At 40.0% G+C, this 72089-nt stretch overlaps 1 protein-coding gene, 2 non-coding genes and 1 pseudogene across 3 annotated transcripts; 1 reads left to right on the plus strand and 3 right to left on the minus strand.

Annotated features, from left to right (window-relative positions):
• Nucleotides 1-10237: 10237 nt before the first annotated feature.
• Nucleotides 10238-19483, minus strand: LOC145610006 (ERAD-associated E3 ubiquitin-protein ligase component HRD3A-like). The gene is made up of 6 exons (XM_081665254.1): nt 18840-19483; nt 17880-18371; nt 13516-13731; nt 11421-11744; nt 11050-11292; nt 10238-10663 (listed from the first exon to the last, which is right to left on the minus strand). Exons 1-6 carry the CDS (start codon nt 19368-19370, stop codon nt 10445-10447), a joined length of 2025 nt encoding a protein of 674 aa, XP_081521380.1. The 5' UTR covers nt 19371-19483; the 3' UTR covers nt 10238-10444.
• A 3167-nt stretch (nt 19484-22650) lies between these two features.
• On the minus strand, nt 22651-22756 carry LOC145612848 (small nucleolar RNA R71). The gene has a single exon (XR_014106762.1). It is a non-coding gene; the product is annotated as a small nucleolar RNA R71 (small nucleolar RNA).
• Nucleotides 22757-45733: 22977 nt separating this feature from the next.
• On the plus strand, nt 45734-45832 carry LOC145612809 (small nucleolar RNA R71; annotated as a pseudogene).
• Nucleotides 45833-55516: 9684 nt separating this feature from the next.
• On the minus strand, nt 55517-55622 carry LOC145612866 (small nucleolar RNA R71). Its single transcript, XR_014106777.1, has one exon. It is a non-coding gene; the product is annotated as a small nucleolar RNA R71 (small nucleolar RNA).
• Nucleotides 55623-72089: the final 16467 nt, after the last annotated feature.

A 72089-nucleotide genomic window follows, 5' to 3' on the forward strand; every position in this document is an offset into this window, starting at 1 on the left:
ATCTTGAAAAGTGCATACCTTAACTACTTGAGTAAGATTGTCATTCATTTGCATTATAGTCTTTATGTTAGTTCATTTCGCAAAGGGTTGTTTTCATTTTATTTTCCTTTCTTTTTATGGTTTGCCTCATTGATGTTTGGTGGAGAGTTATGGGTCAAACACTTAGGATACCGGTACGAGACCTCACTCGTCCTCATAGGCGACTTTGGGGTTTAAAGGGCTTGTTGTACCTAAAAGCAACCGTGATTCCTACGACAGTGAGTTTTAGTGTATATTCTTATCTTGAGTCTTTCTTTTTCATTTTCAATAAAATTTTCATCCTTTATCTTTCTTGCTTTGTTTTGCTCGAGGACGAGCAAAAGTTTAGCTTGGGGGAATTTGATGAGTGACATTTATGGCACTCATTTGGTCCCTTTTTGGATGAATTCTATTTCATTTTATTTCTCTTTTCTTTAGTTTTCCTTAGATTTATTCTTGTTTTCTTCATTTTATGCTTTTTGTAGTTAGTTTCTCTATTTTATGCATTTTCTAGTTTACTTGTTATTTTTCTCTTTTACTTGCTTTTTATCATTTGTTTGTAGGTGGTAATTGATTGTCTAAGAATTCCCGAGCTTCCTCTCTATGATCTTCCATTGTTTTCATGCCTAAAGATTGTGCAAGAAGCTTCAAGTCAAAGGTGGATCCAAGGGGCATGCTTCAAGGCTTTGTATATGCCTTCCTCATGGCTTATACTCCTCAAGAAATTCAAGAAAGTTTCTGCCTACTTTGTCCTCCATCATCATCATCTAGGATGTGTGCACCGCTTGAGCTAGGACGAAGAGATGAAGGGGGAAAGACCCAGCCAGGTGCGGGCGCACCCAGGGAGTGTGCGGCCGCACATTGGTCGGGTGCGGCCGCACACCTGGTGCGTGCGGGCGCACCAATCTGGGTGTGTTTCCCGTGCGCACCACTCTCTCTCCTCCGAGCGCCCGCACCTACGTGGGTCTATTTTTGGGCATCAATACCGACCTCCTCTTTGTATATATAGTTATTTCTTCCTATTTTTAGAAAGAAGTTTTAGATCGGATTTGATAATTAGTTTTTGAGAAAATTTTAGAGAGAGAAACTCAAGGATTGAAGAGAGAGAAACTCATGATTTTTGGTGATTGCTCAAGAATTCTTCATTGTTATTGATCTTTAGATCAAAGTTTTGTAAGGATCTTCTTCTTGATTTCAATACAAGTTTGATTCTAGTTGATTTCAATTTGTTTTCCATGTTATTGTTGATTGATTGAAGCTTGTTTGATGATTGATTGTAGTTTTATTGATTTTTGATTGATTGTTGATTTGATCTTTGATTTCAATTATGTTGATGATGAAATTGATGATTGTTGTAGTTTTGATCTTGATTTCTATGGCTAGTGAGTAGTTTTCTAGCTAGGGAAATGGTGAAGCATGTTTGAGTGATGGATTAGAGTAATTTGGGGATAATTGATGGAGTTGATGATATGATTAAATTTGGTTGATAATTCATGTGCATGTGTGTGATTGATTGAAGTTTGGCCATCTTTGATTATTGCACTAGATTGCATTGTGAGCTTGCTATGATACGGACCATTGATTAGTAACTTGCAATTTCACGATTGAGGTGCTTTGTGATGTTCCCTAGGTAGTGTTTAGCGTAGTTGACGCTAGTTAGACCTCTAGGTGAACTATCTTAGTATGCTCTTTTGGATACATGATGATTTTCCTTCATATCACTTGACTTAGTCGGTTTGACCTCCCAAATTACCATTTTCCATTACAATTACATGTGGATCCATTGCCCTAGTGTCTTTTAGATTGATTTCATACAAGTTCTTGCATCATTTAGCTCTAGCTCTAGTTTCCTTCATAAACCCCTTTTACTTGACTTCGAAATAGCTTGACTTAGGCATTGTGCATTCGACCTCCATTCCCTTGGGTTCGACCTTGACTTACCACTACACTTAATAGGGGTTTTTTGAGTTACAAATTTTGTTTGATTGGGTGGGGTGGTAGCCCAACGACCTACCGTTCTTCATCCCATCAGTCAAGCGGTAGCTGTTGAAGTTAAAAAGCTGTTAAATGTTGGGTTCATTCGGCCATGTAATTTCCCCGACTGGGTGGCGAATGTTGTGCTTGTAAAAAAGCCGAATGGAACCAAGAGCATGTGTGTTGACTACACAGACCTCAACAAGGTATGTCCAAAGGACAGGTTCCCGCTTCCAAAGATCAATAGTCTTGTCGACTCTACATCCGGTCATGCCTTGATGAGTTTCATGGATGCCAATTCCAGCTTTCATCATATACCTCTGTAGAAAAAAGATCAAGAGAAGACGGCTTTCGACACTGATCAGGGGTTATTTTGCTACACTGTGATGTCGTTTGGCTTGAATAATGCGCCTGCTACTTTCCAACGGATGATTAATACAGACTTCATTAATCAAATTGGGAGGAATGAAGAGGCATTCGTTGATGATATGATAGTCAAATCCAAGCTACATATGGATCATCTTGCTGACCTCCATGAAACCTTCACCACACTCAGGCGGCATAATGTCATGTTGAATCGTACGAAATGCGTCTTTGGTGTTGAGTCTAGGAAGTTTCTCGGATTCCTGATTTATCAAAGGTGGATAGAAGCTAACCCCAAGAAGATACAGGTGATAATTGACATGAAGTTACCCCGCACTGTCAAGGAAGCTCAAAGATTAAAGATTGCCTGGCGGCATTGGAAAGATTCCTCAGCCGGTCCGGTGACAAATGTCTTTACTTTTTCTAAGAAATCAGATAGAAGACTAGATTAGAATGGGGGGATGATGCTGAGGCGGCTTTTCAGAAATTGAAGGAACATTTGCACTCTTTGCCAAGGCTTGTTAGCCTTCTGCCCAAAGAGACGTTATACATATACTTAGCCGTCTCAGACCATGCCCTTAATGCTGTTCTCCTTGCAGAAAGAGACGGCATCCAGCTTCCAGTCTATTTCATTAGCCATGCACTCAGAAATACTGAACTTCGGTACCCCATGGTTGAAAAATTTGGCTTTTCTCTTTATATGGCTATCAAGAAGCTGAAACCATACTTCTTGGCACATCAGGTAGTGATATACACTGATCAACCCCTCAAGTGGTCAATGTCTACCTTGGAGTCATCCGGTAGAATGTTGAAATGGGCTATTGAAATGCAAAGTCTTGAAATCACTTACAAACCAAGAAAGGCAGTGAAAGGTCAGGCGTTTGCCGACTTCATTTTTGAATGACTCGACCGGTTCCTACGGACAATCTTGATCAGGTTTGGAAAGTGTATGTAGACGGCAGCTCTACAAAGAACGACTGTGGTGCAGGCGTTATCTATGAGTCTCTTGAGGGGGACATATTTGAGTATGCACTACGGTTCAAGTTCTAGGCCTCAAAAAACAAGACGGAATATGAAGCCCTGCTGGCCGGTATCCGCATGTGTAAGGCGGTAGGGGCAACAAAGATTGATGCATATTCTAATTCACAGTTACTTGTTAGCCAGTATCAGGGTCTGTATGAAGAAACCCATCTGGCTATGATCAAATATCTTCAGGCGGTCAATGATGAGGTTGGAACACTTGAAGAGTTTCATCTAAGTCAAGTGCCCGGGTTTGACAACAATCAGGCGGATGCCTAGTCCAAGCTAGCGTCTTCCGCCTGCTGTGATACGCCTCGGTCAGTCTTTTGGGAAGTTCTGGAAAAGAGAAGTATATATGAAGAGCCCATTGGAATCTTGGACCGAAGCTCTACTTGGATGGATGGCATCCGGCCTTACCTAACAGACGGAACGCTTCCTAAGTCACCACAGGAGGCGGCCGTCGTGAAGAAGGGAGCTGCAAACTTCGAGATGAGAAACGAAAAGCTCTTCAAAGTAGGTTTCTTAAAACCACTTTTGAAGTACGTTACCCCAGATTAGGGGAAGGAAGTTCTCGAGGAATTGCATGCGGGATACTGGGCCTCTCAAATAGGCGGCAAGTCCTTAGCCGTCAAAGACAAGCGGTAGGGTTATTTTGGGCCCACTCTTGAGTCAGATGCCAAGGAGATGGTTAAAAAATCTGACAAATGTCAAAGATTTGGCAAATTAATTCATCGTCCGACTACAGATCTGACGACAATCCATAGCCCAGTCCCATTTGCTAAATAGGGTATGGACATTCTAGGTCCTTTTACGCCCGCATCAGGCGGAAAATGCTATATCTTGGTGGCTGTGGATTACTTCATCAAATGGTTGGAGGCAAAGGCGGTCAAGAACATCAAGAAAAAGGATGTCATCTCTTACATCTAGAAGAACATCATCACCCGGTTTGGGGTACCTTTGTCTATGGTGTTTGATAATGGCCCTCAGCTTGAAACGCCTCACCTTAATACTTGGTTGGGATATCAAGGGATCTCTCATTGTTTTGCATCAGTTGGCCGACCCCAAGCAAACGGCCAAGTTAAAGCCTTCAACAAACTCATCTCAGACGACATCAAAAAATATTGAAAGAGCCGGTGGTTTATGGGCAGAAGAATAATCCATGTCCTATGGGCCATCTGGACAACCGCAAAAGGGGAAAATGGTGAAACCCCATTTCTCATGGTATACGGTGCTGAAGCCGTCTTGCCTATCGAGCATTATGAGCCGACTCTACGAGTCATGCTATACGATGAAGAGGCAAACTGGGAGGCCATGCAGCTAGCGTTGGACTCACTCTCGGAATGCAGGGGCAGTGCTGCCTTGCGTCATGAGATATACCATCTGAGAATGACAAGAGCCTACAATAAGAAAGTACACAAGCGCCCTTTGAAAGTTGGCGATTTTGTGTTACGTAAAATGGAGGCAACCGGAAGTGCCAATGAGCGTGGAAAGCTAACCCCTAATTGGGAAGGCCCCTACCGGATTTATTATGATGTAAGAGACGGCACTTACCGCCTGGAAACTCTAGACGGCAGACGCCTGCCTAGAACTTGGAATTTAGACAACTTAAAAAAGTACTACTTTTGAGAACTGTAAAGTTTTTGTAAACAAGAAGTATATTAATGAAAAATTTGCTTTTTGTTTTCAATTATGTTATTGTTGTTTATTTAACATCGTCTAGGAAATGCACAGATGAGTCCATTTTTATTTATTGAATAAGCTAAGTTTGAAACTTAGTAGCTAAAATCAACGTCCAAGTGACACGTGGTCAATGGCCAGATACTAAACTAAGCACAAAAAGGTTTAGTGGCTACACAACCGGTCTAGTCTAAGACAGGAGGCCTATGGTTGGATGGTTGTATACTTTATAAAATCGCCTACTCCAACATGGAACATGGCGTCAGGCGACGCCCCTCCGGGTGTTATCGTCGTAAGAGCACCCTATTGTTTGCTCTAAGAACGCATGTAGATGGCAAAAATTAAACGACCTAATTGGTCAACTCATAGTTGTCTGACGAGAATAATCTGAAGAACAACTAAGTATGCGAGAAACCGAATGTCTTAGCATATCAGTCGGCTATCGACCGAAGTTCTTACTTAGATTACTTATTCTAAAATTGCACAGGTTTCCCTATTATGGAAAATGAGCATTGTGTAATGGCTATGCAACCACCCAGACGGTTATTTACCACCTGGGCAAGAGGTTGGAACACCAGTTTTAATGGACGATTATGCACTTGGTTTGGGGCAATCACCATTGTGATTGATTGGCTTACAAACATCTCATACTCCTTTTAGTATCAAACGTGTCCAAGCCAATCAATCTAAGTTGAAACCAACCACACAGCCGCCCAGGGGCAAGGACAGCCGGATTACTATTTGTCACATGCTTTTCATAAGTTAGGAAAAATATCAAGTATATATACAAAATTAAAAATTCAAACGCAAATGCAATATATGCAAAACCGACTTAGTCGGAAAACTTCATTTAATAAAATCGGCACAAAAGCCGAATAATATTGTTAACTAGATACACATCCGGTAAAAATAAAAGAAAAATATTGTAACCCAACTCCATAGTCGGTAAAAGTACAAGCATACACGGCACACGAGCTAGAAGAAAAGATAAATGGCATACTGCCGCAGAAAGAACGGGTGGCTTACTCAAGGCTGCTGCTCCGGCTGGTCCTTACTAGTTGGGAGATCTCCTTCATTTGTCAACTGTTTGCACTTAGTCAGTTTGGAGCTGGTTGGTTTAACCCCCTTGACCCTCAACCGGCTCCCCCTCATCATCGGAAACCTCATAGCCCAGTTCAGTGGCCCAGGTCTTGAACGGAGGCAGAGATTGGTCACCTAGAGCTTGGGCATCATACACCGCAGTGGCATAATCATACCGAAGCTTGAACACTTTAAAGTCCACTTCTGGGAAAAGGAGGCTCCAGGTAATCCTCAAACGGGCCTTAGTGTCACGCTCATTCTCTGAGACCAGCCGGTTCTGGTCATTAGTAAGCTCCTCTTGATGGTGGCTCCTCAAATTGACCAGTTCCACCCCAACCGGCTGACGTCAGCCCGGAGCTTGGTGTTCTCTTGATCAGCTCCCTCCAATGCCTTCAGATCAGATTGTGCATTTTTCAGTTGTAGCTCAAAATCATTCACCCCGTTGTTGGCGGCATCGTTAGCAGCCGTAAAGTTCCGGATCAGTTCCTCCTGTTTCAACTCTACTGCTTTATTTTCTATATCCCACATATATTTAGCATATTCAGCAGAGTTGACAGGTTTAGTGGCCCTCTTTTGGCATCAATTACCTCTTCTTGTTTCCGCCTGAAGGGGCCCCGTAACCCGTCCACCCTCAGCATTACCTAAAAGGGGTCAGATGGAAATTTAAGTACTTAACAAAAAGGGGAAGAAAGGAAAATGTAATGCAAATAGAAAACAAGTTACCTCCGCTAGCAGGCACTGAATACGGTCGAAGTCCACCACCCTCGCATCAGGCACATAGCTCTTCTCTACCAAGTGAGGGTCCTCACTATTTGTTTAGTGAACGCCTGCATGTCATGCGTCTCAGAGGTAGCATATGCACCATAAGAAGTACTTGGTGAGAGGGTTGCAGCATAGTTGGCATTCATTCTCTTCCAGCTTCTAACTAAACCTCTAGAGGGGCCAACCTTAGTCTTGACTCGCATGAAGTCAAGCGGCCAAGGAAGTTCAACGCGATCCTTACCTTGAGTCTGGGGCTTTGGTGTTTCCCCCTCCCCAGCCGTTGCAACACCGGTTGCAACAGTGAATGGCTCGCCACTCTTCGATGCCATAGAGGCATCCAATGCGTTCTTCGCAGAGCGCTTTGAGCTTTCACTCAGAGCCTTCAATGCTGAAGGAGTCTTGCCCCCGATCTTAGGATGATCCGGGTTGGCAGAAGAGGTTGTCTGGGAAACGTTTTTCTTCGCAGACTTAGCAAGAGTCTTATTTAACTCCTCACTCGGCGTCTTGATCAGTTTTAAGATGGAACGGGGAATAGATTGTCTGGCACCCTGCAGATAAAGAAACAAGGGTACAGCCGGCAAAATTCTTGAGAAAAGTCGAAGATAAAGAAACAGGTCAGGCGGTCTTACCCCGCCCTTCTTGGCTTCCTTTGCCTCGACGACTGCTTTTTTGGCAAGCAATTGTTCCTTGCGCAGCTGCGCGGCGGACTTAGCCGACGTTTTGTCGGGGTCCACCATTCTCAGTGCCTCGTCCGCCAAAATCAAGCAAACAGTTAGTCAAATGGACTCAAGAAATTTAAGAGCATAAACAGAAACGACAAATTGCCGGATGAATAGCAAATCTACCCTTTGGGAACTTGGTGCTTAATCCGCAGGCAAAGAGGAATGCCTCATCCTTAAAAAAGTCCGGATAGGTAATCCAATTCTTTGGCACAATTATTTGAGTCCCATCCCCCAAGGGCACAGTTGTGGTTTCGAAGAAGCCCGGCACCATTATTTTCTTGTAAGCTCTAGAAGAGATACAAGGAAGAGCACATTTCCTGCCCAAAAGAGCGGCTCCTTATTGTACCGGCGCAAGGTCCAGTTGTGTCTTAGCGTTGGAGCGGAGATCAAGTAAAACTTCTCCTTCCAGCCGGTCCATTTGGACACTTTCAAAAGTCATTAAGTACTGAGGGAGAGTGGTAAGAGTATACTACGCTCCATAGCCGCTTGGTGTGTTGCTCATGTAATGCATGTGAGCAAATGCGACAAAACTGGGTTCTAAATTTTGAAACTCGCAGGCGGCGATGTAGCTAAGAATGTTGACCCAGGAGTTTGGGGTGAGTTGTCAAACGCCCAAGTCATACCCTTTTGAAATTTTTCTAATCCCCCTGTGGAGAGGGAAGCGGAGACCGGCTGTAATCCCAGCCTCGTAGCAGACGAAATAGTTGTCGACGTTTTCTATTTCGACCCCCCAAGCCATCATCGCCTCCGCAAGCGGAACCTACATTTGCAACCCCGGTCCGAGGGGGTGTCACTCTTTGAAAGCTTCAAAGCCGCTTTAAAAGAGAGCTATGTCACCAGGGAGCATGCCCGTCTCCATTGGATCCGGAAAAACTGGTGCTTCAACCGGTCCGGTTGATTGTAGTCAGCCGCAAAAATTGTCTTGACTAGAGCCGGACGCCTCTGATCTTGATATCTAGGCGGCCTCTTCACCGCCTGACTCCTTTTCAGACTCATGAGAGGAGGCGGCTTCCTCGCTGCCTGCCTCCCTTAGGCTGGTCTCACTTAGGGGGAATAGGAGAAGGCCAAAACGGGTCCACTCGTCGATTTTGCGGGTGGGTGTGGCTGTTTTCGTCAATTTTGGTGGGTAGCGAGTGTCGGCGGCTAGGGATTGGTTGCCGACGGTGGGGGTAAGGATGGCAGGTGGTGGGCCAGTAGCTGACTTAAGGTTTAGGTTTTTTATTCTTTTTTTTTAATTTTACTTTTTGTTTATATTTATCTTTTTTTAAGCCAATACATTATTGACATGTGTCTATAGTGGGTCCTAGTAGCTGATTCCATCCAAAAATCTGTTATTTGGTGGTGAAATCCATTGTTTGAATTTTTTTTTTTTTTGTGTTATAATTAAAGTTTTAGATTTTGAGATGTTATAATTCATTTTTTGTTATATTTGTAGTGTTATTTTCTAATTTTTCTTATTGATTACTTTATATATTTTTTAAATTTCATTTTTCTTATTTAAGGTTTGAAGATATCGTCGGATATGTTTTAGGAGTTTGCTGAAATGATTTTTCCACTTTTGATTTTTGAATTCTTTGTGAAAATATGTTTCCTGCAATAGAGGTCATACTAAGAGCACTATCATTCCCTCCTTACTCTCTCTCTCTCTCTACCTTTCCTTCTCCTCCACATCAAATTTTTTAAGAATGAATTTTTTTCATCCCACCAACAATAAACCCAAAATTTCCTTCACCACTCTCTTTTTTACTTTTTATTATACAAAATAATAATAATAAAAAAAAACACACACACAAACAATAGGAAACCATCAACTTAGGCCCGCCTGTGTAAGCAAGAAGGAAGTTGAGAAAAATATTCTCCAAAGAGAATTTTCCACAAAATCTCTAGAATTTCTTTGGGGAACTTTTTTGGTAAGGTATTATTTCACACAAAAAAAAAAAAAAAATTCTAGAAGAGATTTTCTTCTTTGTTATAAGTGCTCTTAGCGTTTAGATGACTTGATGTTCCCTATAATAGAGGATATATTTTAAAATTCTCAACTATCTACACTTTTTGAAGCCTGAAAAGTTACTACAAAACGAAAATTAAATGCAGAATCTTGGTATACGTTTAACATTCATTGAAACTTATTGTTTAGATAATGTTTTCTATTCCTTTATTCAAACATAAATAAAAGACGTCTTCTATTCAATAGATTTATACTTCGTATATCATGATATATATCTTCCTACTGTAGGCTTTATTCAGATGTTGGATGATATCAGTCATCTATTGGCTGATTTTGTTTTTTAATTCCTAATATTTTTTCTACTATTCCAGTTTATCTACAAAGAATTCTCTGGAAAGAACGTTTTGATTTCAGGTATTAGATCTTAATTTTGTGTATTTCTTCATTCCTATCACATGTAATCTCTCCATTCCTTCATTATATGCTTATTTGGTTTAGAATTAGAAGACTTCATTCTAGAAGGAAGGAAACCAAAGATATTAAGCACTGGAAAAAGTTCAGTTTTGCATTTGGATGAACTGATTCAATAGTTTTTCGCTGTCACATGTAATGGGAGAATAGAATTAGGTTCACTTTTTTACTAATTAAGAGCAGAAAACTACCAAAGTTCAAATCAGCTAACGTAAGAGGCTAACAATTGCTCTCCAAAAAACAAGGCTGCTGTAGAGTTTCAGATGTACAATAGCTTCAATAGTAGACTTGCCTATTCACATAACAAGAGAAGAGCTACTTTCAAGAGTTGGATGTGCCCCAAAAAAGGGAAAGGAATTAGCTCATGACATACAATCCTTTGGGCCCTAAACTACACATACATGGCAGGTCAATGTGGTGCTTGGATGAGCTGATCGTTCAGCTGTTGTGCAGCATCATCAGCCTGTGGAACAAAAGCATGTCTACGTTGCCATTCACGAAGGTAAAGAACCGCCAGCAGGCAAGCAAAAAGAGTAAGTATTGTTGCATTTCCTTCCTCCATGATGATGTTTTCAACCCATGCTTCAAGTTTTGGATAGACTTCTGGCAGAGAATCAATTGTGTGCACCTGTAATAAACTACTACATTAGCAATGCTGCCAACTATTATAGTAACAAGGGCTTATATGGTATAATTAAGTAATGTTAGTAATCAAGGATTAGATTTTAATGGGAGAACAATTACCAGGGAGCTAAATCAGGGGGACAATTGTTCATGACTATTGTTTATATGTTTTATGAGGTTGTAATAAATAATACACTGATTATTCAATCTGTTACAAAATTTTGAAGAAACTTTGATGGGAGAACAATACTTGCTTGACATTTATCACATCATATGCAGATTAAATTCAAATGTTTCATTTGCATCTTGATAAATTAAATTTAAATGTATAATTTAATTAATGACTTGTGGATAGTATTTCAGTGAAAGCAAGCAACTGATTAAACTCACCAGAAAACTGTTGGCATAATTTTTCCGAACCCATAGGCTTGTAAGTGCAAGGGTGACAGGTAATTTTGCTGCAGAATCAATCTCCAGAGCTTGATCATAGTAGCGTTTTGCAAGATGGAGATCATACGGAAGTCCTTGACCATGCTCATGCATGTACCCAAGATTAAATATTGCCTGTGGATTAAACTGAGATTTTGCATGCATATATGCCTCAGCAGCACGTTCATAATCTTTGTCCGTACCCTAAAAAGATATCAAGATAACAATGATCAGCAATGAAAATTTTCAAACGTAGACAACCTCCAAAAATCTAAAACTAAAAATTCACTCTTCCAATGCACAGAAAAATTGATTTACTCAGAGATACATACCCTACCATAATAGTATGCATCTCCTATCAACAACGCCGCATGTTCATTGCCCTGCTCAGAAGCCTGCCACCATAAAGAGTGTGCACGTTGATGCCTTTCAGCATCTATGCATAGCCCAGATGCTCCAATACACATGCTACGTTCCCCAAATTTATCAAGAATCCATGCAGCATTACTCTGAGCTACCTCATAACCCAGTTCTGCCATCCTGGAGTACAAGAGTAATGCTTTACCTATATCACCTTTCAAGTATGCCTCTAATGCCCACCTAGATAAGGAATTCCATGGTCCCCGTTCAGCAACTACCTTGTATAATGCAGTGGCCTGAAAATCAAATTTACCCAACATTAAACCAAAGTTAGTTAAAATTATTTTAAGTGCAACCTGCACCAAAAATTATGCAGAAAAGAATATCGTAGAAACCAAAATGTACACAATACAGTTTTAGTAGGCAAAGTTAGTCATAAAAGTCAACATTCTTTACTATCCTAAGAAATCTACGTATGGAAATAATCCTCATTAAAGGACAATTTCATCAGAATTCCAATGGAGACATTGAAACTAATTGGACCTTTGTAAATTTGAAACTCCCTATGTCCTATATAGATATGCCCATATTCCTTTACGGGTGTCCCAAAAAATTGTGCTCATTTGTGAATTATTTCATTTTTGGGGTGTGGTTAGGACAATTATACCCTAAACGTATGTAAACACTATAATAAAGAGAATGTTGTGTTTTTTGGACTTTGCAGCATTTCACCTTTTCCCATTCATTCAAACCATGAGTAATGTGTTAATATTGCAATTGCATAAGGAAATTTTGCAAAAAAAAAACCACCTTTAATAAGTGATTTTTTGCAAGAAACCAACTTATAAATTTTTTTTTTGGCAATAACACACCTTAATCAAAAAAAAAATTCCAATGCCACATCTTTGGTTGGAAAAGAGGGTTTGAACCTATTTCCCGGCGTGGCCCGACCACGTGCAAGGCACGTGACATCTTAAAACCACTTTCCAACTATGCAACCCACCGGAGAGAGTAGTTTCGGTGGTGGTGGGGTGGGTAAAGCGGTTTCGGTGGGGTGGGTAAGGAAGTTTCGGTGGCGTTCTGGTCGTTGGCGTAGTTGGAGAGTGGCTTTAAGAGGTCACGTGCAAGTCAGGTCAACACCAGAAAAAGGGGTCAAACCTACTTTTCTGGCCAAAGGTGTGTCATTGCAAAAAATAATTTTGATTAAGGTGTGTCATTGTAAAAAAAAATTTTGATTAAGGTATGTCATTGCAAAAAAAAAAATTTATAAGGTGGTTTCTTGCAAAAAGTTTCTTAAAAAAGGTGTTTTTTGCAAAATTTCCTAAAAGTTAATAATATATTAACCAGATCTTGCCACGTTCACCTCATGAGAATATTCATCTACTTCATGAGCTTATGAATCACACTCACACCAACCAAATTAATGGTGATCATGTATTTTGATGGACAGATCAATTACAAGATTCACTTACCTGTAAACCTACTCTCACAACTCTCACTAGCTCACTTAACATTGGCAGAGGCACCTTTAACTTGGACTAAGACAAGGGGCCCTCACAGCCCACAGCAGGTGATTGCAGTAAAGAGACTGAGGGGGAGGGCAAGAGGGAAAAAAAAAAAAAAAAAAGGTGAGGTACCAGTAACGAATCAAGGTGACTAAAGTTGAGCAGTGATGTGGTTGGAGGCAGCAGGAAGGAGTGCTTGAAGTGGGGAGAACAGAGTGTCAGTAGAAGCAAGAGAGAAGGAGAGAATAAGGAGGCGGCTTATAATAGTAAGAAAAAAAAATTAAAAAAAAAAAAAGAAAAGAAAAGAAAAGAAAAGGAAATATGGGAAGAACTGAAGGATTGGATAAAAGTGACTAATAAGCCAATCCCTTGAATTTAGAAAGAGGGTTCTAGAGCCAATGATTCCATCTCCCTTTATGACACTTTGCATGATGACAAAAGCTCATACCACCCCTCAAATAGAACCAAACACAGATCGGAAGTGTAATGGAAAGTGACTAAGAGAATAGATTAAAAAGTCATGCCATGTCAAGAATTAAGAAAGCAAGCTAAATCAGCTTACCATTTGAAGATTTCTCTTCAGACCCACACCAGTATGAAACATCTTTGCTAACTGATAAAAAGCCTTCGGTTGACCAGCATTTGAAGCCATTATAAAATATTTGCAAGCCAGCTTCACATCTTTCTTTACCCCCATCCCTTTGAGATACAATACCCCAAGATTATAGAAGCCCCCAGAGTCATCATTATCAGCCGCTTTTTCAAATAACTCCTTTGCCTGTAAAGAGAAAGCCTTTCCCTAAGACAACTGAAATTCTTAATTTAAAAACAGAACAAATAAATACCAACACTATCTAAGCAAAATCACGAGAATTAGAAAAGAGATGCAGGGCACATTTTTACACTTGCAACTAAATAATATGTTAAGATAATTAAACTTGCTCAACAAATTTATATAGCTTTCATAATTTAAATCCCTACCCAAAATGCAGAAACTAATTGCTGAAACATCTTTCACATGACCCAGCCTAAGTAGGATGGGAATTCTCAGAGTCTTGTCTCCCTTTCTTTCTTCTTTCTTTTTTCTCTCTCTTTTTTTTTTTTTTTTTTTTTTAGGTGTTAATCTGGGCTTTGAAATGGTTACTTGAGTAGTTTTTGCACAAAATAGTTACCGAGCAGTTTTGGTTTCTACTTTCAAATATAGAGGCCTTGAAAGGACCATAAGGTGTCTAGGCTTTGGAGATTTAGGTTACCTATAATGAATCTATGCACATAATGGCAGCTTATAGAGGCCTGGAAATGTTGTTATAGTCAAGCACTGCTGGAAGGTAGGGATGGTAATGGGTCAGATTCGGATTTTGCATCCAATCAGAATCCAACCCTACAAGTTGTCGGATTTTTAATCTGCCTCTTACTCCGATATCCGACTCCGAGTTTCTGCTCTGATTCGACTAAAAACCCAGCATCCGACTCCGACCGGACTTTCGATTTTTTTATTTTTTTATTTTTTTTATTTTTTTTTGGTAAATGACTTTCAATTTTATTTTGACCCAATTATCAATAGCAACAAAATATATAATCAATGGCAAAGACCTATAAATCCATAAATAGAATATTTAAAATATATAAGCACAAGTACATATAAAAGTTGGAGTCGGATCGGATAAGTTGGATTCAAAGTAGAATCCAACTCCAACCTCCTCCGACTCGGAGTTGGATTTTATAAAACGGAGTCGGATTCGGATTATTATTTTTCGGATTCGGCTTGGATTTTTTTCTTCGAACAGATTGGATAAGGGTCAGATCCAGACTATATTGCCATCTTGACTAGATGGTACTTGCAGGAATGCAATTGCTCAATGGCTAGCTGAAAAAACCACAAAATAAAAGCTACTTGACAGCATACACAGCTAGAGCTATCTTTCTTTCTTTCTTTCTTTTTTCTCTCTCTCTCTCTTTTTTTTTTTTTTTTTTTTATATTTCGGGTGTTAATCTGGGCTTTGAAATGGTTATTTGAGTAATTTTTGCACAAAATAGTCACCGAGCAGTTTTGGTTTCTACTTTCAAATATAGAGGCCTTGAAAGGACCATAAGGTGTCTAGGCTTTGGAGATTTAGGTTACCTATAATGAACCTAGGCACATAATTGGGAAATTTTGTTATAGTCAAGCACTGTTGGACGGTAGGGATGGCAATGGGTCAGATTCGGATTTTGCATCCAATCAGGATCCAACCCTACAAGCTGTCAGATTTTTAATCTGCCTCTTACTCCGATATCTGACTCCGAGAATCTGCTCTAATTCGACTAAAAACCAAACATCCGACTCCGACCGGACTTCCAATTTTATTTTTATTTTTATTTTTTTATTTTTTGGTAAATGACTTTCAATTTTATTTTGACCCAATTATCAATAGCAACAAAATATATAATCAATGGCAAATACCTATAAATCCATAAATAGAATATTTAAAATATATAAGTACAAGTGCATATAAAATTTGGAGTCGGATCGGATAAGTTGGATTCAAAGTAGAATCCAACTCCAACCTCCTCCGACTCGGAGTTGGATTTTATAAAACGGAGTCGGATTCGGATTATTATTTTTCGGATTCGGCTTGGATTTTTTTCTTCGAACAGATTGGATAAGGGTCAGATCCAGACTATATTGCCATCTTGACTAGATGGTACTTGCAGGAATGCAATTGCTCAATGGCTAGCTGAAAAAACCACAAAATAAAAGCTACTTGACAGCATACACAGCTAGAGCTATCTTTCTTTCTTTCTTTCTTTTTTCTCTCTCTCTCTCTTTTTTTTTTTTTTTTTTTTATATTTCGGGTGTTAATCTGGGCTTTGAAATGGTTATTTGAGTAATTTTTGCACAAAATAGTCACCGAGCAGTTTTGGTTTCTACTTTCAAATATAGAGGCCTTGAAAGGACCATAAGGTGTCTAGGCTTTGGAGATTTAGGTTACCTATAATGAACCTAGGCACATAATTGGGAAATTTTGTTATAGTCAAGCACTGTTGGACGGTAGGGATGGCAATGGGTCAGATTCGGATTTTGCATCCAATCAGGATCCAACCCTACAAGCTGTCAGATTTTTAATCTGCCTCTTACTCCGATATCTGACTCCGAGAATCTGCTCTAATTCGACTAAAAACCAAACATCCGACTCCGACCGGACTTCCAATTTTATTTTTATTTTTATTTTTTTATTTTTTGGTAAATGACTTTCAATTTTATTTTGACCCAATTATCAATAGCAACAAAATATATAATCAATGGCAAATACCTATAAATCCATAAATAGAATATTTAAAATATATAAGTACAAGTGCATATAAAATTTGGAGTCGGATCGGATAAGTTGGATTCAAAGTAGAATCCAACTCCAACCTCCTCCGACTCGGAGTTGGATTTTATAAAACGGAGTCGGATTCGGATTATTATTTTTCGGATTCGGCTTGGATTTTTTTCTTCGAACAGATTGGATAAGGGTCAGATCCAGACTATATTGCCATCTTGACTAGATGGTACTTGCAGGAATGCAATTGCTCAATGGCTAGCTGAAAAAACCACAAAATAAAAGCTACTTGACAGCATACACAGCTAGAGCTATCTTTCTTTCTTTCTTTCTTTTTTCTCTCTCTCTCTCTTTTTTTTTTTTTTTTTTTTATATTTCGGGTGTTAATCTGGGCTTTGAAATGGTTATTTGAGTAATTTTTGCACAAAATAGTCACCGAGCAGTTTTGGTTTCTACTTTCAAATATAGAGGCCTTGAAAGGACCATAAGGTGTCTAGGCTTTGGAGATTTAGGTTACCTATAATGAACCTAGGCACATAATTGGGAAATTTTGTTATAGTCAAGCACTGTTGGACGGTAGGGATGGCAATGGGTCAGATTCGGATTTTGCATCCAATCAGGATCCAACCCTACAAGCTGTCAGATTTTTAATCTGCCTCTTACTCCGATATCTGACTCCGAGAATCTGCTCTAATTCGACTAAAAACCAAACATCCGACTCCGACCGGACTTCCAATTTTATTTTTATTTTTATTTTTTTATTTTTTGGTAAATGACTTTCAATTTTATTTTGACCCAATTATCAATAGCAACAAAATATATAATCAATGGCAAATACCTATAAATCCATAAATAGAATATTTAAAATATATAAGTACAAGTGCATATAAAATTTGGAGTCGGATCGGATAAGTTGGATTCAAAGTAGAATCCAACTCCAACCTCCTCCGACTCGGAGTTGGATTTTATAAAACGGAGTCGGATTCGGATTATTATTTTTCGGATTCGGCTTGGATTTTTTTCTTCGAACAGATTGGATAAGGGTCAGATCCAGACTATATTGCCATCTTGACTAGATGGTACTTGCAGGAATGCAATTGCTCAATGGCTAGCTGAAAAAACCACAAAATAAAAGCTACTTGACAGCATACACAGCTAGAGCTATCGTGCACACATGAGCATGCATGTTATGCCCCAGTGGCACTTCTCTTTTGCACTCACGTCTGTTAACTGTACTTTAAGGTACTCAATGTAATCCAAATAAGATACTAACCCCCCCCCCCCCCCCCTCGGCGAGCTGTGGAAGAGAATTCAACCATGCTGGTATGGATTATATAGAGACCTTCAACTATGGACACATACAGATAACTCTCAGCTAGAAAGATTAAAATAAAAAATAAAAAAAATAAAATAAAAAGCTAATGTGAGTGAATTTGGGTTTTCTACAACTCATCAGATGCACTTTTCCAACCATAATATACTCAGATCTAAAACAATTGAGCCACTAAATGCAACTAATTTAAATGGACTGACACCTCAGAATAAAAAACCAGTTAGCAGCAAAGTTAAAAACCAGAAGTAGGTTCATGACAACACGCAGCTCATGGCAAGAAGATATTACCTTCGTATAATTCTTCTTCTCCACTCCATAACCTTTGACATACAAATATCCAATGCCATTATAAGCTGAGTAAAGCTGTTGTTTAGCTGCAAGAGTAAGCCATTCCAGAGCTTTCGTATAATTCCTGTCCACCCCACTTCCCCTTACATATATCTCTCCGAGAAGCTCCATGGACCTGGGTTCTCCTTTCTCGGCTGCTTTCAAGAACCAGGATAATGCCTTGGGAATATCACGACGCAATCCCCTGAGTCCAAAATAATAGAAGATGCCAATCTTGTACATTGCCGCAGCATTGCCCTTTTGTGCCTGGTATTCCAATATCTGAAAATCTTCATCATCTTCCCCTCGCGACTTCCTTAAGGCTTCCTTGTTTTCCTCGGCTCCAACATGAATCCTTACTGACTCAACAACAGGCGAATCCTTAGATATCAAAAAACTATTCACCGCCACTTCAGCTAATTCACCATATAGTTTAGCTGCTTCGTCATACATCTGCAGCAACGAGACCGTAATAAATCACTAGACAACACGAAAGATGCAAATTCAACCATATACAAGCAAACCACTCCATACAAGTTACTCACCACAATTTACAATAGTATCAGAAACATGAAAATTAACTCCACCATATAAACATTTGATAAATACCAAAATTAAACAGAAAATTCGACATTCTATAGTTGTGCATGTAGTTGCTCTAAACGAAACTATAACCCATGTTTCCCCAATGAACTATGAACATTTTCTTCCTAATAGCAACAACAAAGCATGGTAACATAAGCAACCAAATTTCAAAATCATCATAAAAACAACATACTACCTCCGTTTCTTATTAGTCGCAACAAATGGTATTATTTATGAGACATAAAAAAATTCATTTGTCGCAACTAATAAATAATTGATTCAATGTCAAAAACATGCAAAATCGAAAATCAAAGATTAAGCAAGACAAACCCTTACATCTTGGCGAGCATAGAAATTAGCAAGAGCCATCTTAGACTGCAAATTACCCCCATTAGCAGCAAAATAATGGTACAAAAACGCCTTGGCTTTATTCCTCTCTCTACCAATACCCATATGATACAAAAACCCAAGAACAGACCTAGCATGAGGATCACCACTCTTAGCAGCAGCCTCAATTTCCGATGAAGCTTCCTCCATCAATCTCAATTCACCCAAACTTGCAGCACCCACCATCTTCGAAACCCCTGAGTAATACAATGATACATCTTGATGTCTCCCCACTTCGTCTTGTTCAAGAATAAATCGCCATGATCCAGAATCGAGCTCGTCTTCGGACTTTGGTTCAATTCCACCAAACTCGTCCCAGTCGGGATCGGAGTCGGGATCGGAGTGTTCTTCGGTTGGATTGTTGACGGATTCTTTAAGATCATCTTGAGTGAGAACGAGTACGTAAGGCCGGCAAAGGTAACACAGAGGGAGGAGAGAGAAAATCACAATGAAGATCAGGTGCCTGAATCGTTGCCGCATTTTTTTGCCGTCGATAGGTGGTTGAATTTGTTTTTCAATTCTTTGATTTTGATTAGTGTTGTATTGTGTGAGTTCATCCAGTTATGTTACCGATACTGCTATATTGCTGAATTTTTTTTTTTTTTTTTTTTTTTTTTGGGTTGTTCGTTATTGTTTTTTGTACATTGGCACTTTGGCGTGGCATATCCAATCAATTTTTGCCACGACAGCTAACATAAAAAAATTATAACTTCCCCGTACGAGGAAATGGAAATGGAGGATTGTTAGGTATTTTTTTTTTGGGTTTTTTTTAAGCTATGCCCCTAAGGTAATCGAGTTTTTAAGTTGTACCCATACTTTTTCAAATTTCTAAGTTGTGCCTCTCAAATTTCTAAGTTGTACCCATCCTTAGGAGATCCATGTCAAACTTAACTATAAATCTACAACCTTTAAAAGTGAGAAGTTGAGAAAGATTAGGAGTTTTGGCAAAAATTAGTGAAAATTAGTGAAAGAAATAGTGCATTGACCATAATTTACTCATCCTTTGTTGGTAAAATGGTAATTGCAAAAATGCCATCAAATCCTTGAATTTTGTTGACTTTCATGACTTTTTGATGACTTTCTTGACCTTTTGGAAAAAAAGAAATTTTGACTTTTGCTACCTCACAAACACATCAATTTCACTTTTGCTACCTATCAAAACTTTTATTTTATTTTGCTACCTAACACTTGCCCTTTTTTTAAGTTTTGCTACCACTTAACGGAATCCATTAAGGAATCCGTTAAGTGGGTCCATAACGACACGTGTCGTGTTATTATTGGCCCAAAAAAATTAAAAAAAAATTAAAATAAAATAAAATAAAGGAAAAACCTAAACTACCCAGCCACCACCCCCTTCCCCTCACCGCACCCCTCCCCGAAACCACCAGCCGCGTCGCACCACCACCCCCTACCCACTAGATCCCTTCCCCTCCCTTTCCCGCAACCGCCTCGCTCCCAAAAACCACCAAACCCAAAACCCTAAAAACTCAACCTCCATTTTTCTCTCTCCTCCGCCATGGGAAGCCAGCAAGCTGAAGATCCTTAGTACCAGAAATTGATGAAAAATTGTGAGGTCGAGTACGAATATCGAAGGTGTAAGGCTTCTGGAGCCATGGAATTCGGGACATGAGTACCTTCGCCGACAGTTTCATCGAGAACTTCGCGAAAACGGTTGAAGATGACGGCCCTTTCGCCGCCGCAGCTTGCTGGCTTCCCATGGCAGAGGAGAGAGAAAAATGGAGGTTGAGTTTTTAGGGTTTTGGGTTTGGTGATTTTTGGGCGAGGCGGTTGCAGGAAAGGGAGGGGAAGGGATCCGGTGGGTAGGGGGTGGTGGTGCGACGCGGCTGGTGGTTTCGGGAGGGGTGCGGTGAGGTGGGGGGAAGGGGGTGGTGGCGCAGGGGTGGTGGCTGGGTAGTTTAGGTTTTTCCTTTTTTATTTTTTTTTCATTTTTTTAATTTTTTTTTAATTTTTTTGGGCCAATAATAACACGACACATGTCGTTATGGACCCACTTAACGGATTCCGTTCAGTGGTAGCAAAATTTAAAAAAAGGGCAAGTGTTAGGTAGCAAAAGAAAATAAAAGTTTTGATAGGTAGCAAAATTGAAATTGAGGTGTTTGTGAGGCAGCAAAAGTCAAAATTTCTTGGAAAAAATGAGTTGTGAAATAACCAAAATTATCTCCTTCTTTGTTGGTTATTGCAAATTTTCCATCAAAATTTGCTGATTTTTTTTTACTTTTTTTAAACTTTATTGACTTTCATTAGTATAATTGTGGTTCATGTGTTTTAATTAAAATTAAGTGATGAGGTGTACATAACTTTCTTTGTTTAGTTTAATTTAATAACATGAAATATATATATATATGTATATATGTATATGTATATATATATATATATGTATATATATATATATATATATATATATATATATATATATATATATACATATATATATATATATATATACATACATATACATACATATATATATATATATATAAGCTAATACAAGTGTTTGGTAAAGCTGATTGACTAGTCAAATAAGCTAATACAAGTGTTCGATAGTTCTTTGATTGCACCTTCTAATATATGGTTCTAGTGTGGAAACATGGAGGCTATGTTAGGAGAAATTGATTAACCCCGGAAGGCGGTTAGATTGAGCTTTAATTCGATATTCTTGCATGCTTAGTTTACCATTGCTTTGCTTCCGTGTTATTGCATGATCAATTGGCAACTACATCTACCTACTTCCCTTGGTGCTTAGTTATATTGATTTTTAATCATTCTTAATCTCTAGTTTAATCTCTTAGTTATTCACACTTCTTGTTCCGAGGTAGCTTAAGTATTAAGTAGTGAATGTGGTGTTTATGCATGTCTCCTTGTGGTTCGACCCCTATGCTTGCCTTATACTTATATTAGGTTTGTTTAGGTGTATAAATTATATTTGATCTAGGGATAGACAATTGACGACGCGTTTATTCCCTTGTCAAATTGGCGCCGTTGCCGGGGAGACGGCTTCCATTGTTTTTTCATTACTTTATTTGAGACTATCTCATTCCTTGTTTGTTAGTATTTGCTACTACTTGTTACTTGTCAGTGCTTACGTTCTCCTTAGCTTTGTTGTATGAACAGAGGACGAACTCGCTCAAGGTCTTTGATTCCCATCGATCCGGAGCTAGAAAGATCTTTGTCCTTACTTCGAAGAGAAGCGAGAGCGAGGAGTAGAAATTCTCACACCCCAACGAAAGAAGGAGTAAGAGAATTGGAAGATACTCCACCATCTTCACCCTCAAGTGAAGACTTAAATAGTGCTAATTCACCATCAAGTCCCGGAATCAACCCCTTTCAATCTTTAAGTCCGAAAGTGAAGAAGGTTCTAAAATGGGAGAGAATACACCTTTGAGTCGTCTTGGGGCTCCCGAAGCCTTTAGAGCCCAAAGTGGGATCCTGACCCCTACCACTCAAGCCAACAATTTCGAAATCAAGCCCAATTTGATTGCTTTGATAGAGAGGAAACAATTCTCGGGTGGAAAATTTGAAAGCCCTCATGAGCATTTAAAAGAATTTGAGAGATATTGTGACACAATCAAAGCCAATGGAGTGACTCAAGAGTACATCTGCCTCAAGATGTTTCCATTTTCTTTAATTGGGAGAGGTCTAGAATGGCTAGAGAAGGAGGTGCCCCCTAACTCTCTCACGACTTGGGATCAAGTAACTACGGCTTTCTTGAGGAGGTTTTATAACCATAGGAAGACCGCCGAGGCTCGATCTTTAATTCAAGGTTTTCGCCAAAAGAGTGGTGAGACTCTGAGTGCGGCATGGGACCGGTACAAAGAGCGTCAACGTCAATGCCCACATCATGGGATACCCAAGTATCAACTCATCCACACTTTCTATGGAGGTCTCTCACCACAAGGGAGAACAAGCCTAGATGCCGCCGGCGGCGGTCCAATCATGAACAAAGGAGAGGATTAAGTGGAATGCATCATAGAGGAGGCCGCAAAGCATTATGATGATTGGTATGAAGGAGAAAGGGAGGCCACTTCTAGCAAAGGTGTCTATGCATTGGAGAAAGCCAACGCAATCAAAAACCTTTCTTCCCTAATCTCCAAGATGGCCAAGCAAATGGACGAAATGATGAAAGAAAGGTCCAACCCTCATGGTAATACCTCCCCTTCAACCAAGGGAGGCAATGGTATGACCACTTCTTCCCCCTCTTCTTATAATAAAATGCCTCAAGGATGCATGTTTTGCTCAAATTGTGAAACTTATGATCATGATACCTCCCATTGTGTGTATGCTTGTGAAGTTCAACCCCCTCCCTATGAACATGATGATAATGTAGAAGATGTCAATGCCATGAATTTTGCTCCTAGAATGGAAAATGTAGGGAACTTGAGGCCAAACTCCAATCAAATGGGGAATTGGAATCAAGGTGGAAACCGTGGTTGGAACCAAAGTGGTGGTGGTTATGGTAACCAATACCATGGTGGGGGAGGCCCTTCCAATTTCAATGGAAGAGGCTACTCTAACCAAAGGGGGTATGGCTATCAAAACCAACAACCCAACTCCCGATACCATGACCATCAAAATTAAAATTTTGGTGATCAAGGTAACATGGGAAACAATCGACAAATCAATGTTCCCAACCAAGGCACCGGAGGCAATAGGGGCCAAAATGTTTCTAACTATGCCCAAACCAATAGGCCTCCAGGTTTCCATCAAGCCCAACTTCCTCCACCTCAACAACCTCTTCAAATTGAGGCCCTCTTAATGATCCCGTGATGGCTAAGCTAGATGCCATCATGAAAATGCATGAGGAGGAAAAGAAGAGAAATGAGGAGGATAAAAAGCGAGCCAATGCTCATATGAAAATGCTTGAAACCCAAATTACCCAACTTGCTTCTAATTCCTCTTCTTCTTCTTCTTCCTCTATCCCTAGTCAAGGAGTCAACCCAAAACCATTGTATGCCGTGACAACAAGGAGTGGAAAGGTAGTAGGGAGTGACCCCTTAGTTGAGGAGGAACCTCGAAAAGAAGTAGAGTTAGAGAGAGGGGATGAGAGAACCAAGGAGCCTTCTAATGTTGAGAGGAAGAAGGATGTTGAGGTGCAAAAGGAGAAAGAGACCACCCCCTTGCCCCTAAATCTCTAACCTAGAGAGGAGAGGTTACCTTTTCCCCAAAGATTTGTGAGAGCTAAGCTTGATGCTCAATTTGGGAAGTTTTTTGATGTGATTAAGAATTTGCATGTTTCCCTTCCTTTTGTAGATGCCATGAAACAAATGCCCCATTACTCTAAGTTTTTGAAAGATCTATTGAGTGGGAGAAGGGAGTGTGAAACGGTGAGCTTGACCGCCAATTGTAGTGCAATCCTTTCCAACAAACTTCCCGCCAAGTTGAAGGATCCGGGTAGTTTTTCCATCCCTTGTTCTATTAATGGCATTGAGTTTGACAAAGCTTTGTGTGATTTAGGAGCAAGTGTGAGCCTCATGCCCTACTCCGTCTACCTAAAGCTTAGTGTAGGAACCCTTTCCCCCACTAACATTACTCTCCAACTAGCGGATCGGTTCATTAAATTTCCCATGGGTAAGGTTGAGGACATTCCCCTTAGGGTAGGAAAGTTCACATTTCCCGTGGATTTTTATGTGCTAGAGATGGATGAGGATGAGAGGATTCCTATTATCTTGGGTAGGCCTTTTTTAGCCACCTCTAGGGCCATCGTTGATGTGAAGGAGGGTAAAATATCTTTGAAAATTGACAATGATTCAATTGAGTTTGATTTGAATAATGTCATGCAACAACCTTCCTCAAGTGGTGAATGCTTTAGAGTTGATGTTCTAGATACCATGCTTAGTGAATTTTCTCGTTCCCATTTGCATGCTTCTAACGATCCCCTAGAAAGTGTATTGTTGAATGATTCTAAGCTAGGTGCTCACAAGGACGACATTCAATTCTATGAGGATTTGCTAGAGGAAAGCAAGAGCGAGTGCATGGATGAGAGTATGGAGGAAGAGGCTTTTCATATCCATGATCTCTTTCAAGTTGAGGAAAGAGAGGAGAGCACCAATGGTAAGGGAGCACCAAAGGTAGACTTGAAACCTCTACCTTTGGGCTTGAGGTATGTATTTCTTGGTTCTAATGAGTCTTTCCCCGTAATTATTAATTCCAACCTAACGGAGGAGCAAACCTCCCTCTTGATCAATGTTTTAAAAAAACACAAGAAAGCTTTAGGCTATACCATTGATGACATCAAAGGTATAAGTCCTTCTTTATGCATGCACAAAATTGATCTAGAGGGAGATTCCAAACCCGTTAGGCAAAGGCAAAGGAAGCTTAACCCTTCCATGCAAGAGGTTGTGCGGAAGGAAGTGGCTAAGCTTCTTGATGCGGGAATTATATACCCAATTGCTCATAGTGATTGGGTATCTCCCGTGCAAGTTGTGCCTAAGAAAGGGGGAATGACGGTAGTGAAAAATGATCATGATCAACTAGTTCCCACTAGGCTTGTAACCGGTTGGCGCATGTGCATTGACTATCGCCAACTTAACACAAGTACATGCAAAGATCATTTTCCATTACCGTTCATTGATCAAATGTTGGAGAGGCTTACAAAGCATTCCTTCTATTGTTTCCTTGATGGTTATTCGGGATTTTTCCAAATCCCGATTGACCCCAAGGATCAAGAGAAGACGACTTTCACATGTCCCTACGGTACTTATGCGTATCGTAGGATGCCTTTTGGGCTTTGTAATGCTCCCGCAACATTCCAACGTTGTATGATGTCTATTTTCAGTGATATGATTGAGGATGAGATAGAAGTCTTTATGGATGACTTCTCCGTTGGAGGAGCCACCTATGAAGATTGTCTATCTAATTTATCTCGTTGCTTGGAAAGATGTGAGACGGCTAACCTCGTGTTGAATTGGGAAGAGTGCCATTTTATGGTAGAAAGTGGGATTGTTCTTGGCTATAAAATTTCCCATGCCGGCATTGAGGTTGATAGAGCCAAGGTAGAGGTCATTGAGAAACTTCCTCCCCCCACCAACTTGAGGGAAGTGAGATCTTTTCTTTGATTGCAAAGCCTCTCACATCCCTATTACAACAAGATAAAGAGTTTGTATTTGATGATGCTTGTCAAGAATCTTTTTGTAGGTTGAAAGAGGCCCTTTGCACCGACCCTATTGTCTAAGGTCCGGATTGGTCTCTTCCATTTGAGCTCATGTGCGATGCAAGCGACGAGGCTATTGGTTCGGTTCTTGGGCAACGGAAGGATGGGAAGCTTCATGTCATACATTATTTGTCCAAAACTCTCAATGACGCCCAACGAAACTACACAACCACCGAGAAGGAATTCTTAGCGGTTATTCATTCATTTGAGAAGTTTAGAACCTACCTCGTTGGTTCTAGGATAATTGTGTACACCGTCCATTCGACTCTCAAATATTTGATAGGGAAGAAGGAAGCTAAACCAAGGTTGTTGGGATGGGTTTTAGTTCTCCAAGACTTTGATTATGAAATGAGAGATAAGAAGGGAGCCGAGAATGTGGTGGCGGATCACCTTTCAAGGTTGGGCGGTGCAAGGTTCAAGGATGATGGTTTGCCAATAGAGGATGCTCTAAGGGATGATGTGCTATATGTTCTTGAGGTGAAGTCGGCTCCATGGTATGCGGATATTGTGAATTACTTGGCTTGTGGTGCCATACCTCCGGATTTCACTTCACAACAACGTCGAAAGCTCAAGCACGAGGCAAAGAGATATATTTGGGATGAACCGATTTTGTTGAAGAGAGGGATTGAAGGGTTGTTGAGGAGATGCGTCCCCGACGATGAGTTTCAAAGTGTGCTCCATATGTGCCACTCTTCTCCTTGTGGCGGGCATATGAGTGCTCAGAAAACCGCCTCAAAAGTTCTTCAATCAATGCTCTTTTGGCCTTCCTTATTCAAGGATTCTTGGATATTTGTCAAGACCTACGATAGATGTCAAAGGGTGGGGAATATTTCGAGAAGGGATGAAATGCCACAAAACCCTATCCTTGAGCTTGAAGTTTTCGATGTGTGGGCGATAGATTTCATGGGCCCTTTTGTCTCCTCAAATGGGAACAAATATATTTTGGTTGCCGTTGACTACGTGTCCAAATGGGCGGAAGCCATAGCTTCTCCAACAAATGACTTAAAAGTGGTGGTTAACCTCTTCAAGAAAGTGATCTTCCCAAGATTCGGTGTTCCGAGGGCGATTATTAGTGATGGGGGGTCACATTTCAAACATCACACCTTCGTGTGATTACTTGAGAAATATGGGGTATCTCACAAGCGGGGGCTTGCTTATCACTCCCAAACAAGTGGTCAAGCGGAGGTCACAAATAGAGAGCTCAAAGTGATCTTGGAGAAGACAGTTGCCAGAACGAGGAAGGATTGGTCCTCTAAGCTCATTGATTCTCTATGGGCTTATAGGACCGCTTTCAAAACGCCAATTGGGACCACCCCTTACAAGCTTGTATATGGGAAGAATTGTCATTTGCCCGTGGAGATGGAGCATCGTGCTCATTGGGCGATCAAGCAAATCAACTTGGATCTCCATAGTGTGGGGGAGCAAAGGCTTTAGAGTTTCATAAGCTAGAGGAGTTGAGGTTGAGTGCCTATGAGAATGCAAGTATGTATAAGGCAAGATCAAAAGCGTGGCATGACGCTCAAATCATCAAGAAAGATTTTGTCAAAGGGCAAAAGGTGCTCCTCTTTAACTCGAGGATGAAGCTCTTCCCGGGCAAGCTCCGATCAAGATGGAGTGGGCCATACATTGTTACGGAGGTATTCCCGTATGGAGCATATGAAATTTCCCAAGATGGCCACTCCCCTTTCAAAGTCAACGGCCAACGCCTCAAGCCTTATTTTGAAGGATCCCCAAGTGATGAACTAGTTTCAGTTACTCTAAGTGATGTGCATCGTCAATTCAACCCTCCTTGATCAACTCGAGGAACGTCGAGCTAACGACGCTAACCAAAAGCGCTTCCGGGAGGCAACCCGAGTTTCTCGTTATTTTCTTTAGTCTTTTGATTTGTGGATTTGGATTAATTTGGATTTTTGGTTACTTGGATTGTTGTTGTTTGATGTTGTAGGGTAGGAATGGAGTAGGAAATGCGGCTAAGTGAAGGAAAGGAACATTCTTGCAGTTCAGGTAAGTTTCATACCAGTGGAGCGTCTGCTCCACCAGAGGGGAGCGCCCGCTCCAAATATGTGGAGCGCCCGCTCCACATTGTGGAGCGTCCGCACCATTATCCCCAATTCAGAGCCTAATTTCAGACTAATGGAGCGTCCGCTCCAACCTAAGGGAGCGTCCGCTCCTTCCTGTGAGGAGCGCCCGCTCCCCCTCGTGGAGCGCCCGCTCCTATCAATTTTCCGGAAAAAAAATCGAGCTTAAAGCTCGTTTTTCCTCTTTTCTTCTTCACTGTCCCCTCATTTCATACTCTCACTCAAACCCTAAGAAATCCACTTCCCTCATTCCTCACAATTTCTCACTTGAAATCACCCTCACGCAATCAAAATCACAAATTTCACTCCAAATTTCACCTCAAAATCAACTCTTCATCTTTTAGTGTCGAGATCGGCGAATTTAATCCGATTTGGGTTTTTGCTCTTTGAGTTTGTTTGAAGCAATTTGGTATGAATTTCTTACTCTACTTCACTTAATTGTTGATTTTGTAAGTATAATTAGCCATTTTGTTTCTTAATTTGTGTTTTGAAGACTCAAATTTGATGGAATTTCATGACTACTAGTTCTTGCATGTACTACTTGTTTATGGTGGTTGAATGGGTTGAATTTAAGTAGTATGTGTTTGAAATTGTCATGTTTGGGCTATAATGTTGTTTGGATGAAGTTTGTAGTTGATTTCACTTGCAAAATTTTCATACTTGTATCATGGTTTGATTCTCGTTCATGCTAGCATAATACTTGTTCATGGTGCTTAATTCAAGATAAACTACAATTATTCATGCTAGTATTGCTTGATTTGATACGAAATTGGTACTTGTAAGGTTCTTGCCAAGATGAATTGTTTTATTGAGGATTTTGCAATTGGATGACAACTCCTAATTCAACCTGCTAAATTAAGCATTTGGATAGTGCTAATGCTTCCATCACCTTGTTTTGAATGTACAAATATTTCGAAGTGATGATTGAACCCCCTCATATGTCCTAATTTTTCCTAATCTTTGTTCATCGAGTGGTTTCTATTTCACTATTTAATGCCCTTGTTTTTGGCTAGTTGTCTTGATTGTGGATGATTTATATTCATGAGATGAGTGTTTGAAGTTGGATTCTTGGTTGTTTGTAGGTACCTATCCTTTTGTAGTCCTTGTTGTTGCAAGCTCCTAGCATCAATCATGTCTCGCCGATTAAGAGATTTGTTGCCGGGGTCTTCCTCCCGAAAATCACAAAAGGGGTCATCCTCTCAAGCCGCATCCAGCTCCGCGGCGGTGCCCAATGCACCTCCTCAGCCCTATAAGGTGAAATTTGCTTCACCTTATCAAGAAAAGTGTTATAATGAGCTCTCCAAGCGGGCCGTTCGGTCCACCCGTTTCTATGACAAAGAATGTTGTCAGGCCTTGGGCATCGATGCCGATGTCCGAGACATGGTCGAGTCCTTCGGGTGGCAAACCTTCCTCAATATCAAGGTTCCATCAAAATTCACCCACAACCCGGAGGCCGAGCCCAAGGCACCATTCACCTACTGGGAGCTCACCCTCGAATTCCTCTCTTCATTCAACCTTCAATCCATCGAGAGGCGAGGGGTGAAAGAACTTGAGCTTAACTTCCGTATGTTCAACAACCCACGGAAGGTGACAATGAGCGAGCTCAACCGGATGTTCGGGTGGGATCCCGAGAGCCCAGTGCACAGAGCTTATGATAACGAGAGGATGTGGCAAGGCTACGACGAGCAAGAGTGGTGGGGCACCATCACCCAAGGCAACACCAAATTCAAATCAAGATCGGCAAAGGCGTCGGAAATCATCCATCGAGCCCTCCGGTACTTTCATAGGCTAATGGTGTGTGCCTTATTTTCCCGCCAAGAGCTCGGGAAAATCAACCAAGAAGAGCTCGTTCTACTGTGGTTGGCCACCGACGGGTACATCAACTACGACCATGGGATGAATTTCGGGGGCCTCCTCACAGACCGCTTCCATGAGACGCAACTTGGTGTCTCCCTCACTGGTGATATTCAATTGGGGGGGATGATTACATGGATAGCCTACAAGTTAGGCTATGGAGCGAAGCTAGCCAAGCTTACCCCAGTCGATGAGCAGCCCTACCTGAACTTAGGGGCCCTCAAGACGGCCGGGATGATTCGCGAGGTGCCTACTCGCGTGGGAGGAGATGAGCGAGTTTGGATGGTCCGCGATTCTTCTTGGTGCCTCCTCCCGAATGACTACATCACTAACCCGCCAGAAGATGAAAATCAATGGCGCGTTCCCCGAGCTAACCTTGGGGAGGGTAGCTTGTCATTGAGAGAGAGAGCTCCCCGGGCCCCAAGGCAAAGGCGGCAACAAGAGCAGCATTTTACCAACAAGAACAACAACAATTCCAAGAACAACAACAATTTCAACAACAACAACAAGGTTTTCAGCAACATTTCGAGCATCAATCCTTCCACTATGGGGAAGAGTCTCAACAAGTGAACGTCCCCCCCTTTAGTGGGGGAGGTATGGCTTCTTCTTCTTCTTCCTCATTTAACATCGAGTCCGCTTTTCAAAATTTGTCCATGCAATTAAACCGGTTGACGGAAGTCGCCGATGGGAACTCGGTTTACAACGCCAACATTTATGATTGGCATGTAAACCAAGGGCATTTTGACCCACCGGTGAACTACCCGTATTTTCCGCCCCAACAGGGGCCGGTTCCTTGTCACGAGGAACCGCATGCTGACGGGACTCCCTGTCGACCGGTTTGGCCCTATTGGTCCGGGCCTTCATCCCAAGGGGCCCCCCGTGTGATCTACCCCACCTCTGAGGGGTACGATTACAAGGCACCGGGGGGATGTGATTACCGTGGGGATCCTAACTACCCCATGTATACATCCGAGCCTCTTGAGATACCCCCTCCCTTAGACCCTCTTCCGGACTATCAACAAGAGTTGTACCAGAACCGTGGTTTTCCACCGGGCTACACCGGTGGATGGGATCCCCATGGCCCTCCTATCGACGTCGACTATGAGTGGCGTCCATATGGAGAGGGCTCTAGTTCTCACATGGAGGACTAGGGCCCTCGGGCCGAGTTTAGCCCTTCCTCCCACCTATTTCCCATTTTTGATCAAACCGAGGACGGTTTTTCGTTCATGTGTGGGGGGTGGTTATTCATTGTTTCATTTAAGGGCTTTGTTCTATGGGGCATATTCATGGCCAATAGGTGTCTCTTGCATGCTATTTTTTCTCGATGTTGGTAGATGCTCACCTTCTATGTTCTCTAAAAAAATTTTTGATGATTTGATGATAACCTTGTGTTGTTTTTGCTCCCAATTTCAAAAATCCAAATTCCCCTTTAATCCAAACCTTTTCTTATTTTCTTTGTTCTTTTTCTTTAGTAGTTTTTTTTTCTTTATTTTGCTTTCTTTTCATTTCATTTTATATTTCTCTTGCTACTAACCGAATATTTGCCGAGTTGTGTTGGATTTTGACATTTTGTAGGGATTATTGGCGCTTTCCCCAAATTTTTCCAAGCAATGGAGCTTCATTGATAGTGGACTTGCGTTTTCTAAGCATATTTGGGTGACAAATTCCCCTTCTCAACTCTTTAAATATTTGAATGGTTGCATAGTTTAGTTTAGATTAGGAAGAAGTTGAATGGTTCGAGGTTATTTGATTTGGTTCTAAGGAACCTGGGATCGTTGATGTTGTATTCAACGATCATTGTATGTCGATTGGGATTTATGTGATTTACATGCCTCTCTTATGAACCGTTTTGATTTCTTCCTTTTTCCTTTGTGTGTTGCTTTTCTCCTTTCCTTTATGTAACATTCATAATCATGACAAGAGAAAAAATTTTGAAAATTGAGAATTTGCTCGTTCATTTGGAAATGTGGACCTATATGATTTTGTTATGACATATTTTTGAATGCTTACCTTCCTAGTTGAAGAGGGTCTTCACGGTTTGAGAGTGCTTAGGGTTGAACTAGACACATTTCAAGCTAAGGTAGCCTGGTTTAGAACTCTTGAGGACATTTGAACCCCTAATTCACGGGAAAGTGGTAAGATGGTGTTGCTCTCCGTAGTGAATAGGATTCCCTTGGTTGGTATTTGCTTATTTTCATGTCCCATGTAAGCGTTTAATGTTCAAGCCTCCATCACTTTTGTGGAGCGGCATTTTGGATCCTTAACTATGCGTGTCTTAATCCTTGTGTTGGTATCTAGCTCCCAAGACCGTGATCATATAACTCTAGAGGAGGAAGAGGGCATCTCTTCTCATTTTTCTTTGTTTCCTTGTGTTTTGTTACAAATTTGGTTTTTTTTTTTTTTTACATATACCTTCTTGCTAGCCATGTTGAGCCTTATTTCCCCTTTCTTGGTTAAACCACATTACAAACCTAGCGGCCTATGTTCTACCAACCCTTGTAGTTAGTGAAGCATCGGCTTGTGAGGTTCGAGTTTGAGAGTCTTGATTTTAAGAAAGGAAGTTGTGTAATTGGGTTCGAATGAGGTCTTGAAAGTCTATTCATGAAAGAGTGTGCAAAAGGTTTGGCAAGGAAGCTGTAATTTATGAAAACCAAACACCATTCAAAAAAAAAAAAAAAAAAAAAAAAAAAAAAAAAAAACAGAGAGAGTAGTATTGTCATGTAATTTGTATTGAAGGTTGTGATATGAAATTTAGGTTAGATTCCTATGTTGTTATTGAGAGATGACCACTCTTATGCTTCACTTAGGAGTTTCCACCAAAGTTTTCAAATTAATTCCCTACCTTAACCTTTAGCCATGACATTACAACCTTAACTAAGACCCTTGGACTTTAGAGGGGTGTGGTCAAGGAAACGGTGGAGGGAGATGGATTTCAACCCTATGGAGAGAGTACGCATAGTTGAGATGTCGGGATAGCCTCATTGTTCCACATATATTTATTTTTTTCCGGTTCCCTCGCAGAATCATGAGGATCCAATTAGGGGATGAATTGAAGCTGGCGGAGAGAACGTGGACCGTCTTGGATGGGGCTAGGCGGAGGATGAAATCATTAGTTCTCTATGCTTAGCTTAGGTCTGTCTCTTTCAACCTTGAGCATCTTAAAGCGTGTTTTCCCTCTTGAATTGAGAAAGGTAGGTATTCTTTGATCAATGTCATTATATTTGGGCCCGAATTGAACATTTGGTACTTGATTGATTTTCATAAACCTTGTCATGTTATGTTTGTTGTGTTTGCTCGTTGTTTTAATTCTTCTTGCTTGAGGACAAGCAAGAGGCAAGTGTGGGGGATTTTGATGAGTGATATTTATACCACTCTTTTATCCTTTTCTTTAAGGATTTTTCCCTTCACTTGGCACTTGTTTGAGCCTTTTTAAGCACCTTGTTTTAGTTTTCTTTGCCTTGTTCCTTTTTGTGTTTTCCCCTCCTTTTCCTTTGTTTTTGGCCTTGCTTTGTCGCTTTCCCTCTTTTCTATACTTATGTTTGTGTATGAGTGTTTGAGTAGGTTGAATGGAGTGCTCGTGTGATTATGCTCGAGGCTTAATCAACCTTTAATTTTTGAGTGCATTGGAATAGCGGAAGAGAGGAGCATGGATTTGGAGAAGAGTCCGGAGCTTTCAAGAGGAGCGGCCGCTCACCAGAGAGGAGCGCCCGCTCCATTTTCTCATCTGATCCCCTGTTTTCCAGACTTATGGAGCGTCCGCTCCACCAGAGAGGAGCGCCCGCTCCACACCTGGAGCGCCCGCTCCAGTAAGGCGACTGTTTTGATTAGTACCCTCTAGAGCGTCCGCTCACCCTCGATGGAGCGGCCGCTCTCGTGGGTATTTCCGTGCATTTTAATCTTTCTTTAGAGTAATGTGAGGGGCTTATAAAGACCCCTAGGTTTGTAATGAGATTATCATGTACATTTTAGCCCTAATCTAGAGAGAGAAACTCCATTAGTAGAGAGAGAAAGTGTGGATTTCCATTGATGAACTTGGATATTGAAGAAGGAGCTTGATTGAATCTTTGTAAATCTTCATCTTCAATTAATGAGCAATCTCTTACTCTCTTTCTTTACTTTTGTATCTAGTTTTGTTTGCTTATTTTAATTTTCCTTCTTTGCTTATTGATCATGTTGATGCTTATTGATTTGATGATTGATATTGTCTTCAATATGGTTTGTGAGTAGTCACCTAGCCAAGGATGTGGGGATGGTGTAGTTGTTGATTGATTCATGCTTATGATGTTGGGGTTTTGTTAATGGTGATTAAAGTCTTTGTATGTTTGATATTCTTTAATCTTCTTGCAAGTGCACATTGTTAGTTGATTAAAGGTGAATCTTTGCTAACAAGAAACGGAAGTTGACTTAGTTAAGGTTCATTGTTATCGATAGTTCTTTGATTGCACCTTCTAATTTATGGTTCTAGTGTGGAAACATGGAGGCTATGTTAGGAGAAATTGATTAACCCCGGAAGGCGGTTAGATTGAGCTTTAATTCGATATTCTTGCATGCTTAGTTTACCATTGCTTTGCTTCCTTGTTATTGCATGATCAATTGGCAACTACATCTACCTACTTCCCTTGGTGCTTAGTTATATTGATTTTTAATCATTCTTAATCTCTAGTTTAATCTCTTAGTTATTCACACTTCTTGTTCCGAGGTAGCTTAAGTATTAAGTAGTGAATGTGGTGTTTATGCATGTCTCCTTGTGGTTCGACCCCTATACTTGCCTTATACTTGTATTAGGTTTGTTTAGGTGTATAAATTATATTTGATCTAGGGATAGACAATTGACGACGCGTTTATTCCCTTGCCAAATGCTTCTTCCTTGCTTGATCATTGAGGTCCCGAATTGTATCCTTTGCCAAGGTGAATCTCACAATACCTACACAAGTAAACAAAGGAAGGAAATAAAAGGGAAAAAGAGCAAAATAAAGGAAAACACAATAAAAACACGAGAATCATAAAGAAAAGAGGAAAAAGGAGAAACTAAAGGAAAAAGGACCAAAACTAAGAGAAGAAAACAACAAAAAGGGAAAGAAATAACCTAATAGACTACCCTATGAGTGCCATAAATGACACTCATCAAATTCCCCCAAGCTAGACTTTTGCTCGTCCCGAGCAAAACAAAGGCAAAGAAGGAATAAGAAGGGACAAATAAAAAGAAAAAGAGGGGTAAGAATTTACACTAGGACTCACTGTCGTAGGAATCACGGTTGTTTTTAGCTATAACAAGCCATTTTGAACCCCTAGATCGCTCTAGAGGACGAGTGATGCTCTCGTAAGGGTATCCTAAGAGTTTACCCATAACTCTCCACCAAACCCCCAAGAGGCAAACCAAAGAAAGAAAAGAAAGAGGAAAAAGGAAACAAAATCTTCACGAAATGGACTTTACAAAGAGACTATAATTCAAATGAATAGCAACCTTTCTAAAGTGAATTATGGTATGCACGTTATAAGATACCTAAGGTTGATTGAAACATAAATATGCTAAGCATAGGAACTAGTTATCACACTCCACCTTCATCCCAAACAGTCTTACCGCGTTCCCCCTACTAATCTCATATCTCCCCTTAGTGAGCATCTCATAGATTCCGCGAAGGAACCGGAAAAAAATCAAAGTTTTTAGGCTACTCGACATCTTGATTTCGCATCCCCTTTCCTTAGTCCACAACCTATGATTCCCTCCACCGATGAAAGACTCAACTCCTAGGTCCAAAGGTCTTCCCCAAGGTTGTAACGTAAGGCAAGAAGGGTTAAGGTAGGCTAAAAATTTAAAATTTGGTGGTTATCCTAAAATGTGAAGCAAAGACCGGCCAAATCTCAACACCAAACTTAAGTAATCACCAAACAAAAATGTATTAACACCCCCAAGCTTATTCATAGCAATACTCTACTAAAATAAGACCAAAAAGCGTGAACACTTACCGCTTTCTCCCCCCCCCCCAAGCTAAAGGAAGCATTGTCCTCAATGCAAAGAGAGGTGAAAGACACTTGGAGTAAATTTTTTTTTTTATTTTTTTTTTTTGAAATTTCTCATACACCTTTAAAGCATTAGTCCTTGCCTCTTTCCCAATTCGGACGGCTTTTACAAAAGCATTTACCATTATTCACAAAAACGACTCAAATATGTGTACCAAATCGAACCAAACCCCAACTTCATACACCACAATCACCAAACATTGACCCTTGCTTCACAAAAACCAAAAAGATAGAGGATGAAACAAAAGGCTCAAAATATCTAATTATGCGGCTTGAAAAGAGGGAAGAAGGCTCAAAGGGGTAACAAGTAGGTAAATGTATCCCAAATCCAAAAAAAAAAAAGTAAACATAAAAGGGACTATCCTAGAAAAAAAGAAAAATACCTCCCCGAAAAAGCTGCCTTTGTCCTTCCTAGGTAGTTCGGTCACGGTCTTAGGAATCATATGCTAAGAATCTAGATTAGGTTTGCGAAAATCAAGGATCCATGCCACTCATGCAAGAATTTGATGAAAGCTTGAACAATTATACATCTCACATGGTTGTAGCAAAAACTCACTAAGGTTGTCAAATCAAAGATAGGGAGCAACTACCTACATGCCACAAACGAGTAGAATCCGGCTTCATGATCCCCCTAGTTCTAGACAACTATCTTAGCATGCTTTATCCTAGAATCAACCAAACGTAATCTCAAACCGTGCATACCATAATTACCTAGGAAGACTATTATTCAAAAGCAAGAGTCCATTGCATACAAGTCCGACATTCAAAAAGAGAAATAGTAAAAAGAAAGCCTCAAAAAGAAATGCACACCGACAAGAACAAAAGATAAGAAAAGAAAAGAAAAGATGGAAAACTAAGATAAAGATAAGAAAGGGAAAGAGGAAAGGGCAAAGATGCAATCATAACACGTTTATCCCAATCGACATACAAGTGGTCTAATGGCTACATCGCCAAAGACCCCAAACACACTAGGTGTTAAATTCATACATCCTCGAACCGTTCAACTTCCCCTAAGTCTAATCTTAATCTAAGCAACCAAGAAAACAAAGAAGTGAAAATAAAAAGGATTAAAATAAGAAAGGCCTCACCAAGCGTCCGTGCTAGACTAAAGTACCCAAAGAGTAAGAACGAGCTTCTCCAAAGGGTTCCGCAATCCAAAGCATGAGCTACGAACAAGGTGAGTAAAAGAAAAGAAAGCTATATATATACAAAATGAAATTGTTAGTAACTTCCAAACAAAAGCAAACAATAAAAACACTTAAACACTAACTATATACAAAAACCTAGAAGAACCCATCATCATCAAAACCAAAAATTTATTTCTTTGTTGTTTTTTTTAAGAAGTTCCCAAAAACCATCATCCGAAGAAATAATCAACAACAAGCAACAGAACATCGAGACCAATAGCCAAGATCCACCAAAAACCTTATCAAAAACTTCCCACCGAGCCCAAGGTGCCGCCCCCATGCTAACACATCCTTTTTGACCCTCCCCCTCACAAAATGAAAGCATCGACCCCGATGCCGACAAACATGCAAAAATAGGGAAAAGGGGAGAACAAAAAGGGAAACAAACATGCGAAAAGGGGACTATTGGCCACTAGGGCCGGCACCATCATCAACTCCAAAACCATCACCCTCATCCCAACCTCCGGTGAAACCGGGAGGAAATCCATAATGACCCTTAAATAGGTCTTGTTGGGATGGGGTTAATTGGTCAAAGGGCTCTTGTTGAACAAGGGGCTCGGGGTGACGGGGGTCAACATAATAATAAGCGGGGTCACCCCTGTAATCACTCCCCCCGAGACCCTATAATCATAGGGCGGGAAGTTGCGCCTTGGCACATCGGGGGTCTCAACCCCTTGCCAATAAGGGTACGTAGGGAGGCCGTCACCACCCCGGGAAGGTACCGGCCCTTGTTGGGGCGGCACATAAGGATAGTTGACCGGGGGTGCGACCTCCCCCCTACGTACACTAGCGTCATACAAGGCGCTAGTTTGATAAGATAAAGTTTGGTGGTCAGAAAACATACCTTGCATGCTCAATTGCATGCGTTCCATGTGGGCTCTCATGGCCTCCATTTCCCGGAGATAAACATCTCCTTGGAAGTCTTGTTGTTGTTGTTGATGTTGATGTTGTCGTTGTTGTCTTCTCTCTCTTCTTCTTCCTTGAGCATCCTCTTGGAAATGCTCATGTTGTTGATGAAACGGTTGTTGTTGTTGTTGTTGCTCATCTTGTTCTTCTCCTCTTCCTTCCTCCTCCTCCTCATGCACTCCCTCAAACCCGGCTCCCTCAGAAAAATTTGCATCCTCCTCCATCTCATCCTCATCTATCCTACCATTGTCCCTAGGGACCATCCAAACATTCCTAGCTTGGCGAAAGATGGAGGTAGCGGCCGGGTTAGGGAGAAGGCAATGGTGGGTATTCCTTACTAGCCAAGAGTAAGTACCGGCTCTCCTAGTACTAGTTATGAAATGGAGGGTGTTAACCTGCCTCAAACTAATCCAAATGTCTTCACTCCCTCCAACCGGAGTGCAAGACTCTAAGAACCACTCTTGGTTAAAATACCGCACTAAACGGGTCACCATGCCCCCACAATGAATCTCCCCCGTCTTAACCCCATGCATGATCTCCTTGCAACACTCCATGAAAATGTACCCAAAGTTTATCCTAGATCCCAACTCCGGCTTAGTAGCCATCCACAAAACCATGATCTCCTCTCGAGACAACTTTCCCAAATCTTGCTTACTATAAACCGAGTACCCGAGAATTCTATGTAGGATCCTAAGGGCCGGATGGATGATCTCACTAGCAAGGGATATTTTGGAGTCCAACTGTTTTTTGTGGGCTATGGTTCTCCACCAAGCGACCTCATTGTACTCACTTTGGGCAAGGGAGATTAGGGGCTCGAAGATATCACCATTTGGGTTGAAACCTAGGGCAACATTAAACTCGGCTAGGTTCATGGTGTGCTTAACATTGAAGAGTTGGAAGGAGATGATGTAGTCGGTTTCCCCTACCCTATTGAATTCAAAGGTGGAGAAAAACTCAATTGAAGACTCCAAGTAGGTTCGGGGGTTAGATTTCAAAAACTCACCCAAGCTTAGGTTTTCAAGGAGTACATCAAGGTCATTATCTATGCCTAGCTTGGCCATGTCATCACGAAAATAATGGCGGGTGGGTCTAAACTTTCGGTCTTTCATTTTGTTATAGACGGGCAATTGTTTAGACCGGTTCCACAATTTTAGAGGTGGTAGAGGAGGAGGGGTATCTTGGTTTGGGGAATGTGTTTGGGATTGAGGGTTTGAGGATTGGCCTTGAGAAGATTGGCCGGGAGATTGGTTCGGGCGCTTTTTGCTACTCTTAACTTTTCTCAACAAATTCATTTTTTTACCACACAAATTCACAAAAATTCACAAGAAATAATCCAACTCCCTCAAACAAGCAACAAACACCTCAAACACTCACAATCCTCCTTTCAAATCCAACCAAACCCCCAAAAACTACAAGGTACCTGTTTCAATCAACACAACAACCAAAATTCCAACAACAAATACCAATATCAACAATCATCCATCAAATATATGCAAGATTTATCAAGAAAAATCAATCATCACTCAAAAATACCAAATTTCACAAAAATAACCATGAAACACAAAAATCATGCTCAAAATCAAGATAAACCAACCAATGTAAAGAAATCAAGTGAAATTGACAAGAATAATACAAAGGTTAGAAGTATACCAATATTGGAGACTCAAATCAAGCTTAGAGCACCACACACTACCGAAATTTGCCAAAAACCACGAGAAACTTGAGTAGAAGTGATGAAAATGGAGAAATAAGGTAGATTTTGTGAAAATTTGATGGAAAATTTGAAGAAAGGAGTAAGGATATGATGATTTGGGGTTAGGGTTTGAGTGTATGTAGAGAGAGAAAGGGGAAAATTAGAGAGGAGATGAGAAAATAAGAGAGGAGAGAGAGGGAGAGGGGTGCGTCCGGGTTAAAGAAACCCAGGAACCCGCGCCTTCTCCCGATAGTGCCGCGGTCTCGGGAACTCTCCCGCGCCCGCGGAGAGACCGCGGGGCAACCGCGGGGAGTTCCTGTCAAAAATTGAAGAAATTATACCTGATGCTAGCCGCGCCCTCTCCAAAACTTCCCGCGCCCGCGGAGAGACCGCGGGGCAACCGCGGGAAGTTCCTGATCCAAAACTTAGAAATTTGCTGAAATAGGGGCCGCGCCCTCTCCAATTTTCCGAGACCTCTCTAAACTCCCCCGCGCCCGCGGAGAGACCGCGGGGCAACCGCGGGGAGTTCCTGATTGTAATTGCCTTTGAAAGCTGTAGAGGCCCCCGAGGTCTCTCCAAGCCCTCGGGGAGCCCTCTCCCCTGCACTCTAAACTCTTCATAAAACCCCTTCTTTCCAACAAGTGATGACAATAGGCAACCTACAAAACAAACATAAAACCAACACAACATAAGATCAAAAACTAATCAAGGAAAATGAAAAGAAAAGAAAAGAAAAGAAAAATGAGATGAGAATCCGGGTTGCCTCCCGTAAGCGGTTTTGGTTAACGTCGTTAGCTCAACGTGCATCACCCCACTCAAGGTGGCTTGAAAAGAATCATCTTGTGAACAAGACCAACAAACACTCCATCAAAGTACTTCTTGAGCCGATGACCATTAACCTTAAATGAAGATGAGGAATCCAAAGGAGAAATTTCCACGACACCATTACCAAAAACATCCTTCACCAAGAACGGACCACTCCATCTTGACATGAGTTTTCCGGGGAACAACTTCATTCTAGAATTGTAGAGGAGGACTTTGTCACCTACACAAAACTCCTTTTTCTCAATCAACTTGTCATGAACCTCTTTGGATCGAGCTTTCTAGGTGCTAGCACAATCGTAAGCATCAAGTCGAAGTTCCTCTAACTCATGAAGATCCAACCACCTCTTTTCTCCCGCACTTGCTAAGTCAAAATTGATCTTCTTGATGGCCCACAAGGCACGATGTTCAAGCTCAACCGGGAGATGGCATGATTTGCCATAGACAAGGAGATATGGAGTGGTACCAATGGGTGTCTTAAAAGCCGTCCTATAAGCCCATAGAGCATCATCCAATTTGTCCGACCAATCCTTTCTATTGCGAGCAACCGTCTTCTCAAGAATAAGCTTGATTTGACGATTTGAAACCTCAAATTGGCCACTCGTTTGAGGATGGTAGGGAAGCCCAAATCGTTGATGCACACCATGTTTCCTCAACATCTTTTGAAAGGCATTATGGACAAAGTGGGATCCATTATCACTTATCACCGCTTTTGGGACACCAAACCTTGGAAAGATGATCTTCTTAAACAACTTCAATACAACCTTGTGATCATTTGTTGGAGAGGCAATGGCCTCAACCCACTTAGAAACATAGTCCACCGCCACAAGAATATATTGATTCTCGTATGAAGAGGGGAATGGTCCCATGAAGTCAATTCCCCACACATCAAACACCTCTAATTCAAGGATGGGTTGTTAAGGCATCTCATGTCGCTTGGAAATGTTCCCAACTCGTTGACATCGGTCACACGACTTAACAAAGCCCCATGAGTCCTTGAAGAGATGTGGCCACCAAAAACAACTTTGAAGAACCTTGGTAGCGGTCTTGGAAACACCCATGTGCCCACCACTAGGGTCCGAGTGGCACATTTTTAAAACAATAGGCACCTCTTCATTTGGAACACAACACCTAAGTAAGCCATCAACCCCACGTTTGTATAAGATAGGATCATCCCACAAATAGTGCCTTGCCTCTCTTTTGATCTTCTTCTTTTGGTTCTTGGAGAAAGAGGGTGGAAACTCCCACATGCTAGAAAATTGACCAAATCGGCATACCATGGGAGTTCCTTCACCTCTATGGCATACAAGAAATCATCAAGCATTCTATCTTCTATTGGTAGACCATCATCATGAATTTGATCCCCTTCAAGGCGAGAAAGATGGTCCGCCACAACATTCTCCGCACCCTTCTTGTCCCTAATCTCAATCTCAAAAGCTTGCAATTTAAGCACCCATCGAATCAACCTTGGCTTGGACTCTTTCTTGGCAAAGAGATACTTGAGGGCCGCATGATCCGTGAAGACTATGGTCTTGGAACCCAACAAGTAACACCGGAATTTCTCAAAAGAGTGCACAATTGCCAAAAATTCTTTTTCCGTTGTTGTGTAGTTCTTTTGAGCCCCATTGAGAGTCTTGGACATATAGTAAATCACGTGAAGTTTCTTGTCTACTCGTTGTCCCAAAACACCTCCAATCGCCCAATCACTCGCATCACACATCAACTCAAAAGGAAGATCCCACCTTGGGCCTTGAACAATAGGAGTAGAGATTAGGGCCTTCTTCAATCTATCAAATGCCTTCAAGCATTTGTCATTAAAATTGAACTCAACATGTTTTTGAAGAAGGTCATTTAGGGGCTTAGCAATGAGTGAAAAATCCTTAATGAATCTTCTATAAAAACCCGCATGACCAAGGAACGATCTCACTCCTTTGACATTCACCGGAGGTGGAAGTTTCTCAATCACATCAATTTTGGCCTTATCCACCTCAATGCCTCTATTTGAAATCTTGTGCCCAAGCACTATACCTTCCTCTACCATGAAGTGGCACTTCTCCCAATTCAAAACAAGATTGACTTTCTCACATCTTGCCAAACACTTCTCAAGATTCACAAGGCACTCCTCGAAAGAAACACCCCCCCACCGAAAAATCATCCATAAAGACCTCCATTTCCACCTCCAACATGTCTCCGAAGATACTCATCATGCACCTTTGGAAAGTAGCGGGTGCATTGCATAACCCAAAGGGCATTCTCCGGTAGGCAAAGGTCCCATAGGGACAAGTGAATGTGGTCTTTTCTTGATCATTAGGGTGGATAGGGATTTGGAAGAATCCGGAATACCCATCGAGGAAACAATAAAACTTGTGCCTTGTTAGTCTCTCAAGCATTTGGTCAATAAACGGAAGAGGAAAGTGATCCTTCTTGGTAGATGTGTTTAGACGTCTATAGTCTATACACATCCGCCAACCGGTGACCGTCCTATTTGGAATGAGCTCACCCTTCTCATTCTCAACCACGGTCATGCCCCCCTTCTTTGGAACGACATGGACGGGGGAGACCCACCTAGAGCTAGAGATGGGGAATATGATTCCCGCATCCAATAGCTTGGCGATCTCCTTCTTAACTACCTCTCCCATTTGGGGATGTAGTTTCCTTTGTCGTTCAATAGAGGGAAGGGCGCCTTCTTCAAGCGTTATGTGGTGTTGGCACAAAGCGGGGCTTATACCTTTAAGGTCATCAATTGTGTACCCCAAAGCACCTTGGTGTTTTCTCAAAACACCACATAACGCTTGAGCTTGGCTCTTGCTCAAGGATGCACTAACTATCACTGGGTAAGTGGAATGAGGGCCCAAGAATTCATACCTAAGGTGTGATGGTAAAGGTTTGAGCTCCACCATAGGCACACCATTACCTTCTTGTGATATGGCCACTTGCAAAGCTTCATTGCTTGAGATTTTCAAACATGTTTGCTCATCCACGTCCTCCACACTTCCATCAAGTAACTCCTCATAGAAAGTCATCTCCTTGTATGAAGCACCTACCTTGTCTTTGTTCAACAAAACATTCTCAAGAGCATCGTTAGAAGTGAGCAAGCGCTCATGCATGGAAGACACAACAATATCTAGTGAATCAATCATCATACAATTTTCCAAAGAAGAACATGGATACTTCATGCTCTCATTCAAATCAAATTCTATAACCTCTTCTCCTACCTTAAGGGAGATCTTAGCACTCCTCACATCAATCATGGCTCCCGAGGTAGCAAGAAAGGGTCTACCTAAAATGATCGGAATGGTGGCATCCTCATCCATTTCAAGAACAACAAAATCCATGGGAAACACAAACTTCCCCACCCTCAAAGGGACATCCTCTACCTTACCTTTTGGAAATTTGATAGACCTATCCGCTAATTGCAAGGTAATGTTAGAAGGTAAGAGTTCCCCTAGCTCAAGTCTTTGATAAACCGAATATGGCATTAGGCTCACACTAGCTCCCAAGTCACATAAGGCATTATCAATTTGCATCTTGTTAATGGCACAAGGGATGGAGAAGTTTCCGGGATCCTTCAACTTGGGTGGCATTTTGTTCATGATGATAGCACTACAATTTTCGGTCAAATTGATGGTCTCCACAACCTCACAAGTTCTTCTCCCACTCAAAATGTCTTTGAGGAATTTGGCATAGTTTGGCATTTGGTTGATCACATCGGTAAAAGGTAGAGAAAGGTGGAGTTGTTTTAGCATCTCAATGAATCTCCCAAATTGTTCATCCAATTTGTGTCTCATGAATTTTTGTGGGTAGGGGAGCTTGGGTCTCACAATCTCTTTCTCTACTCTCACCTCTCTAGGTGTCTCAACCACTACCTCATCCAATGATGCCCTATTCCCCTCATCCTCAACCAAAACCTCCCTAGGAATCTCCTTATCTACACCCTTCCTAGGCAATCTCTCCTCAAGAACCTTTCCACTCCTAGTAACAATAGCATTCACGGGTTTCTTGGGGTCAAGACCTTGGGAAGGTAAAGAAGAAGGGCTTGCATGATCTTTCAAGGCATTAGCAAGTTGAGAGATTTGGTTTTCAAGCATTTTATTGTGGGTCATCATTTCATTGAATTTTTCATCACTCACGGCCATGTATGTGTTCAACAACTTGGTTTGATTCTCATTTATCTCCTCCAAATTAGTCCTAGGTGAAGAAGGTTGAGAATAGGAACTTTCACCTTGAGTTTTTGGAACAAACCCGGGTGGAGGACCTCTTTGAGAATTATTTTGAAAATTACCCCGTCCTTGATTGTTCCAATTACTCCTATTTTGACTTTGGCCATAGCCTTGATTATGGTTTCCACCACCTTGATTATGATTACCACTACCTTGGTTATGATTTCCATAACCTTGGTTTTGGTTACCATAACTTTGGCCTTGATTACCATAATTTTGGCTTTGATTTTGGCCACTATAACCGTGATTATTATAGCTACCACGAGAACCTTGGTTCCCTTGGTTTCTATAACCACCACCTTGGTTATAGTTGTCAAAATTGCCTTGGCCTTGGAAGTTCCTATTCCATTGACCTCTTTGATTATCAAACCGTTGACCATTATTATTCGACACATAATTCACATGTTCACTCTCATGGTTATCAAACTCATCAACACATTCACTAGGACAAGCACTAGAGTCATGATCATACGATCCACATGCATCACAAAACAAGCAACCCATAGGCATATTATGTGAAGAGGGAGGGGGTTGAGAGTTAGAAGGAGTACCTCTCCCCTTAAATTGGGAGGGAAGATTCGAGGCTTGAGAAGGGGAAGAAGTGCTCTCCAACTTAGCTTTGATTGCGGTGACCTCCTTTCCTAAGTTTGTCATTTGGGAGGAAAGGTTGTTGATTGCATTTAGATGGTCCACCGAGTACAATGAAGATTGCTTGCTTGAAGAGTCCCTCTCCCCATCTTGCTAATCCCTATAGTATGTCACCACGTCCTCAATGATGTCCACAACTTCTTCTTCGGTTTTGTTCATGATAGGGCCCCCGGCCCCTCCATCGAGGCATGACTTGCCTTGGGGCTTAAACCGCCATAGAAGATTTGGATCACTTGGTATGTGGGGATTCCGTGGTGAGGGCACTCCCTTTGATACTCTTTGAATCTCTCCCATGCTTCGTAAAGGCTTTCACTTGGCCTTTGCTTGAACCCTTGAATCAAGGCTCTTGCCTCCGCCGTCTTCGTTTGGGGGTAGAAGCGGGACAAGAAAGCCTTTGTGACATCGTCCCAAGTTCTCAAGGAGTTGGGCTTCACCTTTTTGTCTAGCCACTCCAAAGATCTTCCTATTAGAGAGAAAGGGAACAACTTGAGGCGGATGAATTCTTGAGAAACTCCATTGACTTTGATGGTGTTGCAATATTTTTCAAACTCCTTTAGATGGTTCAATGGGCTCTCATTCTTGGCCCCACTATGTTGCCTTCTCTCAATCAAGGTGATCATTGCCGGCCGGATTTCGAAGTCATTTGCCGGTGTAGTAGGTGGAGCTATTCCGCTCTCAAACCTATATGCCCCGGGCACTCCAAGCTCCTTCAAGGCCACTCTAGGATTTTCACCCATGCCTTGCTGTTCTTGAATTTCTTCTTCACTTGAAGAGCTATAACCCAAGGATCTATTAGCCACTCTTCTTCTTGAAAGAGTTCTCTCAATTTCCGGATCAAGGGGAACAAAGGAACGATCACGGGTTCTATGCATGCAAAACTCAAAGAAAAATATTAGTAGCACGGCTACAAGTGTAGCCTAAAGAAACAAAATCTTTTTGTATTTTTTTTTTTGTAAAATGAAGTAGACTCAACAACAAAAGCTAAGCACCAATAGCATTCCCCGGCAACGGCGCCATTTTGACAACAGGAAAATGCATGTCGTTATCTACCCTTTCCCCAAGCCAAACTAAATTTGTAAACACCTAACCAACCTTATATGAATATAGGGCAAGTTAAGGGTCGATCCCAAGGGAATGCAATGATGAAAACTAAAGTCTAAGTCAAGCTACCTCGAAGTCGAAAATGAGATTATGGTTGGTGCTAAAATGAACTAGATCAAATTCAACAAGTAATCAAGGGTCTAAACACTAGGGATATGGATTCCACATGCAAGATCAATGATAATGCTAGATTAAAGCTCAATCAATTAATTCAAGTATTGCAATGGACAAACAATAGTAGCAATCAAGAGAGTTCAAATGCTATCTCCTATAGGCCAATCTTGTGGTCACTATGAAAGACAAACCAAGAAGAATCACAAGCAAACTCAATCAATTAGAGCAACCTTCAAATCAATTGGTCATGTCATTAAGAGTTGCAATGCAATCTAGATTAATCTTATAGGGTGATCAATCCTAATCTAATCAATCTCATGCAAAACTATGTGAACCAATTTAATTGCAACAAATCAACCAATCAAAGAGCATCAACTAGCATTTCCATTAATCCAACATGCTTCCCCCTTTCCCTAGCAACTAATCTACTCACTAATCATGGTGAGATTCAAAACCAAATAACTAGAAATTGTATTGATCATCATTCTATATCAAAATCTAATAGAAATCAAAGTATTCAATATTATCAAACTCAAATCCAAGAAAAACAAGCATCAAGCAAAAAAAAAAATCAAATAGCAAGTAAGTAAGAGATGAAAGAAGGAAGAGATTCTCACTAATATTGATGATTGAAAATGAAGAAATCCAAACTTGATTAATCAAATGTTGAGTTACAAATCCAAAACCAAGAACTTCTCTCTAACTTCTCTCTAACTTCTCTCTCTAAAACTAAGCTAATGAAATATTATCAGAAAGTTGGATTCAAAAAGGAAATACAATTCTATTTATAAGCTAAGAAGAAATCGGCAGCTCCCGCGCCCTCTCCCGATAGACCCGCGCCCGCGGAAAAATGGGTACGGAACCCTCCGCGGGCTGTCTGGGCAGCACCCGCGCCCGCGGCATCAGGGGCCCGCGCCCGCGGGGAGATGACCCTCGCCCGCGGCATGATCCCCTGCTCCCAAAGGCTGATCAGGGGGCCGCGGTCTCTCTGAGCGGAGAGGCCTCTCCATTTTGCCCGCGCCCGCGGGAAGCTCTCGGGGCAACCGCGGCTAGTTCCTGCCAACTTTTGGCAGTTTTGAGCATCATAGGCCCGCGCCCGCGGCTTGATGACCCGCGCCCGCGGCCTGGTGGTAATGCCTTGGAGACCTCTCCGAGGCCTCTTCAAGGCCTCTCTAAGCCCTCTCTAGCCAAATGCTTCTTCCTTGCTTGATCATTGAGGTCCCGAATTGTTTCCTTTGCCAAGGTGAATCTCACAATACCTACACAAGTAAACAAAGGAAGGAAATAAAAGGGAAAAAGAGCAAAATAAAGGAAAACACGATAAAAACACGAGAATCATAAAGAAAAGAGGAAAAAGGAGAAACTAAAGGAAAAAGGACCAAAACTAAGAGAAGAAAACAACAAAAGGGAAAGAAATAACCTAAAAGACTACCCTATGTGTGCCATAAATGACACTCATCATCATCCTTTAAACAGTTTTGCTTGGCTTGAAGACATGGCTGACATGCATCGCTTTGATCATTATGTAGTGTGTGGTGGGAATACTAGGACTCCAACACCTTCTCCCTCCCCAGCAGTTCAATCAAGTAGGATGGCTGAATCTCCGGGTGATCGCTCATACTTTGACTGCCAGCCTACTTATGTTGTTGAGCCCGTAGAGGAGGGCAAAACTAAGTTCTTGCTTGACGACAAGTGCTATGGGCCTAAGACCTGTGTGCTAGATTCCAGTTGGTGTAAGGACGTTGAGAGGCTGAGTCTGGCTGCTGTTGGGCAGAAATTTTACGGTTTTGGGGAGGGCTACGAGCTGGTTCTGCCTGCTAATGGTGCTAAGTTATCAGCCCCTCCTACAGGTCATATTGCTGTGTTCGCCTCGCAGCTTGACTTGGGTTTGAGGTTCCCTTTAGACCCTACTTTAGAGAAGTTGTTGTGTGCTTTAAATATCTCTATATCTCTGATTCATCCTGCCTCCCTACACACTCTGATTTGCTTGCTGTGGTTCCTGAGGTTTCGGAGGTACCCTGAGTCTCTACATTTGTTTAAGTCTCTCATGAGCCTGAAGAGATCAGACTCTGGGACTGAGTTAGGGTGGTACTATGTTGCTCCCAAAGTGAGCAGAGTCTTGTCCTACCCAAAACTTGGGCGTTTTAGGGACTGGACTGATAAGTTTTTCTGGGTGAAGGTGCTTTCCAACTTTGCTGCTCCTCGCAACTTCAGAGAGATTCACACCAACATGGCTGGGGTCACAGTTTCTGCTTCTGAACCTGCTCGTTAGACGGAGGCCTTTGAGGCTCTACAGGGAACGGGGACAGGTGACTCCAAGTTTCCCAAGGTCTTGCTGCCTAACTCCATTTACATTGTGGGTAAAGAGCAGTTTTCGGCCATGCGTTTGTGCCGTACACATGAGTCTGGTAAGCTCTTTCTGTCTTTTGTCTTTCTCCTGTTTTCCTTTTTTTTTTATATTCTTGACTTTTTGTCATTTTGTGTTTGTAGGCTATGACAAGTTGGACAAAAGTATGCTCGGGCTGGCTGAAAATTGGAAGGACCCCTTGACTGCCACCCCTGAGAACCCTCCTCAGCTCTTTGATATGTTAGAGGTGTATGCGGGCTCCCTGAAAGGTGAGGCGCGTTTGGCTCCCGTTGAGCTGCGGGCTGTTGTTGGTACCGTAGCCACTGGTGAGCGTCCGGGGTCCAGCCGCACTGAGCCAGAGCCCTCGTCTCCTACTGTTGGGAGTAGGCGTGAGACTCGCCCTGCTCCTCGAAAGGTGGCTTTAGATTCCGAGGCGTTATTGGCGCCTACTGCTTCCCCTGAGAAGCAGTCTGTCGCGGCTTCCGGCCGGGTGGCACCTCAGACTTCTGCTGCCTAAAGGCAACGTGAACAAGCTTCTGAATAACCAAAGGCTACTGCCGATGACTTTGCTGATAGTGTTCTCCGATTTCCCTCTGAGGGGATTGAGACCACTGCTGCGGGTGAAAAACCCGTATCCTCTGCTGAGCATGTTCTGCCCTATCCTACTTCTATTGTTGATACCACTGCTGTGAAGGACGTTGCAGTCCCTTCTACTCCAGCTACTGATTTTCAGCTCCCTGATGAATCTGCCATGGAGCTTCCAAGGATCCCACCGCGTCCCTACGGGCTGAGGGGGCGGCTCCGAAGCGCCACCCGTGGTGGAGTCTCTCGGGCTGCGGGCTTTCACCAGCAAGATCGTCCAGTGATTGACCTGGAGGACGATCCTATGTCTTCTGCCCCTGCTAGGGATGAGGCTGAGGCGAAAAAGGCTCGCACCTCTCCTGGCCCAGACCCTTTTGCTTCCACATCTGCCAACACTGGGCACCTAGGTGGGAACGTTGGTGGGGGAGACACTCAGAATTCCAGTGAGCTTAACCGTTGTGTTCACCTGTTCCTGGGTGATGCCTTTGAGAATCCTCTTTCTGCGTCCTCTCTTTCTGCTGGAGGGACTTTCCGCCCTACTGGGGCCATTGAGTTTCCTGAGGTCCCCATTGACATCCATCTGCGCCCTATACTCTGCCCTTCTGGAGCTGAGAACGCTCCTTTTCGGCCTTTGATGAATGTGAGGGCTGATGAGTCTTTATATGTAGACGACCCTCAGAAGGGTGGTACTCTGGGATACATATATATATATATATGTATATTTGAAGCTTTTGCGATTGCAAAATTTCAAGTGACAGAAGCTGTTTCAATTAGAATGTTGCTTAACGAAAAAATCAGGTAATTTTGCAAGCATCCATTAATTTAGAAGATGATTAGTGCATGATTCTTGCACTTTGTAAGTTAATTAATCGGTAAAATTTAGTGTGATTAATAATTCTCTATGATTTTAGTGTGTAAGTTCACTTGCACGTATTATTTTCTTGTTTGATTTTTCTTGACTTTTTTTTACTTTCTTGACTTTCATTAGTGTAATTGTGGTTTGTGTGTTTAAATTAAAATTAAGTGATGAGGTGCACCTAGCTTTTTTTGTTTAGTTTAATTTAATAGTATGAAATATTTAGCTTTTAGCTTGTTTTAAGGCATGTGTTTTTTAGGGTGGGTTAGGTATTTCTTTGTTTGTTTGTTTTTCGAGAATACCCTTGCATGCGTTCATTTGTGCTACTCCTGAGCTTGTTCTTTCTCTCTCCTCTGAACCGAATTTTCACTCTCCATGGAAGCGGCTCCTGAGCTTGTTTGTTGGGTTGCTCGGAGTGAGGGTAGAAGATACTTGAACGGTGGGATATGGGCGGTGGTGATAGCGGTGGTTCCCTGGATTGTTTGATTATTGTCAATTACTCCAATCTGCTGTATGAGATACTTTTGGTAAGTAATTATTCTCATTTTTAAGCTTGCATGTAGATTCAAAGACTTTTTCTTCTTTCTCTGTCCTCCATGGGTTCACCTTCTCAAGCATCTCTTCTCCTCCAAAAGCAGCTTAAAGGTATCAATTATTTCGCTAAAATTAAATCGAATTTCTTCAATTATTCCGTTGAATTTGTATTACTCTGAATTTTTAAGCAATTTTTTTTGTTGGGTGATTTTTCAGATCTTTTCTTCGATCGATTTTCAGGTTTGTTTTATTGAATTTAGAATTTGATTTTGTTTTCAGTAGGATCTGGAACTCAAATTTGAATTTTTTTGTTTTTTATTTTGTGTTTTTCTCTTTTAATTTGATTCAAATAGTAATGGATTAACATTCTGTTTCTTTCTTTGATTTTTGAGAATTCGTGTAATTGTTTTGAGGTTAACTTTGGATTGAATTGAGTGTTGTTTTGATGGATCTGTGTGTATAGTTGAAAGTGTTTGATTAGTACTGTTTTTTTTTTCTTTTTTGTAATTGATTTTTCGATTGTTATTATATCATGCAATTAATCAGCTGAAAATTTTGAGTTAAATGTGATTAATTAGATTAAAGTTGTCGGACTTTATGCGGGTCATTCTCAGATTAAGGAAAGTTGCGTTTGTGAAGAGTAGCAATAGGGCGAAGGATTGCCCCATTGATGGGATGCCTGAGTTTGCTGTTCTTGGTCGATCTAATGTTGGGAAATCTTCGCTTATTAATACTCTTGTTGAGAAGAAAGAGGTTGCTTTGACTTCAAAAAAACCAGATTTTGTTAATTTGTTTGTTTTCTTTCATGCCCACCACCTGTTTGTTTAAATTCCTCAATGAAAAATACAATTGAAGTTTTCTGAAGTGTGATTAGTTTGATATGGTTCAAAAAGAATTTGGTATGGTTTGATGCAGCTTAGTTGATCGCGATAGTTCAAAATGGAAAATTCATTCCAATAATTATGATTTTTCTATCTGATATTATGCAAGTTTGACACATATAAAAAATCATAATCTATCTAAAAACTTTAATTTCAACTCTAATTAATATTTTTTCTGTGCAAGTTAGGGTCCCTACAGGATGATTTGTTCTGGAATTGCCGGCTGGAATGTTGGATGATGACAAAGGTGACTTTGTGGGTACCGCAGTTAGTGAGGTCTCTCTTTTGCCTCCTATATCCTCGTCTATTTATATACTTTGTAGCATAAAAGTAGTATGTAGCTCTCTTCTTAATATTCACCATGTAGAACTGCTATCATTTTGTCTTGCTGCACATTTGACCTATGTGTATTTTCCTTGTATTGTTGCTAATTGCTCATCTTCAAGTGGAATTTTTGGTTAGATACATCACATGCTTGATTGTGAGTCTGTATATTGACTAAATTAAATTAGATAGTTATTTTCATACTTCCCTATTCTGTTTATAAAAATGTATGTAGCTCTCTTCTATATATTGTGAGTCTGTATATTCTGTATATTATGAGTTTGTATATTCACCTATTTGTTTAAATTGCTCAATGAAAAATACAATTGATGTGTGATTAGTTTGATATGGCTTAAAAAGAATTTGGATTGGATTTTTAGGGGAGATTTGCTGTTGGAGTTTTTTGCATATAATTATTTCAATTGCTTTGGTAATCTGTATTTGATTTGGGTGTTGAATTATCTGCAGGGAAGACTCAACTTATTAATCATTTTCTGATCAACAAGAGTTGGTATAATGTTGATTTGCCTGGATATGGCCTATGGGTAAGTATCTGTAATTTTGGTTTTATGATATGGGTGACTTCTGTAATTCTAGAGTCTATTTCATACTGGGAATATTGTATATTATGCATCAATTGTTATTCAAGCTTGAACATGATCATATGCTTGAATCAGACAAAGTATTGAAGTACCAAAAAAGTATTGCATTTACGCCTTGAGGTTAAATTTACAGATCATCTTGTAAAACATGTTGCGGACTGATATGTATTTAGGCTACATTGAAGCTATCTCCTTAGTCAGCAGTTGGGGGGAAAGATAGCTCCGCTGCAACTAATTTGGTCTCCAATGGTGTTGTTTATTTTCAAATTTAGGGACTTTTGCGTCTGTTTTCCATGCAAATGTTGATCGTCTTTCAGGTTTTCTAACAAAGAATTTTTCTAATGTTTTTTCTAAGTATCTTTGATATAATTTTTGTACATCTACTGTAATACCCCGTATTTTTAAGTGATGAGTGACATTTATGGCACTCATTTGATCTCTTTTTGGATGAATTTTATTTCATTTTATAGCTCTTTTCTTTAGTTTTCTTTAGCTTTGCTCTTAATTTCTTCACTTTGTGCTTTTTGTAGTTAGTTTCTTTATTTTGCGCATTTTCTCATTTATTTGTTGTTTTTCTCTATTATTTGTTTCTTTTATTTCGTTTGTAGGTTATGATCGATCATCTAAAGATTCCCGAGCTTCCCTTCAACGATTATCATTGCTTTTGATGCCTTGTGCTAGTGTATTGAGCTTCATGTCAAGAGGAACTCGAAGAGCAAGTTTCAAGACCGGTGCACACAAGCGGTGTGGACACCATCTATGCCTTGCGCCCACCAAAATGGCCATAAACTTGCTGCCTACTTCGTTGTTCATCACCATCACCAAAGTGCGTGTGCACAAGATGAGCATGGGTGAAGAGGGGGGGGGAATTATACCCATACAGGTGCGGGCGCTCAGGGGTGATGTGCGGCCGCACAGGTGGCGCGTGAGGGCGCACCCATATGGGTATTACGCTTGTGCGCCCCTTTCTCTCCTACGTGCGACCGCACCGACGTGGGTCTATTTTTGGACGTCATAACCGACTTCTCCCTTGTATATATAGTTTTTTCCTTCTATTTTTGGATAAGTTTTACATTAGATTTCATTTTGCTTAGTTTTTTATTAGATTTTTAGAGAGAGAAACTCAAGATTGAAGAGAGAGAAATTCATGGTGTATTGTTGATGATTCAAGTTTTCTTCATTGCAATTGATTTTGATCAAGTTTTGTAAGGATTACTCATCTTTGATTTCAATATAAGTTTGATTTTAGTTGATTTCATTTGTTTTTCATATGATTGTTGATTGTTTGATGCTTGATTGAAGTTAGATTGAAGTTTCATTGATTTTCGTTTTGATCTTTAGATTTCTAATATGTTAATGATGAAATTGTTGATTAGTGTTGTTTTGATCTTAATTTCTATAGCTAGTGAGTAGGTTACTTGCTAGGGTAATGGTGAAGCATGTATGAGTAATGGATTAGTGTAATTGGGGATAATTAATGGAGTTAATGATGTGATTAAACTTGGTTGATGATTCATGTGCATGTGTGTGATTGATTGAAGTTTGGCCACCTTTGATTGTTGCACTAGATTGCATTGTAATCTCACATTGATACGGACCATTGATTTGTGACTTGCATTTTCACGATTGAGGTATCTTGTGATGTTTCCTAGCTAGAGTTTATCGTAGTTGACGCTAGTTAGACCTCTAGGAGAATAGCTTGATATGCTCTTTTGGATGCATGTTTGATCTTCCCTCACATCCATTGACTTAGTTGATTTGACCTCCCCAATTATCCTTCTCTATTGCAAATACATGTGGATCCTAGCCCTAGTGTCTATTACCTTTGATTTCATACAAGTTCATTTGCATTATTAGCTCTAGTTCTAGCTATAACCCCGCTCTTGACTTCGGAATAGCTTAGCGTTAGGCAATAGACTTTCAATTACCATTCCCTTGGGTTCGACCTTGACTTGCTACTATACTCGTATAGGGGTTAGTTGAGTTTATAAATATTGTTTGATTGGGTGGGGAAGGTAGCCCAACGACCTACCGTTTCAACACCCTTCAAAATAGCGCCATTGCCGGGGAATGGTGTCTTGATTGTGTATTGTTGTTGAGTCTATTCCATTTTATTTGAAAAATACAAAAAGATTTTATTTCTTTCTTTTAGGCTGCACTTGTAGCCGTGTTTCTAACAATTTCTTTGAGATTTTGCATGCATAGTGCTCGTGATCGATCTATTGTGCCTTTTGATCCGGAAATTGAGAGAACACTCTCAAGGAGAAGAATAGCAAATAGATCCTTGCAATATAGTTCTTCAAGTGAAGAGGAATTTGAAGAAGAGATGCAAGGAATTGGGGATTCCCGGTGCTTATAGGTTCGAGAGTGGAATTGCTCCACCTACAACACCGGCAAATGATTTCGAGATAAGACCGGCCATGATCACATTAATAGAGAGGAGGCGATTTAGTGGAGCCAAGAATGAGAGCCCGTTGAATCAACACAAGGAATTTGAAAAATATTGCAATACCATCAAAGTGAACGACATTTCTCAAGAGTTCATTCGGCTTAAGTTGTTTCCCTTTTCTCTCATTGGTCGTGCCTTAGAGTGGTTGGATAAAGAGGTTAAGCCTAATTCGCTTAGGACATGGGATGATGTTACTAGAGCTTTCTTGTCTCGCTTTTATCCACAAAAGAAGACGGCAGAGGCTAGAGCATTAATCCAAGGATTCAAGCAAAGGCCAAATGAGAATCTCTATGAAGCATGGGAAAGGTACAAAGAATACCAAAGAGAATCTCCACATCATGGGATTCCTACTTATCAAGTGATTCAAATTTTTTATGGAGGTTTGAGTGCTCAAGGCAAGTCATGCCTAGATGGAGGAGCCGGTGGTCCTATAATGAATAGGACAGAGGAAGAAGTGGTAGACATAATTGAGGATGTTGTGAAGTACTATAGAGATTGGCAAGAAGGAGAGAGAGAGTCTACAAGCAAGAGTGGTTCAACGATCTATTCGGTGGATCACCTCAATGCAATCAACAATTTGTCTTCCCAAATTTCAAATCTAGGGAAGGAGATGACATCAATCAAAGCAAAGCTTGAGAGTGTGTCCAAGAATTCTTTGAGTCTTCCCTCCCAAACCAAAGGGAGAGGTACAATCTCTAACTCTTCTCCTTCTACTTCTAATAACATGCCAAGTGGTTGTGTGTTTTGTGATCTATGTGGTTCTTATGATCATGATTCTTCTATGTGTTCACAAGCTTTTGTTGATGGATGTGATGATGTTGAAAATAATGAATGTGAACATCTGAACTTTGTGTCTAATGCCAATGGTGGTCAAAGGTTTGAGGGACCTAAGAACTTTGGTAATAGAAATTCTCACCCTCAAGGAGGTGGTTTTGATAATTATAACAATGGAGGATATAGGAAACCAAGGTTTCCGAGGCAACTATAACCATCAAGGTTATAATAATCAAAACACTAGCCATGGGTATGGCAATCAAAACCAATCTCAAGGTTTTGGTAACCATTACCAAAACAATGGCAATAGTCAAGGAAGAGGAAGTTGGAACAACAACCAAAATAGGGGAAATTTTCAAAATAATAATCAAAGAGGACCCCCTCCCGGTTTTGCTCCAAAGTCCTAACCCAATGGTGAGAATTCTTATTCCCAACCATCATCTTTTAAAACAAACTTGGAAGAATTGATTGACAATCAAACTAAGATCATTAACACCTACATGGCGGTTAGTGATAAGAAGTTTAATGAGATGATGACTCACAATAAGATGCTTAAGACCCAAATAACCCAATTAGCAAATACTCTCAAGGACTATGCTAGTCTTCTTCTTTGCCTTCACAAGGTGTTGAACTGAAGAAACCCGTATATTCTATTACCACTAGTTGTGGGAGTGACCTTAGTGAGGGAGTTTCTTGTTTAATGGAGGAAGAAGAGGAGAGGAATGCTTTGGAGAATGAAGTTGAAAAGGTTGTGTCCAAGGAGGTCTATTGTGAGGAGGAGGAAAAGGAAGAGAATGTTGTTGAAAAGATGTGTGAGGAGGAGAGATTTCCCGATCTACCTTACCCTCAAAAGTTCTTAAGGTTTAAAAATGGATGAGCAATTTGGGAAGTTCCTTGAAGTTCTTAAGGAAGTTCATGTTTCCACACCTTTTACCGAGCCAATTCCCTAAATGCGTAGGTATTCTATGTTTCTTAAGGAGATTTTAGAGGAGAAGGAGGAATGTAATAAGGGCAATTCGGTGGAAGGAGGGAAATGTTTTAGTGCTCTTATCCATGGTGAGCTACCAGAGAAAATGGAGGATCCGGGAAACTTTTCAATCCCTTGCAAGATCAAGAAAATGATGTTTGAGAATGCTCTATGTGATCTAGGAGCTAGTGTGAGTATCATGCCTTATTCGGTTTTCAAAAGACTTGATTTAGGTGAGCTTCTACCATCCAATATAACCCTTCAATTGGCGATCTATCTATCAAGATTCAAAAGGGGAGAGTTGAGGATGTCCCACTTAAGATTGGGGAGTTTGTTTTTCCTGTAGATTTTGTGGTGTTAGAAATTGAGGAAGATGAACATATTCCTATCATCCTAGGAAGACCTTTCTTAGCCACTTCGGGAGCCTTGATAGATGTGAAAGGAGGCCGCATTACTTTGAGATGTGGTAAGCAAGAGGAGCGTTTTAAGTTGAAACCAATGCATGAGTCTCTATCTTTTGTGCAAGATATGATGTGTGCTAGTTCTTCTCGTTCTATTGATAATGTATGCATGATTGACTCTTCTACTAACAATGGTCTTGAGAATTTTGATGATGTTCTTGCAAGTTTTGATAGAATGAAGGTTAATGAAGAGGAAATTGTGATTCCCAAGCTAAAGGATGAGGAGGAAGTTGAAATTCCAAGTTGGTTTAAGCTTATTTCTCAAGAAGAAGGGAAAGTTTCTATAGTTGTGGATGTTGAAGTTCCATCTACATCAAACAACAAGCCAAAGAAGAAGGCTCGTGATTCAAAGAAGTTAAGAAAAAGGAATAAGTTGAGAAAAGAAAATGTGAATTTGAGAAGAATTTCATGGAAGTTTCATCAAGCAACAATGGGAGGTTGCTTAAGAATGAAGAGGATTTTTCTCTTTCTACTACCTTGAAAAAGGTGGTGTTCTTTGACCCTCCATGATTTGGAGGAAGGGTTGAGCTTAGGACCTTAAGTAAGCGCTTCCCGGGAGGCAACCCGGAGTTTCTAACCTTTCTTTTTTATTTTTGAATTTTTCTTGTTTTTCCCTCTTTTATTTCCTTTTCTTTTCTTTCACTTTTCTACTTGTTTGGATTTTTAGGATGAACTTTTCGGGATTGGATTTCTTCAAGTTAGCATGATGAATGGAAGGTGTTTGCGGCACTTATCATTGTTTTGTTCGATTCTAATAGAAATTTGAGGTAAAAGGGGTAAGAATTTTAGGGAGGTAAGTTAGGAAATTCATGCTTTGAAAGTTGAAGGAAGTTGATGCCTAGTGAGTTCTTGTGGTGGGTATATGAATCTCTAACTTTGAGCTCACTAAAAATATATTTTGCTACTGCCTATGTTGGTGTTCATCACCATCATGATTCATGTACGCACCCAAGAACACACCAAGCATCAAAGAAAGAAAAACAAAAAAAAGAAGAAGAAGAGGCTAGCAGGTGCGGGCGCACAAGAGGTTTGTGCGGCAGCACACCTGCTATGTGCGGGCGCACAAACAGTGGGTGCGGCCGCACAACCTCTTAGCCGTGCCTCCTTATTTCTTCTTCTTCTTCCTTCTTCTTTCATTCCTCATTTCATACTTCATCATTCACGCACTCCCTTCTCTAAACCCTCATTGTGCACGCACCTCACCTCCTCCATTCACCCATATTTCTTCATCAAATCTTCACAAAAATCACTCCAAATTCATCTAAATTCACTCAAAAACCATTCTACTAATCAATTTTCACACAAATTCACCCAAACAAACACTCAATCTCTCTCCTCCATTGTTGGGTAAAATTGGGGCTTTTGTGTATGCTTGGAATTGGAGGCTCTATCTTGCTCAATCTTGCTTCTTGTATGGTATAATCATCTTTCCTTACTTCAATTTGGTTAATTATATCATATATATGCTAGATTGAAATTTTTGTATGAGCATGAATGGTAGTAGTATGGGTTTTGTGATTTTTGATGCTTATTATTGATTTTGGATGAAATTTTGTGATGTTTGTTGCTTGAAATTGCATAACATTGCTTCGTTTGTTGATTTTGTAGCACTTGTCATCAATTTTGGTTGAAAATTCTTGAGATTGAAAATTAGAATTTTGGTAGTAAGGTGTTCTTGTTGGTTTTGGTTGATTGGTTGCTTATTGAATTGTTGAAGAAGGTTATTCTTGGTTGATTGGTGTTGTTGGTTTGATTGGATTGATCTTGTGTATTGAAGGAAGTGTGGTTCTTGGTTTGGTGCTTCTTGGAGTATTGGTATTATTCTTGTTTGATTGATTTTGGTGAACTACCTAGCCACAAAAATATCAAAACTCCTCAAAAATTTCACAAAAAAAAAGAGAAAAACCGATGTATCCATCGAAGAACCCTGACCTAGCACATCTTCCCGACCTAGCACGTCTTCTCGACCTAGCACATCTTCTTCACCCTCTCAAACACGACCACTAAGACCTCTCCCCAAAAAGAAAAACCTCAATCCCGACCAAAAGAGCATCTACCAACAACTAAAAGAAAAAAGGACCCTAAAACCGACCTGCCACTATCTCCAAAGAGACATGACAAGCTTGGGGATAGATGTGGATGTGAGGTCTTTGCTCCTTAATTTGAGAATGAGATCCTTCATCAACAATGCCTTCCGCACTTATAAGGAGCATACTTTGGAATTCTTGGCTACCTTGGATATTGTGCCCATGGGAGGGCAATATCGGGTGAGATTCCAAATTTTCAACCATTTCTTCGATCATTCTTTGGAAGAGTTCAATGCGGCATAGGACTTTGATCCTCATGGGGATATTCTTAATGTTGAGCCGTACATCTTCCCGGAGTACGATCAAAATTCATGGTGGGAAGATATTTTGGGGGGCAATGAGTTCATCACGAACAAGGCCAAGATTTCAATGGTGTACCAACCTTGTCTACGGGTAGTGCACCGTCTTTTGGGGTACGTTGTATTTCCCAAGCAAGAGTTGGGAAAAATGTGCAAATTGGAGCTCAAGGTTCTTTGGTTAGCCACTCATCCGGAATATCGTGGCCGTTTGAACTTGGGATATGTTTTTGCCACATATTGTCTTAAATTGAGAGGCCGGAGCACCGGAGAGATACCATGTGGGGGCATGGTAACTAGGCTCTTGACTCGTCTTCACCTTGATCACTACTTGCCTTTTTGCAAAGAGGTTGGAGATAGCACTACCATTTTCCTTGATTTGAAGCAATTAGGGCAAGTGCAATTTATCTCAAAGAACTATGAAGATGGTAGGTATTGAAGGAGTTATGTCTTGGATAAGTACAATTACTAGATATATCAAGGATCACTATTATGGAGATAATAAGTTCAATCTATTAAGACGTCACCCTCTGTTGTTAGACTATGAGAGATGATCTTTGGACTAGTCAAATAGTCCAAAGCCCTTTAGAATGAATCCTATAATGGTCACACACAAGGGTAATGGGTTAAGCAAGTTAGAGGCCCATTAATGGGCCTCTTGAGCAATTGACTAATCATGAATTGGATTGGGCTAGCATAGCTAGATTGGAATTAGGTTTTGGGCTTTTGACATGGGCTCTTATTTAGAGATGAGATCTATAAATAAGATCCATGCCTAGGGTTTGTAGTAAGTAGTCATAATTCACACACAGTGAATTTTGACATCAAGGAAACCAATCCCAAAACCCTAATTCTCTCTCTAACTCACGGCACTCTCTCTCCCCTCACGTATGTACGGCCGCCGCCCATAGGTGGTGGTTCGTGGTGGTAATCGTGGTGGTTATTGGTTAGTTTGTCGCTCTTCTCCGTAGAAGGTCAATTGAAGGTTCAATTGCAACTAACTAGCATTAGTGGAGGTCTTAATCAGTGCCCGTGGACCAAGTAGAGGAATCAAGCTTGAGGTTCTTTATCTCCCCTTGTTCTTGCTCGATCGCACGTGGAATCACGCTTCAAAGGTACAATTATGTGCTCTTTTTATGTTATGCAATGATCCTTGGTTTAGGTGCTTTATGAATATGATTCATGTTATTTCCACTGCGTAGTACCTGTAAACCCCTACAGTGGTATTAGTTAGCCTATTGCATTTACGTATATTGACTATAATTCTTTGATAGTCCACAATTTTAATTCAATTAGGAGGGAGAATAATTAATTATGGTTCAATCTTTATATTAATGGAGACTTAATTTTTGGGATATGATTAAATATGATTTAATTGCTCAATTATTCTAGCAAAATCCGAATTAAGCCCTAGTATTTTCGAAAATTTTAATTGAAATAAAGCCCTAAAATTTTGATTTTGTGCTTAATTTTGATGATTTTCGAATATTTATGCTTTATAATTTTAATTAGATTGATTTGATACATAAAATATGATTTTTGTATAATCAATAATTTGATTTAAAAGTTAAATTAAATATGAATTAATTTTGTGAAGAACCCTAGATTTGAAATTGAATTGTGAATTTGATTTCAAAATTGAATTAGGCATAAGTGTTATGTTTTAATTCAAAAGACCCAATTAATTTAATTTTACAAAAGTTGTGTAATTAAATTAAACTCTAAAAAAAAAGGAAAATAATTAATTTAGGGAGGGGGCAGCTGTAGCTGGGTGGATGCACCACCGTTAGGTGGCCACGGCGGCTGCCCAGGTGGTCGAAAAGGGTGCAGTAAGGAGGGCGCAGGCAGCAGACTAGTGGCAGCAGCATAGGCGCAAGTGGCTGGGCTTTTCTGCCTGGTTGCGCGCCTGGCTGCGGCTGCGGCTGGGCTCCGCCCTGGCTGCGGCAGGAGCAACGCGTGGCTGGGAAGAAAGCTCGGTCACATAGGGCAGCTCGGATTTGCCGCGATTGGTGGCTGGACGGTGCAAGCGTTGCACGTCTAGCTGCTGCCCTGGTGTTAGTGTGGCTGGGCTTGACGCCTGGCTGCGCTAGCTGGTTCTGCGGTGGCTGGGCTAAGTCCTGGCTGCTGCGGCAGGCTGCTGCGGTGGTCGGGCTTCGGCCTGGTCGCTGCGGTGGTTAGGACGGTGGCTGGCAGCAAGCGAAGCCACGGTTTTTCCTATTTTTTTTCAAAAAAAATAAAAAAAAAGTTTTTATTAAAGTTATTTTATTTTACAGATATTTTAAAATAAAATATGATTTTATTTTGAGATAAAATCAAATTTCTAAAGTTGGTTTTTGATAATTATCCTTAATTAAGGTTGTTAATTTTGGATAGGATTTGTTAGAATATTCTGAGCATATTCCAAAGATAAAGATTGATTTAAATAATGTGATTATCCCTTAATTATTTTTGGATATAATTGATTTAAAATTTTGTGATTGGCTAGTAATTAGGATAGAATTTTCTAACTTTGTTAGGATAATCTTTAAGGATAAATATGATTTATCTTTTAAGATTAAAATAAGATTTGATTCTATCTCATGACTAATTTAGAATATATGATATTTTATTGATGATCTTGAATAATATATGATATTATCTAATTACATTAATTAAAAATACTTCCTCCGTTTTCTTTTACTTGCAACACACCTTTTAGGCACGCAGTTTTAGGAGATGATTAGTCAGGATAAACGAGCGGTTTTATCAATATAATATTTACACGAATATTAGAATAGGGTTAAGTATCATTTGTAAAAATTATAATGAATTTTTTATCCGTTTACATTGCATAAACCCCACCTCAAAACACGTGCTACAAGGCTGTGTTGCAAGTAAAAAGAAACGGAGGAAGTATGAGATATTTAGATGTCATGTTTCCTTAATTATGATCATTCGATGTTGTAGTTTAGGAAAGCATGATGAGTGATTTATTATGTGGCAATTTTATAATATATGATGTTGTTTATTGCTATATAATGACTAGTATGGCCCAGTAGATTGCAAAATACGATCTGCGCATCGTGATGTATTTTTGTAACCATAGTACGGTCTACGTACCGATAAAGTATTTTTGTAATTTTATTTTATTTTATTTAAGTAGTAGATAGAATAGAGAAGAATAACAGGTTGCAGTTAATCAAAGAAGCCCGTGAAGTGAAGGCCCAAAGGAGCAAGGTGGATGCGATCCATGATGATTCAAGTGGGAGCATTTACTTTATTAGTTTTCTTAGGATTAGGGGCCATGCTATGTCTTATTTATGCATTCAGTATTTTATGCATGTTAGATTTTATTGATGTTTTGTGATGATGCGCTAGAGTTCACTATTTAATCACAACATAATAAATCTAGATCCTAGTAATATTGAGCCAGCTTTTCCAATTAAAAACCCGACGAAACCTTCGATCATTTATGATGGGTCGGCCTCAGCAGAGCGTCATAATATATCTTGGGGAAGTGGGGGTAGATCACGTTCTACACTTTTAATTGGTTATACTCAACAAGGTTACCTAAAGATCAGTTTAGAACCTTGAAGCTAAGGGTAATAATTAAACACGTGATGGTTAATTATTCAACCAAGATTTACAAGAGTTGTAATCAATAAAGAGTTTACTCACCTTGAAAATGTAATGGTTGATGGCAGGGCCTCAGTCCGGTCAATTATTGCACAAATAAAGGATCTTGGAATCACTTAATTCAAGTTGGGATCACTTAAATTGAATAGAGTGTTTTAAAGTTACCAATTTAATTCGCTTTTGGTACTTTAAATTTAATTAAACATAATTAAATTTTGCGTTTACTTATAAGTAACATGTCGTTCTAATTTTATTATTATATATAATCTCCTCGATTGAAAATAAAGTTGAGAAACGTTCTCAAAAAGTTTAAAAGATAATCCATAAACCTATATTCCAATTTTGCTAAGATTGTTCTAAAAGGCAAGTTTTAGAATTTCATGTCACATGTCTAAGGATGTTTTTATTAAAAATGTTTGAGTAAAATGCCAACACATCTTCATTTTGAAAAATGTTTCAAGGGATATAATGAGATGAGAGGTAAAAACCCTCCAAAAGACAAGTATAAAAATCCAATAAAAATCTCTTATCCTCAATAAGATTGAATATAAGAAAATGATTGGGAATATCTATGATCAAAAGTTGATCAAATGACAATATTCTTCATCTACTTTATATAGAGTTTAAGACTTGATTAAACTCAAATATAAATAATGATAGAATAGACTTAGCAAAATCATGAAAAATGCTTAAAGTTGAGCAAGGTATCATTTTGAACCTAAGAGAAATGTTCTAAGTGGCTCAAAGGGAAAGGTTTAGGAATATATGGGGATTGCATTAAGATGTTATAGGCCAAGAAATGCAAACAAGTTGCTACTTCTCAAACCTAGAACTACTTACATCCAAATTTGTTATGAACAACAAATGTTTCAAATTAAAAGGACCAATTCCAATTGATTAGATACTACCTCATATAGTTGGAAGGTAAAAGAATGGAAATGTTCCAATTTAAGAATTATATTATAGAAATTGATTTAGCATATTGTTACTTCTTTGACATACAATGTCTTGTTTAGATCATTCATTGCACAATTTGGTTGAACTAAAGGAAGAAATTAGCTAAAGGAGGAAAAAATCTACAAGTTTAGAAGCAAATGTTGCTACTTCACAAGTAGAATCTACAAGTCTGGAAGCAAAAGTTGCAACTTTACAGGTAGAACCTATATTTCACCTTACCTTAGTATTGGCTAAAATTAAATAAATGTTATTCATTCTTGCCATTATCGAAACACCATTCAATGTTAGTAATGACTAAACATCGAAGATTCAAAAACGTGGAATAAATGTTATTCTATGCTTCATTGAATCATAATGTGTTTTGAATTGCTAAATAGGTTTAAAATTCTATATGGTAGAAATAATTAAACCATTTCTATATATATATATATAAATTGTTTCTAATATGTCAATTAATTCGAATGAAAATGAACATTGCATGCGAAAATCCAAAGGGATGGACTTTCAATATCATTAGATTGTGAATCTATTGATATATGTAAATATCATTCTAATTTGAAATTTTGACTAAGTCACCATTTAGAGAAATGATGATGAGAACTCAAAGTCGAATGCATATCGATGTAAGAAAACCAAAGGTTCAAAGGCAAGAGACGGACAATGAAACTTCATTTGTGATACGATCATTATTTGTGATAGTTGAAGCATAAGAGTGAAGATTTTGAAAAGTTCAAAATGTTCAGCATGAAGTTTAGTATCAACTTGACAAGATAATGATTACATTACAATATGATTGAAATTGTGAAAATTTAAGTCAAGACATGTACTTGGCAACATATTCGAGATATTGCGATATGATCGTAGTAATAAGAATTTAAGCCAAGACATTGATAAACATCCAAGAGTTATAAAATCGTTTTACAACAAACTCCGAAAGAAAACCTTGTGAAGTGTTTATGAAGGGAGCTATCAACCTATATGAGATATATGTTGATAATGGATGTAAATTACCTATCTTCCAACCATTGTTCAAGGGATATACTTTTAAGATAAGCTACAAAACTAAACAAACTACATAAGCCAAATCAAATGTAGCAAAGGCTTCATATGTGATATGGATAAGAAAAGTTCTTATTAAGTATTTCTACAAAGCAAGGAATACAAGATGTATTAAATCATTTGATGCACGTTCGATTCTTATATAGAGCACGGGGTACTACTACACAACAATACTTAGCACAAAATGTTTGTTGCTCAAGTACGTGCCCTTATGGAAATTGTTCCAAAAGGTCAAGTGGGAGTAGTGTAAATCTCAAAAGAGTTTGAGAAAAGCAACAAACAAACATGGTTCAAAACCATGGTTGGTTCACCCTATGCTAAATATGCCTCCTCAAAAGGCAAGTGGGAGTATAAGAATCTTGAAAAGTTCGAGAGCCTTGAAAGAGTTCAAGAAAAGTGACTTCGAAAATCTTGAAGAAATTCGAGAAGTAATCGAATAAAAGCAACAATATGAGCATGATTCACCTCATGTTACAAATGACAACGCATGGTCTCATTATATGTAATGGGATTAATAACCATGTGTCGAAGGTAGTACATTCCAAGTGCACATCCTCAATTGTCGTTTCTCATTGAAAACTTAACAAAGTTGTTGTATGAGTTTCAATTGTTGCATAAAAACCCACAATGATGACTAACATACGTAAAACTTGGCCAAAGAAATATGATTTCATATTGACTAAGAGTTCTAAAATATTTATTTTGGAACATTATGATTATGCAAGTAATAAAGATGATTTGACAAGTTATAACTCCTAGTGGTTTAAAACCAGGAAATCTGAAATAGATTCTGAGTATGTAAGCAAGCGTATGACACTTGAATAATTTGCCTAAATTGGGTGAAACCCATTGTAAGCAAATTAGACAAGAAAGAAAAATGTTTTCTAACTAAAGCAAAGACTTGTTAAAGGATTAAACTAATTCATAGTATGACTATGATTACGATGAAACCTTTACATGTTGCAAAGGTCTATTAAAGATATTTAGTGATTTCTACCTTATAAGATTTGGTAGATGGATTTCAAAACGCTTCCTTGAAATTGTTCATGAAATAAGATTTGTATATGATACAATCAAAAGTTTGGAGATCCAATAATCCTAGGGAACCATAAGAAGATCCATAATGGATTGAAGCTAGCATCAGGGAGTTAATGTTCTTAATTTTGTGAGATTAATCAAATCGTTTGGTGTTCTTGTAAAATGAAGAAAATGTCTTGTGTATACAAGATGTTTAGTGGGAGCTATGAAGTCTTCTTGGTCTAGTACAGAAAGCAATTATTGAAGGATCAAATGATGGCGAATGCATTTTGTATGAAAACCTTGAAGAAGAAGATGAGTACATTTTGGATTCAAGATCTATATAGATAGGTCTCGAAGGATGTTTGAGTTTTGGTTAAGAAGCTTATATTGATAATATTATTATTAAGTTCAATATTATATTGTAAAGAGTTTCAATCCCATGTAACATGGCACGTTGCTTAATGATTCAATACCTTGAGAAAGGTTGATGAAATTAAGACTTTGAGTGATGATCCTTATGCAATTCGCAAAGGATGCATCATGCATGCCATGGACTATACTCGTCTATTTGATTCATGTGTTTTAAAGAACAAGTGATGATAGATTTCAATCGAAATCCAATGTAACGTTGGAATACAAATTAGAAATTCCTATGTTCATTCCTTGCGAAAGGGCTAAGAAAATTCTTAGTGTATGGAGATTAAAATGATTATAAGATTTAGAAATTGCAAAATGCATGTTTATGAGAATGTCTTATGAACTCTACTTACTAAACCCATTCCATGACCAAGGTATGAGAGTCATACTAAGGTTGTTGGATTGAAGCAAGTTATGTAATTTGAGTTGTGTATGTTTTGAGAAAGCATATTACAAAAGTAATACATTAGCTTGCAAAATTATGTTTATCAATTGAAACAAAGTTTCAATCTTATTTAATCTTGGTTTCAGGATTAAAAATGTCCAAAATAATTATGAATTGATGGGCTCACTAGGTTAATGACCTTTTGAATGAAACCCCACATGTGAACTAAATTCATATATTATTTAAGTTCCTAGTTCGGAATCATTAAACTGGACATAAATGATTTCCAATAATGGACTAGCATGTTAAGATTGATTGGATAGCGCAGTTTCATGGGCTATAGGAGCGTAGTGATGCTCGGTCAATCACATGGATATGCATGAATGATGCATGATCGAACTATAGACCTACTTTGAAGTTAAAGTATAGAGCTTCCGGATATATTAGTGGATTCCTTTGACATGAATGGAACATTGATCTCATTCTATGGATGTTATAACTGTGGTACATTCAAACGTCTTCCCGTAACTGGAGATTATAAAAGGTGTTTCCTGGTTATTTCAGAAGTTGAGTGGGAGCTTTGGTTGCCATAAGATTGGATTGAGTCTACCTATTTAATTAGGAATGTGTCTTGGCCCCTTGAAGAGGGAGAATTCAGAAAATGCATGGCCGTGCTCAAATGGATTACATAATAACCATTTGTTTTGTAATTCTAACTCAGATTTCAAGAAAAGATTTGTAGATTTATATGATCACGACATAAGATGCAATCATATTAACAAATCGACACACATTGACTTAAGGAATTTGAATATTGCGCACTTGTCTCAGACAAGTGGGAGATTGAAGGAGTTATGTCTTCGGTAAGTGCAATAACTAGATATATCAAGGAGCACTATTATGGAGATAATATGTTCATTCTATTGAGGCGTTATCCTCTGTTTCTAGACTATGAGAGATGATCTTTGGACTAGTCAAATAGTCCAAATCCCATTAGAATGGATCCTATATTGTTCACACACAAGGGTAATGGGTTAAGCAAGTTGGAGGCCCATTAATGGGCCTCGTGAGCAATTAACTAATCATGAATTAGATTGGGCTAGCATAGCTAGATTGGAATTGGTTTTAGGCTTTTGACATGGGCTCTTATTTACAGATGAGATCTATAAATAAGATCCATGCCTAGGGTTTGTAGTAAGTAGTCATAATTCACACACACTGAATTTTGACATCAAGGAAACCAATCCCAAAACCCTAATTCTCTCTCTAACTCACGGCTCTCTCTCTCCCCTCACGTATGTACGACCGCCGCCCATAGGTGGTGGTTCGTGGTGGTTATTGGTTAGTTTGTCGCTGTAGAAGGTCAATTGAAGGTTTCAATTTCTACTAACTAGCATTAGTGGAGGTCTTAATCTGTGCCCGTGGACCAAGTAGAGGAATCACGCTTGAGGTTCTTTATCTCCCCTTGTTCTTGCTCGATCGCACGTGGAATCAAGCTTCAAAGGTACAATTATGTGTTCTTTATGTGTTATGCAATGATCCTTGGTTTAGGTGCTTTATGAATATGATTCCTGTTATTTCCACTGCGTAGTACCTATAAACCCCTACAGGTATGAGTGGTTACGGAACAACGAGCATTGGTGCTACTTTCCCAACCCCGGGTTGACTTCCTTGAGTCGGATCGACACCGAGAACGTGTGGCACGTTCCTAGGTACTTTCGGCGCCCAAACTTTGACTCCGAGGAGGATGATGATGATGAGGATGAGGATGAATTCCAACGAATTCAACAACAACAACAACAACAACGACAACAACAACGTCATCAATAACAACAAATTCCACAACAACAAGTTCCACAAGAGCAACCACAACAAGGACAACATGTTTATGAGAATGCCGATATGAGAGCTCTTAGTGAGCAAATGAGCGGAATTCAAATCCGTTTGGATGGCATGTATGATCAAGATTTCGAGGCTCTTTATACCCAAATGAGAGGTATCTCGGAGATGCAACAAGGTATGTTTGTACAACAACAACAACTTTATGATGCGGAGGTTGACCGCGGGAACATTGTTCCCCCGATCAACTATCCTTACTTCCCGCCCCAACAAGGTCCTATACCTTCGTACGGGCATCCGTATTGGCCGGGTCCTTCCGTTCCTGGTACCGAGCGTCACTTCTATCCGGACGAGCAAGGTAATTACGATTATAAGGCTTCTGGTGGATGCGACTATAGGGGTGATCCTAACTACCCCCATGTGCATGAGAACCACCCCTACGAACTAGCTTTGCCCGACAACTTCACCCCTCTTGCTCCTTGGCAACAAGATAACTTCAAGGGGCATTATGGGTGGCCCGAGGGTTTCACCGGAGGATGGCAGCCTTATCCACCCCCATCCTTCGATGACCACATGGGCAACAATGACCCCAATGGGGCCGGGCCTAGTGGTAGTGGTGGTGATGATAGTAGTCATTAGTTCCCTTATGCTTTTTGTACTTTTTGCCTCCATCCCTTATGTTTTTTATGCTTGTTTTGTGTTGTTAGGATGTTGAGATGTATCTTTATTTAGCTTGGGGGAACTAAGACTATGCTCGGTAGCCAATACTTGTTGTTATGTGCATACCTTAGTTGCTTGTTTGTTTCTTATGCTCTTCTTGTTTAGTTTGCTTCTTTTTCTTGATCTCTATGCTACTTACCTTGTAGCCTGTATGCTTGCCCGATTTGCTTGGTTACTTGTTATTATGATGATGATTTGACTATGATGTTGTTGTTGTGATTGCTCCCTTGTATCCAAATCCCTTTAATCCAAAACCCTTTGATCCAAATCCCTAATATCCAAATCTTGTAGTTTAGTTTAGTTCTCTAGTTAGTTAGTTACTTTCTTGTTTTCCTAGATTTTCTTTCTTTTATTTCTTTTAATCTTTGATAGTTTAGCTCTTATTTTACTTAGTTGTTTATAGTTTTTGCTTCATTTAGTTTCCTTTTATTTGTTATTTTCTTTCCTTTGTTTTGAAGTTACTAACCATTTTCTTTGTTTATAGCTTCTTTTATTTTTCTTTTTCTCACTTGGTCTCTTGAAGATGCTTTTGGTCTTGGATTGCAGCGATGGTGGATTCTTTTCGCCCTCGTTTATTTTTGCTAAGCTTGGAGCCCGGTGAGACCTTTCTAATTTTTCTCTTTATTTTTCTTTGGTTGCATAGACTATGATTAGTCTAGGGGAAGTTAAATGGTTCGAGGATGAATGCTTGTTAACACGTAATGTGTTTGGGATCGATGACGATGATGTCTTTCGATCACTTGTTTGTCGATTGGGATTTATATGTGTTTAACTTGCTTTCTAATCCATTTCACCATTTTTCTCCTATTTTCCTTTTTCTATGTCTCCTTTTCTTTTATTTTCTTTCTTATTTGTGGGATGATTTTGAGGCATATTTTTCATTTTTATTTCTTTTTGAATTGGACTTTGTACATTGGACTTTGTCTTTTGCATGATTTTCTTCCTAGGTAGTAAAGGTATGCACGGTTTGAGACTATGTTCGGTTGACTCTAGGATAGGTGTATGCTAGGGTAGTTGGTTTGAACTAGGAGGATCATGAAGCTGGATTCTACTTGTTTGTGGCATGCTTGGTAGTTGCTACCTATAGTCAATTTGACACCATTAGTGAGTTTTTGCTACATCCATTTGAGGTTCATTGTTTTTCAAGCCTTCAACCTATTTTGTATGAGCGGCGTGGATCCTTAATTATGCAAACCTAATCTATAAAGCTTGATGTATGATTCTTAAACCCGAGACCAAGCTATCTAGGGAGGACAAAGGCACATTTTTCGGGGTAGTATTTTTCATTTTTAGGATAGTTAGTTATTCTCTTTGTTTTTGGGTTTAAATTTGCCTTCTTGCAACCATTTGAGCCTATTACCTTCATTTCAAGCCACATTTTTAGTTCTTTGGCCTTTTGTTTCATTTTATTTTTATTTGGTTTTTGTGAAGCAAATTGATCATTTATGATGGAGTTCGTGGTGGATAAGTTGGAGATTTGGTTTTTTTGAGTGCAAGTTTGTGATAATGTTTTCTTTTTGAATAATGGCAAGTGTTTGAGTAAAAGCTGTCCTACTCCATAAAAGACATAGACTAATAAATTGCATTATAGAAAAAGTCGTCCGAATTTGGAAAAAGGCAAGGACATTGCAAATTCAAGTTAAAAAAAAAAAGAAATAAATTTTAAAAAGAGTGAAAAATTCAAAAATATTTTTGATGTATTCTTTTCTACTTCTAAGCATTGAGGACAATGCTTCATTTTAGCTTGGGGGAGAAGCGTTTATGCTTTTTGTATATATCTCTTTTGTGTATAGCTTTAAGTAAGCTTGGGGCTGTTGTTTTTGTTTGGTAATTTCTTGATTGTGGTGTTAAGGATTGATCACTCTTTTGCTTCACTTTTTAGGAAAATCACCAAATTTTAATTTTTAGCCTACCTTCACCCTTTATGCCTTACGTTACAACCTTGGGGAAAGACCATTCGACCTAGATAGTTGAGTCACTATTCGGGGGAGGGAATCATGGGTTATTATTGCCTAAGGAAAGGGGATGCATAGTCAAGATTGTCGAGTAGCCTAAATAAAATATCTTTTTTCGGTTCCTTCGAGGAATCATTGGGATGCTCACTAAGGGGAGATTTGAGACTAGTGGGGAGAACACGGTAAGTTCCTATGCCTAGCATACCCTATGTTTCAATCAACCTTAGATATCTTGAAAAGTGTATACCTTAATTACTTGA

Source organism: Chenopodium album, chromosome 24 (assembly GCF_948465745.1).
Source record: "Chenopodium album chromosome 24, dcCheAlbu1.1, whole genome shotgun sequence".
NCBI lineage: Eukaryota > Viridiplantae > Streptophyta > Magnoliopsida > Caryophyllales > Amaranthaceae > Chenopodium > Chenopodium album.

Excerpts from the sequence above, each read along its gene's own strand:
- LOC145610006 (XM_081665254.1), bottom strand. The coding sequence starts at position 19,370 with ATGCGGCAACGATTCAGGCACCTGATCTTCATTGTGATTTTCTCTCTC. Across the intron at positions 13,732-17,879 it reads AGAAGAAGAATTATACGAAG|GCAAAGGAGTTATTTGAAAA; the intron begins GTAATATCTTCT and ends TTCTCTTTACAG. Across the intron at positions 10,664-11,049 it reads ATTATGCCAACAGTTTTCTG|GTGCACACAATTGATTCTCT; the intron begins GTGAGTTTAATC and ends AGTTTATTACAG.